Source organism: Gymnoscopelus microlampas (assembly GCF_963454915.1).
Source record: "Gymnoscopelus microlampas genome assembly, chromosome: 23".
NCBI lineage: Eukaryota > Metazoa > Chordata > Actinopteri > Myctophiformes > Myctophidae > Gymnoscopelus > Gymnoscopelus microlampas.
This window is the reverse complement of record NC_139960.1, coordinates 11,517,119-11,589,207: the sequence shown is the minus strand read 5'-3', so window position 1 is coordinate 11,589,207 and position 72,089 is coordinate 11,517,119. Positions and strand designations below refer to the sequence as shown.

At 41.3% G+C, this 72,089-nt stretch overlaps 1 protein-coding gene across 2 annotated transcripts; it reads left to right on the top strand.

Annotated features, from left to right (window-relative positions):
* The first annotated feature begins 17,041 nt into the window (after positions 1-17,041).
* Positions 17,042-43,063, top strand: LOC311040268 (twinfilin-1-like). Of its 2 annotated transcripts, none has more exons than XM_084050444.1 (9): positions 17,042-17,146; positions 19,836-19,913; positions 27,064-27,242; positions 29,367-29,462; positions 31,986-32,090; positions 35,912-36,034; positions 38,308-38,458; positions 38,694-38,815; positions 39,704-43,063. In XM_084050444.1, exons 1-9 carry the CDS (start codon positions 17,122-17,124, stop codon positions 39,869-39,871), a joined length of 1,047 nt encoding a protein of 348 aa, XP_083906570.1. In that variant the 5' UTR covers positions 17,042-17,121; the 3' UTR covers positions 39,872-43,063. The 2 variants fall into 2 exon arrangements, with proteins under 2 accessions (XP_083906570.1, XP_083906571.1); XM_084050445.1 differs by having other exon boundaries at positions 17,088-17,146; positions 27,069-27,242.
* Positions 43,064-72,089: the final 29,026 nt, after the last annotated feature.

The following is a 72,089-nucleotide window of genomic DNA, read 5'->3' as shown; positions in this document are numbered from 1 at the left end:
TATATCAGAGAGTTCCGCCACTCTGAGGGGGCAGAAACAGCGTCGGTCACGTGGTTCATGTAAACTGGATATAGTTACAAACGCCCTATAGACTCCAATGCATTTCGTAAACTTCCGGTTTAGGGCTTTGTCACTATTCGCAGTGGCGTGCACAGACATTTTGAGGGGCAGGAGCTCAAGTAAAAAAAAAAGGGCACCTTGCGCGGCACCAGGAACCGCCGGCTGCCTTAGTAGTGTGAGATTTATAGAAGAAAATTGCAACGCACATTTTGGGGAATTGTTCATATATTAGAAGCTTTTAATCCAGAATTGATCGATGTCACCATGGGCTACATACTGTATACCAGGGGTCTTCAACGTTTTCAGGCCAAGGACCCCCTAGCTGAGAGAGAGATGAAGCAGGGACCCCTCTATATTGTATAAAATTGTGTTTAAGATTATACTTTTTTGGGGTTTACTTGGTCTGCTCTTTTTTCCCTCTACATCTATACCTCTTTGCCAAAAATAGCCGATCTACAAGCCCACAACGTTGTGGGCTTGTAGATCTGCTATTTTTGGCAAAGGTTCTCAGAAAAGGGATGCTAGGTTTCGAGTGGTTATGGTAAAAAGAAAAATCATATCACATAAAGATTTGGCGGACCCCCTGTAGTAACTCTGAGGACCCCCTAGGGGTCCCGGACCCCCTGTTGAAGACCCCTACTGTAAACTTAAAAAAAAAAAAACACCACCTAGCCTAGAGTCTATCTGTGCACGTCCCTGACTATTCGCCAATAGAAGACTATGTAGAAGACCTGGCCCGAAGAAGTGGACGGAGGTGACGTAACTCTCCTTGAATGGCTCTGGTTTGGACATACGAGGTTTTCACCCTGAGAAGTATAAATATTTCACATTTTGACCGACGCCCACCACTGTGCGGAGGCAGTGTTCTAGCTCCATACACGCCGCAGTGCCTGGCAGGGCTCTCCAATGATGCACTGGTTCTCAAAGTAGGGTCCGGGGGGTCCCCAGGGGTCCTTGAGTTGGTTATCAGGGGGTCACAGGCAAAATGAGGATCTGTCAGAATTTTCTTTGAATACTTAGAAAAGTGCTTTATAAATTACAAGTATAATTATTATTAAATTGTTGTGCAGTATGGCACGTGCGCACATGCTCACATGCATGCCTGCACCCCCCCCCCCCCCCCATTACCCTAACCCATATCCCATATCCCATTACCCTAACCCCAAAACTTGCTAATTCCAATCATTTGGTTTGAATACACAGGACATTAAAGCAGAGGTCCATAGAGGTCTACGCCTTCTTATGTGAAACACTTTTCCTACCACACACATGTGCACGCACGCACGCACGCACGCACACGCACACACACACACACACACACACACACACACACACACACACACACACACACACACACACACACACACACACACACACATATTTATGAAATAGGGCTAAAGTGGTTAATGTATGTTTTATAAAGTAATAATGTATATCTACAAAGTAACTTGTGAGTAGTGACTAAAGTTTTCAAATAATTGTAGTCGAGTAAACGTACAATAATTGCCGCGGAGATGTAGTGGAGTAGAAGTAATTTATTGAAAATTGGAAATACTCCAGTAAAGTAAAAAATACCTCAATTTGTACTTAAGTAGTTACTGACGTGAAGCACATCACCAAAAAAGCCTTCTTCCACCTCAGGAACATTGCCCGTCTCCGGCCCTCCCTGACATCCTCTGCTGCCGAAACACTCATCCACGCCTTCATTACATCCTGGTTAGCATAGCAACAGCATCCTCCATGGCTCACCAGTCCTCCAAGACCTCCGCTGGCTGCCTGCAAACAAAGACTCTACTTTAAAATGCTGCTCACCACCTATAAGCAAGCCCCCAGAACCCAGAGGTAGCAGTGACGCGTATGGGACATGCTGGCCATTCGTAGGTACTGCAGCTTAAAACGGCTGGGACCACTAACATGAGCGAGCGAAACCGGTTTCGACCAATGGGCTCGACTCACAAGCTTGCGCACAAGCTTGCATGCGTACGGGGCTGTGCACCGAGGTGGTGACGCAAAATGTGCGACAGAAGGAGGTGGAGGTCCCCAAGACCAGGTTCCTGCAGGAGGTCCCCAAGACTAGGCTCCTGGAGGTCCCCAAGACCAGGCTCCTGCAGGAGGTCCCCAAGACTAGGCTCCTGGAGGTCCCCAAGACCAAGCTCCTGGAGGTCCCCAAGACTAGGCTCCTGGAGGTACCCAAGACCAAGCTCCTGGAGGTCCCCAAGACCCCAGATCCGAACCTGGGGCGACAGGGCCTTGTGGTTGCCCCCTCCCTCTGGAACGCACTCCCCAAACATACCAGAGACGCCACCTCCCTCCCTACTTTAAAAACCACCCTGAAAACCCACCTGTTCAGAATTCCTTCAGAATTGCCTTTCCGAGTTGACTTTGAATTCAACTCTGTTTTTTTTTGGTGTGTTTTATTGCTAATAAAGTAGTTTTTTCTTCTCTTCCCCTGGTCCCCCCACAAACATGTAAAGCGACTTTGAATACTTAGAAAAGTGCTTTATAAATTACAGGTATTATTATTATTAAATTGTTGTGCAGTATGGCACACGCACACATGCTCACATGCATGCCCCCCCCCCATTACCCTAACCCATATCCCATATCCCATATCCCATTACCCTAACCCCAAACATGCTAATTTCAATCATTTGGTTTGAATACACAGGACATTAAGTCCACAGAGGTCTACACCTTCGTACGTGAACCACTTTTCCTACCACACACATGTGCACACACACACACGCACGCACGCACGCACGCACACGCATGCACCAACCACACACACACACACACACACACACACACACACACACACACACACACACACACAAATGATCTCTCTCTGTCTCTAACCATGGATATAGGCTCCAACATGAGTTATGAGTTCTAGGAGCACTTCCTGGACAAACAACTGAGGTTGGCACGTCATTGGTCCATTCATTTTCCCTCGTTACCCCCCAGGGCCCACCTGTCAAACACAAACGATCGTGTATAATCACATGATCATGGTGTGGCTGCTGAGACCCAGACAATTTACAAGCCTCTCACATGTGGGAATTACAACAGAGTTCCAGGTATAGGAGGGGGTTTATCACCCTACACACACAACCAGCATCACCCTACACACACAGCTACACATCACCCTACACACACAGCTACACATCACCCTACACCAGGGGTCTTCAACAGGTCAATCTTTGTGTGATAGGATTTTTTATTTTACATTAACCACTTGAACCCTAGCGTCCCTTTTCTGAGGAGAACTTTAGCCAAAAATAGCAGATCTACAAGCTCACAACGCCTCGCAGCGCGAGGCGTTGTGAGCTTGTAGATCGGCTATTTTTGGCAAAGAGGCTATAGGTGTAGAGGGAAAAAAGAGCAGACCACATGAACAAAATCTGAAATCTGAAACACAATGTTATACGATATAGAGGGGGTCCCCGCTCTCAGCTAGGGGGTCCTTGGCCTGAACACGTTGAAGACCCCTGCACTATACACACAGCTACACGTCCCCCTACACACACAGCTACACAGAGTGCTGGCCTGGTTCACAAGCAAATGAAAGCGCTACCCATGGTGGTGCCCATTTCCAGTAAAACCGTATGAGCACATGTAAATGATAATGCCTTGTATTTGTTCAATGGGTGTTTGAAAACGGTGCGTAGTGGATATGCAGTGTCTTTGCAACAAACTGAGATACTGGAGAGAAGGTACCAAACATTAAACACATACTGACCCCTACAGGCCAAAGCCTATATGAACAAAATGGTAACCAGTGGTGGAAAAAGTACTCCATTTTTTTTTACCTAAGTAAAAGTATCATTACTGCAATGTAGAAGTACTCTGTTACAAGTAAAAGACAGGAATTCAAACTTTACTCGAGTAAAGGCACAAAAGTATCAAAATATACCAAAAGTAAAAGTACTCATTATGCAGAATGTTCCATTTGACAAGTTTTCAAATGTAGAAAATGACAACAAATCTTTTGAAAATAGCAGATCTACAAGTTCACAATGCGTCACATCGTGACTCCACAATGCTCCAGTAAAGTAAAAGTACCTCAAAATGTACAGTAATCGATTAAATGTACTTAGTTGTACACCACTGATGGTAACCAGAAGAGTGGGCACGCGTGAGAAGTCTTGGCACCATTTTTTCTTAAATATTTAGTTATTTTATATACCCTTACTTATGTTATAAATGAGGGGGCCAAATACATTTATATATATATTTTTATGACATCTAAAGCCTAATTTCTACACAACCTGTGTTTTTTAGGCATTTAAAAAGAAGTTGAAGGGTAAATTTCATCATACCCTGTTCAAATTATGTAAATTTATGACCATGTTCCACAGCATTTTGGAAAAGAATTGCTAATTTAACATTGAGGTTCCCACAATAACTAAGTGCACACTCGTCTTGTAGGCCTATTAAACAAGATTAAGCTGTTGGCGCAATGCCCATACTGCCTGCGTGCTGTGGACAAGTTGTCTTTGCACTTTCGCCCCTGCCCTGTGATCTGTTGTTTGTAAAAATCCTGATTTGGCTCATTTGAATCTTTCATGGATTACAAGGAATGGTTTGGGATACATTAGAGTTAGTGTTAGTGTTGCAAGTTAACAACATACTAATGTTATCCTAATGCACAGCACAATAAAGAGTTGTCTTCACTTCCAATGCAGTAAACATCTAACCTGATCTGCCAGATGAAGGGCTGTGAAACAAAATGTGTGTCGCAAGCTTCTTTCATCTGGCGGAGCCAGGTTAGTAAACATCCAGACAATGTATGAAAAGTATGCTTAGTCTACTTCTGCAACTACTTGGTCGTCGTAATTGCGTCATCATCAAGTACAGTATACAGCAGCAATTCTCAACCTGCAATGATGCATTGATATTAAAACAAAATGTTCGTTCTAATATGTGCTTTTAATATTTTCTAAAGGCATGCACTTTTAAGTATTTTTTTTAAAACAAGCGCTCCAGTACTTTCCCTCAAGTACAAATTTGACGAGGCGTTGTAGATCTGTAGATCTGCTATTTTTGGCTGAAGTTCTCCTCAGTAAAGAGACGCTATGGTTGAAGTGGTTAATGTAAAAAAAAAATAATAATCAAAGCACACAAAGATTTGATTAACCGGACCCCCTGTTGAAGACCACTGCTGTAAGCAGTCATGACATTATTCCAGGGGACTTCAACAGGGGGTCCTCAGAGTTACTACAGGGGGTCCGCCGAATCTTTGTGTGATAGATTTTTTTATTTTACATTAACCACTTGAACCCTAGCATCCCTTTTCTGAGGAGAACTTTAGCCGAAAATAGCAGATCTACAAGCTTGTAGATCTGCTATTTTTGGCAAAGAGGCATAAGTGTAGAGGGAAAAAAGAGCAGACCACATGAACAAAAAATGTTGAATCTGAAGCACAATGTTATACGATATAGAGGGGGTCCCCGCTTCATCTCTCTCTCAGCTAGGGGGTCCATGGCCTGAAAACGTTGAAGACCCCTGCATTATTCATTACTCACCATCAGCGGAGGAGTTTAGGCCTTTCAAACACAGCTTTCGAAACAAGACAAGTGTTTGACGGTTCAAACACATGGAGGAAACACAAAGGACTTTAACCTTGACCTTTACGTGTGGCAAAGAATTTCCTCCCTGAAATCAACTATTGACGTTCTATCTGGGAAGTTACCAGAGCATAGCGGGTTTTAATGGTGTTACATGAGCAGCACAGCTATAGCCCCTCTAAGGAGATTTTCAAAGGTCACTCCAGGCAGAGGATATTAAATAGCTGAGTTATGGCTGCCTCGTTTTATAGTGGGAAACACAACATCAATTTGTTAGGAGGGATAGCTTCCCTCTGCGTCAATATCTCCCATGTCAGTTATCTCCATCCTCATCAGGACGGAGGAGGTGTGTGTGTCTGCGTGTGTGTGTATGTATGTGCGTGCGTGCGCGTCCCTACGTGCGTGCGCGCGTCTGTGTGTGTGTGTGTGTGTGTGTGTGTGTGTGTGTGTGTGTGTGTGTGTGTGTACACACTTGTATTACTATACTTGTGAGGGATAATATACCAGTGGTTTAAAAAGTACACTTTTGAGGAATTTTTACTTCACTGGAGTATATCCCATTTTCAATACTTTTACTTCTACTTTTACTTTTACTTCTTCTGTAGATTTAGATTATTATCACAAACACACACATTAACCACTTCAGCCCTATATACATTACGGCCATTTGAAAATAGCAGATCTACAAGCTCACAATGCGTGGCCTTGTGAGCTTGTAGATATGCTATTTTCAAAAGATGTTGAACTTGTGAAATGGGACATTCTGCACAATGAGTACTTTTACTTTTGGTACTTTAAGTATATTTTGATGCCAACACTTTTGTACTTTCACTCAAGTAACTTTTGATTGCCGGACTTTTACTTGTAACAGAGCAGTATTGATACTTTTACTTAAAGTGAAAAATGTGAGTACTTTTTTCCACCACTGGCGGCGGTGAGACGATCCAGGCTTTATTGCGCATGTCATCCCATCGCACAGAAATAAATGTATGTGATGGAGATTAAAACCGGTAAGTCCATGTAAGGAGATTATTGACACTGCAGTGAGAGCATGGCTTACAGTAGGCAAACTGCCACATGCATAATGCCAGCGTATACAAGCTAAGAGGGCATCAGACATCCCCACCCCCCGCATATTTGATATCTATAATCTCTCAGATGACTATAAATGTTTGTCTTCATTTGCACTTCAGTTGTAACATTCACTACTGCATCATTGTAACTGATTGTGCAAGTCATTGTACAGTAAATGCCCCCTAACACCAGTGTTGATTTCGTCGACTAAAACTATCACGAAAAATGTTCGTCGACTACCTTTTTTTCACTGACGAAAACTAAATAAAAACTAAGCTATGATGAATAAAACTAAGACTAAATATATTGACAATTTCATCAACAAATCAAAACTAGACTAAAATGTTAGTGAGGGATCTAGTGGAGAAGAGATCCAGTAGAACTAAAAGACAAGTCATTTTATGTTTGATTGCGCTCGGGTGTTGCATGCGCTCTGAAAATAGCAGATCTACAAGCTCACAACGCGTCGCAGCACGACGCGTTGTGAGCTTGTAGATCGGCTATTTTCAGCATGCAACCAAGTGTAAAATTAGACATTACGACGCCATCAAGGCACCGCCACAATACTTTTTAGTCGACTAAAGCAACTGTAGATTTAGTCGACTCTAATCTTATGATATTTAGTCGACTAAAACTAGACAAAAACTAATACATTTAGATGACTAAAATATGACTAAAACTAAATGGAATTGTACAATATAATATAACTTATACAATCTGTATGGTAGAGTATGTTGATACAATATAACTTATACAATCTGTATGGTAGAGTATGTTAATACAATATAACTTATACAATCTGTATGGTAGAGTATGTTAATACAATATAACTTATGCAATCTGTATTGTTGCAGCCAATTTGATGTATTTTAATATTTGTATATGAAGGTGCTGTGATACTACTGAATTGACCTCGGCATAGGCGGGGACTCAGCCAATTTCAGGGTACAGCCTACTATTTGGGGATATCACAGGTGCACAGCATTAGGGATTGGGAATCACCAGAGGAGAGAAGCCATACAGTTTTTCAACCGTGCGTGTTTTCGTTCGTTTTCAGTTTGTTTTGAGTCATTTTCGGTTTATTTCTTTATCACAGTTAGTTGTTTAGTTATCAGTTACACACCCGGCTTTTGTTTTGCTGTCATCATCGTGCAATCCAAATAAACATCTTAAATGCACTCAAGAGAAGACCTGATTTACTGTCAACACCACGTGTCTGGAAAAGCTTCACACCATATCCCTCACTGGCAATTATTTGTTGTTAGGTTGCCTCTACATTTAAGGTAGAGTATGTTAATACAATATAATGGTTGTATTTTGTCTCCCTGCTTCTATTGAGACAAGATCGTGTCAAAGGTCATGTCTCACCTAGGAACAGGATCTGAACATGAATTTTGACCTGATGGTCAAGATTCAATGCATCCCCTGAGCAAGCAGGCTCTATTAGCCTACTGGTAAAAATGTCAGCGTTTAAGCAGGAAACCACATTCAAATCTGGGGTAGAAGAGGAAAGTTACATAGTGCTGCTTTAAAGAGCACTACTGTATATTATGATAGCAATCATTGCTATAAACTAGAGTGTTTTATTCAGTAACAGGTCTCCCTGTATGTCTCTGTATGTATCTTGGTTGGATGGTCTTTCCAGGACATTTTCTGCAGTGGTGTAAAGTAACTAAGTACATTTACTTTAGTACTGTACTTAAGTAAAATGTTGAGGTATTTGTACTTTACTTGAGTATTTCCAATTTCCAATACTTTTACTTCTACTCCACTACTTGTAACACAGTACTACTTAGTTACTTTACACCAACGTGCTTTGGAGACTCCTGGGTCTTGACAGACAGATTGTATGTATCTTATTTTGCAGGCTCTCCAGGCTTGAGTCTTTATGATAATGTAAATGGATAATGGATTTTTGCATATCTTTCCCCTACAGTACATCTAAGAGTTCGGTATCCCATACAGTGATTGCGACTGAACTGAGCAGCGTTGCATAACGTTTTGCATGATGTGGTCAAACAGACATTTGCATACGAGGGCCACAATCTGACGGCTAGGGCTGTAGTACAACAACGACCGCGTTCATGGTTTGTTTACCGCACGGTTTCAGTGTAGCTCGAGTAGGCTACACTGAAACTACATCTCCAGTTTCATGATATTTACAAAGATGAGTGTTGTCCTCATGCTTTCATTTTATGTAAAGCACTTAATTATACAACACTGTGAAATATTGTATAAGTGCCATACGTTTTATTATTATTATTAGTAGTAGTAGTAGTAGTAGCAGCAGTAGTAGTAGAGGTTCAGTCAGGTAACTCATGAATAGATTGAAAACGTTGTATTTCTAAAATGTAAATATCAGTGTGAATATTGCATATGGGGTGGTGGTGGGAGCCTTCAGTCACAATGACAAGCAGTGGTGTAAAGTAACTAAGTACATTTACTCAAGTACTGTAATTAAGTATCATTTTGAGATATTTCTACTTTACTGGAGTATTTCCAATTTTCAACACTTTTACTTCTATTCCACTACATCTAAGAGGCAAATATTGAACTTTTACTCCACTACAATTATTTGAAAACTTTAGTTACTTTGCAGATATAAATCATTATATCATAAAACATGCATTAACCACTTCAGCCCTATTTTATACCTAGGCTATTTGAAAATAGCCGATCTACAAGCTCACAACGTGTCGCATCACGACCCGTTGTGAGCTTGTAGATCTGCTATTTTCAAACATTTTAGTACTTTTCTCTTGGTACTTTAAGTATATTTTGACATCAATACTTTTACTCAAGTAACGTTTTGAACACAGGCCTTTTACTTGTAATGAGCATTTTTATATTGTGGTATTGCTACTTTTACTTAAGTAAAATATATGAGTACTTTTGCCACCACAGCTGACAAGTGGAACAACAGTGAACGGGGTGAGCTTAAATAGACCGCCAGATTGGTCAGCTGCCCGACACGCAGTGGTGTAAAGTAACTAAGTACATTTACTTAAGTACTGTACTTAAGTACAATTTTGAGGTATTTGTACTTTACTTGAGTATTTCCAATTTCCAATACTTGTACTTCTACTCCACTACATCTCAGAGGCAAATATTGTACTTTTACTCCACTACAATTATTTGAAAACTTTAGTTACTAGTTACTTTGCAGATATAAATGATTACATTATAAAACACACATTAACCACTTCAGCCCTATTTTATACCTAGGCTATTTTCAAACATTCGAGTACTTCTACTTTTTGTACTTGTATATTTTGATGCCAATACTTTTGTACTTTTACTCAAGTAAATTTTGAATTCCGGACTTGTAACAGAGTACTTCTACATTGCAGTATTGATACTTTTACTTAAGTAAAACATTTGAGTACTTTTTACACTACTGCCGACACGTGACGTCAGTGCTGCAGACTCCAGACCCTTTGTGTATTTTGGTCATTCCAATTATCTTTTTTAAGTGTGGGTAGCAGAATTTGGGCTCAATAACTTATATTTCTTTATATACAGTACATACAGTATATATGTATAATATAAACAGACTATAGAGGTAAAACAGGACAAGTTTTTTTGCTCTAGAGAGAGAGAAAAAAAAAAAGTTGCCAGCTAAATTGCAGGGCACCCCACAGCAGCAGGGTGTGGGTGGAGACTCCACCCCACATCGTGGGGTTAAAATTACACACACACGCGCACGCACACACACACACACACACACACACACACACACACACACACACACACACACACACACACACACACACACACACACACACACACACACACACACACACACACACACACACACACACACACACACACGCTCACACAGTGGCTGGCAGGCTCGCCATTTGACAGCCATCAGCCCAGTTCTGTTCATATAATGCCAGCCCTTCAGAGTGTGTCTGGACTGAACACAAAGTCACTTGTGTTTGAACGCAGTTGGGCTCTGAGTTACATTTTAACCACAAATGCTGTTCTTTTATACACAATGTTTCCACTTCAGAACATTTCTTTTGCAAATGAATCTGACTTTAGATCGCCGCGACGCATTGTGAGCTTGTAGATCGGCTATTTTTTGCTATTTTGAAATAGGCCTTTTTTGAGCATCCAAGACCCAACGATTCAGTGCAATAAAAGAGAGCGAGACAACAGTAAAATGCCGAGTGTTCCTTTAAATGGACACTGTGAGGATTGAAGTGTGAACAAGGAGAGATGGGAGTGTCTCTGCACTGCTATGCAAACTAAAGCCTAAAACCCAACCTGATGCATGGCCTCTCTACTCTGACCTGGTGTTGATATAGGCCCTAGGGAGTGGTTAGGGTGTGTGTGTGTGTGCGCGCGCGTGTGTGTGTGTGTGTGTGTGTGTGTGTGTGTGTGTGTGTGTGTGTGTGTGTGTGTGTGTGTGTGTGTGTGTGTGTGTGTGGCGCGCGTGTGTGTGTGTGTGTGTGTGTGTGTGTGTGTGTGTGTGTGTGTGTGTGCGTGCGCTGTGCACACACAGTACAACCATATGTGCTGCTAAGAATCTACGAAGGAAACAGTTGCTTAAAGTAACCAAGTACATTTACTCAAGTACTATACTTAACTTTACTTGAGTACCTCCATTTTTCAATACTTTATACTTCTATTCCACTAGCTCGTCGATGTCATGAGTACTTTTACTTTAGCGCTTGAAGTACATTTGTATCCCACTACTTTTACTCAAGCGAAATTTGAATACAGGACCTTATTATTACTACTTGTAACAGAGTATTTCTACATTGTGGTATTGATACTTTTACTGAAGTAAAAAAAAGTCTGAGTACTTCTTCCACCACTGGTAGGAAATGACATGGTATACTAGCTGGAATGGACCCAAGAGAGAGCCTCTAGATTAGAAGCCGGGCATGGGGGCCAACGCCCAGACCTTGTGGTGGAATGCCTGGTGTAAGCTCTTTCTAGGTACACCGCACAGACGCCCTCCTGCAGGTCTCTATGGGGGGACGTCAGCAGTGCTGCATGCAAGGCCCAGATCAAAGCATTGTGTTGCCCTCTCTGAGCGGGGGTATACCTTTTCAGGAAGTCATTAAAACCCATTAAAACCGGGAACACATCTCTGTCATTTTAAGATTTCTTTGGCTATTCAAAAGTAGCAGATCTACAAGCTCGTACGAGCTTGTAGATCTGCATTTTTTTTTTAATATCGTGAACTTTTTCAAACTCAAATCTTTGCTTCTGGGGATTCTAATGTCTTCTAAATCCTAACTATTCTATTTTTTTTGAAAAAAAAAACATATGTTGCTATGATATCATATGATATGATGTGATATGATGATCTATGATATGATATGTATTTGTCCGCGGACCCCCCATCTCAAAATATTTTGTTCCAGGGACCCCCAGAAGCAAATATTTTAGTTAAAAATGTATTATATTCAACGATTTGCTCAAATTTTCTCTATTTAAAAAAAATAGCAGATATTTGCTATTTTTGAATAGCCAAAGAAATCTACAATGACACAGATGCGTTCCCTTGGGTCTTAATGGGTTAAGATATTCCTGTTTTCTGATTTGCCAGCTATTTTGACAGATAGCCGGAAGAAGTTTTGTGCAGATTGTGTCTAAAATCTAATTGTTTAAATGTTTGAATGTTTAAATAAAAGAAACCAAATGACCCTTACGGGTGCATTTAGTTATTTCTACACTCTCAAGAGTTACAAATTGCTAAATTAAGGTTGAGGATTTCAGTCACGCACATGTCTATTGGGAATGTATAAACCTTTTCTTTTGTCTTATACTATTTTATATTGTGTCTTTTGCACAAATAGGTGTTAAGGAGATACGCGTTTAACTTCATTCTTTTCCCCTTTTCTTTCTCCTTACTGAATTCAAATGTCTTTTTATGATGTGTTTTCTTTGCCTGATGTTTTGTGTAGAGCACACTGAATTGCCTTGTTGTTGAAATGTACTACAAATACATGATGTATTTTACAAACATATTATACATTGGGCTTGGCCTATAATTATATGGACATTCAGTCTTCAAAGAACACAGGGACACACTCCATCTCTACGTAAAACAACATGTAAATCCTCCAAATCAGGGAAGAAGCAAATTGAAAATCACCACAACTCCAGTTTAATGTCCATGTGTCCTTTTTTTCTCCTTCTTTTTTTTTCTTTTTTTTTTTACCAAAACAGCTGCAGTTGTATATACTCTCATCCTAAAATAAATTCAGTATATGTACGTGTATGAGTCAGCGACTCTCAAGGCTTTTCTTTCCTGAAGAGTTGAGAGAAGCAAGAGATGGGGGAGGGGCGGGGGGATGGGGGGGGGGGGGGGGGGTAGAGTGGTAGTGGGTGGAACTGACATCTATTTACATTAAGTCAGCAGTACAATAATCCTTTTCTCTTTTAAGAAGATTTGTTCAAGTATTCTTTTTTTTTCTCTTAGTTTTAAGTGTTTTAGAGATTTTTTTGTGAGATGATAGAGGCCAGTGGTGTGAAGTGTCTAAGTACAGTTACTCTTTTTGAGGCATTTTCACTTTAAAATTTCTGTTCTTTTACTCCACTACATCTCAGCGGTAAATATTTTTTACTTCACTACAATTATTTGAAAACTAGTTACTTTGCAGATATAAATTGCTATATTATAAAACATACATTTACCCCTTTAGCCCTATTCTATAGACTATTTGAAAATAGACGATCTACAAGCTCACAACGCGTCGCGACGCGTTGTGAGCTTGTAGATCTGCTATTTTCAAACATTTTAGTACTTTTACTTTTGGTACTTTAAGTAAATTTTGATGCAAATACTTTTGTACTTTTACTCGAGTAACATTTTGAACACAGGCCTTGCACTTGTAACAGAGTATTGTTTTATATTGTGGTATTGCTACTTTTACTTAAGTATAAATGTGAGTACTTCTTCCATCACTTATAGAGGCAACACAGCAGGCATGCAGTCTCTGGGCAGATTTCAGTTCTAGCCCACACAGCATAGGCCTACTGTATGTAGGAGAGGCAACTGTCTTGTTATCCATTATATATGTGATAATCAAACATGTTCATGGCCTAAATTGATGTATCATATAAGTGGTTCTCAAACTTTTTTGTGCCAAGGACCCCCCCCCCCCATCTGAAAATGTTTTGTGCCAGGGACCCCCAGAAAAGAACATTTGTGTAAAAAAAAAAAAGAAGGGCAAAATGAACACTTTCAAGATTCAAGAAAATGTATTAAAAAAAATGGCAGATCTGCTATTTTCAAAAGATTTGCACACATTTCATACATTTGAAAACTTGTGAAATTGGACATTCTGCATAATGGGTCGTTTTTACTTTCGGTACTTTAAGTACATTTTGATACCAATACTTTAGTACTTTTACTCAAGTCTTTGGCCAGGGACTGCCAGGGAATTCTAAATTATTCAACAAAAAAAGAAATCAAAAATAGCCAAACGTATAAAATATGGATAAAGTGTTTAAAGCATCACTTCGCCCATTTTCAACCTATCTTCCACACTGATGCTCTTTAATAATACCATTTGCTCTACTAGGTCTGTGTCTCAGGGCTGGTACCATTATCTGGTACTATTTTATCATGAAGATAAGATAAATAGGTGAAGTCGTCCTTTAAAGTCATTGTAATGGTATGTTAACGGTTAACACATTTAGCTGCAGACCTCCCAAGGACCCCAGACCCCACTTTGAGAACCACTGCTATATGCAACATTCCATGGTTTCCTTTAAAGATTGTGCAGGTTACAATACAGTAGGGCAGGGACCCCCTTTTGAGGACCCCTGCAGTGGGGAATACTGTATATCAATGGCAGCAGGATTCCTGTCTGCTCAGCTTCACCCGTCACCCCTCAATCACATGGTACACAGCAAGGAGTATATTGAACAGGGAGAGGTCACACACACACACACACACACACACACACACACACACACACACACACACACACACACACACACACACACACACACACACACACACACACACACACACACACACACACACACACACACACACAAAGCAAAGCAAAGTTTGTTGTTTACCCAGGGTGTCGGACTAAGTACGAAACTTGTTTCCAGCCGGACCCTGCATGGAAGCCTTGCTCAAGGGCTATTCAGCGGTGATTCATGATTGTTGTGATGAATTGGGGAATCGAACTAAGGACCTTCCGGTATCAAGGCCGCCCCTCTAACCACTAGGCCACCGCTGCCACCACACACACACACACACACACACACACACACACACACACACACACACACACACACACACACACACACACACACACACACACACACACACACACACACACACACACACACACACACACACACACACACACACACACACACACACACACACACACACACACACACACACACACACACACACACACACACACACACACACACACACACACACACGAGACACCTGACCTTCTGATTCTAAGCACTGGGAGGCCAACTTGAGGCAGGCGTTTGATGGAATGCGTTTAAAGGAGCACTCCATCCATTTCCATGTAATTTCTATTATGATAACATAATTTCAAACAAGAATTCAAACGTATTATTGGCACAATGGCTTGTAGTATTTCAGAACGTTTCCGCAAAACGAGGATCAGTTTAATTTCACTATTATGTCACAGGCCAGAAGTTAACTTAACACTTAACACTGATAACAAACTATCATTACACCACCTGGGTAAAATGAATCCATTCTCTTTGGGTATAGTTTTAACCTCGGCAAGGCTGACAGCTTTACAATCAAAGTGGGTGATGATGTTATCACAAGAAAAGAGGAAATTAGCTACCTAGCTAAGCTTCCATTTTGGAGGCAAACCTTTCACAATCACAACACCAGAGGTAGCTCCACTGGTTGAATGTGTTCTCCTGCTATGCAACACAAATGTGGAATGCCCTACCAAAAGGAGTGAAGGATTGTAAAACCCTCAAAACTGCCCTATAAAGAACGCCTTCAGGATCTATCAACAACAACAACAACAACAACTTACACTCTTCTTTTGTGGAGGGCCCTGGCAAAAACATATTTTCAAATAGGGTCTGTGGCCTAAATACATATCAATTTGGGGGGTCTTTTGTTTGATCAAAAAAAGATAAAGAAAAAGATGGCTGTGGACTGTCTGTGGACTGTGGACTGTACATATATACATACATATACACATATACATATATATATATATATATATATATATGTGTGTGTGTGTGTGTGTGTGTGTGTGTGTGTGTGTGTGTGTGTGTGTGTGTGTGTGTGTGTGTGTGTGTGTGTGTGTGTGTGTGTGTGTGTGTGTGTGTGTGTGTGTGTGTGTGTGTGTGGGTGTATTATATCGTGACGTATCTGACAGCTCCTTGTTCAACATACTCCCTGGCTTACAGTAGTGGCCAGTGTTGCCATGTCTAAGCGACTTTGGACTTCTTTTTCTGTAAAGTCGCTTGTAAATATTTGCTGTTGCAGGTTGCATATATTTTGGGTTTGTTTCTAAAGTGTAGTTGCTTAGTTGTGCTTGCTTCCTAATGTTGCTTAAGTTTGTATATCTGCTATTTTCAAATAGCCAATAATAGGCCTATATATAGCTCAATAGAGTGGAGTGGACTGTGGAGTGCTAGACCCAAAATCCAGTATAAGAAGTATAGGAATGGGGGGGGGGGGGCGTTTATTGGTGTCTGCCAATAAAAAAGTGGAAATGTGAATACTTTGTCCTTCATTGATTTGAAATTTTGGATGTGCTACCTTTATTGGGATTTTTTTAAATTCCTACTTTTTATAGGCCTATATAAGCCTACGTTTAAATGACCTAGTCACTTCTTTTGGGCTTCTTTTCAGAGACCTGGCAACACTGGTTTAGTGACCATTGCGTCATGACGTCAGGGGGACGGAGTTAGTGTTGCCATGTCGGCTTATTATAAGCGACTTTGGGCTTCTTTTTCTGTAAAGTTGCTTGTAAAAATTGGTAGTTGCGGAATGCAGTTTTCTGGTCTTGTTTCTAAAGTGTGCTTGCTTACTTCCAAAAAATATAAATATTATTTAAACCAGTCGTTCGCAAATAGTTCCATAAATGTTTTGTGCCAGGGAGCTGAGGGAACATTTGTGCTGTTAGAATGTTCCAATATTCCAGAATATTCCAAATATTCCATATTTTATTGTAGATCTGCTATTTTAAATAGCTGATGCATATATATATAGCTTTAATTCATGTAGCCTAATGCGTTGCTTATTTTGGGCTTGTTCTCCTATAGACCCAGGTTGCTTATTTCTCTCACACAATTTGGCAACACTGGCCTGGAGGCAGGCCGGGGTGGGTTTTACTGTATAGTTCTATGTTCCTGTTCCTCCCTCAGATCTCTGTCTCTTGTCTTCCACCCTGAGCCGGCCCTGACTGACTGAACACTGAGGATGTCCCATCAGACTGGCATTCAAGGTAATACATAAAACCCTCAGACAAAAGACACAGAAAGAAAAAAGAAAAAGAAAAAAAAATCTCCTTGAGATATTGAAATATTAAAACATTATTTCCATAATCAGGATAAGAAGATTATGGAAAAAACCTGTTGTTAAGATCAGATGGTGTTCTAGTCTGTTGTTGCATCAACACAGACTAGGGGCTGCCGATCGCCTTGCACGCACGCACGCACGGTGCGCGATCATCGGCTTGCTTGTGTGTGAATGAGAAGAATGCATGACAAGTGTTTCCACACCAGCAGCGAATAGATGCGTTTCTGCACTAATATGGTCATATGGATGGAGGATGGAGAATCCACTGAGATTAATACTATACCTAAACCCTAACCTACTATACCACCACCGCGATCATAACGGTTTACATGTCATGCTTCAGTTGCTTGTGTGTGTTGCTGTTGTGCTATTTTAACTCTGATCGGTTACAAATGTAACCAAATGGACCCGTGCCGGGTCCATTTGGTTACATTTGTACACGATCAGAGTTGAAATGGTTACATTTTTACAAATGGTTACATTTACCATTGGTTACAAATGGTTACATTTGTAAACAATCAGAGTTAAAACAATCAGAGTTAAAACAATCAGAGTTAAAACGACCAGAGTTTTTTTTAAAGTATATTTAAAAAGATCAGAGTTGACATGCGTGTGTATACATAAAACACACAGGATTTGTTTGTTTTTTTACTGTGTAGTACAAAGGTCCTTTTGTTGTGTGTGTGTGTGTGTGTGTGTGTGTGTGTGTGTGTGTGTGTGTGTGTGTGTGTGTGTGTGTGTGTGTGTGTGTGTGTGTGTGTGTGTGTGTGTGTGCTTGGGTGCGTGCGTGCGTGCGTGCGTGCGTGTGTGCGTGTGCGTGTGCGTGCGTGTGCGCGTGTGTGTGCCACGATTGATGCGACTAAAGCATCAATGTTTATGTAACAACTGGACAGCAGAGGGAACATTTAGGTGACCTATTTATTTTGCACACAGCATCCCATCCCTCAGCAGTAATTACACGGGGCGACTGGAATCTGCATGTCTGTCCATCTGAAGAGACAGATGGACAAAGATGTCATTAAAATGGACTGCATATGGCTATATCCTATAGGTCTACATTAATGCAGGATATTCTGTGCACTAGATTACTTATAATTGTGTAATAATAAGTATAATTATAGACTACTTAAGGACAAAGATTTCATTAAAATGGACTGCATATGCATGCCTATCCTATAGGTCTACATTCATAGGATATCTGTGCTTATAATTGTGTAATAATAAGTGTATTAATAGCCTACTTATAAGGACTGACCAGAATACAAACTTGACAATAGAGTATACTATTTGCATCAGTTATAGCAGTGATTGTCTAAGTGGGGACCCCCCCCCAGGCAGGGGTCCTTGAGGGGGTCTAGGGGGCTGCTATTTTCAAATTGCCAGAGTTTAAATAGGCCTGAAGTTGTTTGTAATAATAATCAAAATCTACAAAGTAACTAGTAACTAAAGTTTTCAAATAATTGTAGTGGAGTAAAGTACAATATTTGCCTCTGAGATGTAGTGGAGTAGAAGTAAAAGTATTGCAAATTGGAAATACTCCAGTACAGTTAAAGTACCTCAAAAGTGTACTTGAGTACATGTACTTAGTTACTTTCCACCACTGCTTGACATGAACATGTTTGAGAACCACTGACTTAGTGTAGTAGCGATTAGTGAGTTATAGCGACGAGGGTCATGGTGGAATCACTATTTATTTTTGTTGCATTTGATTGCATATCTTCATTGCATTTAATAATGGGCTGGTTTTCATCTACCACAGTGAAAAGGGATCATCTGGGTCGTATAGATTGTATTGTATCGTATTACATTGTCACTGTTGGGTGGAAAGCTTGTATGTCCAATTCCATGGACCTCAAGCTTTACTTATCAGAAAATGTGAAAATGTTCCGGTTTTCCAAATACAGTTATTTTTAGTAACACACTCTTGTTAAAGGAGTAGTTCAGCCCAAAAATAGAACATAAGTAATTATTTGGCTGAACTACTTCTTTACTACTTTTCATTGGTTTAAGGGATAGTTCACCCCAAGATGACTTTTTTTCTATCGATTACACACCCAATGGAGACTTGAATTCATGGAGTTTTTTTAGTTTTTGTCACATTCCTAAGCCAATAATTTGATGATCGGCGGCGGCTCCGGTAGGAGACTCAGAAAGTGTCAACTTTGATTCTCCTACCGATAGACATTAGCATCTTTCCGCCAGTCATCAAATTATTGGCTCAGGAATGCGACAAAAACAAAAAAATCTCCATGAATTCAAGGCTTCATGGGGTGTGTGATTGATAGAAAATAGGTATTTTTTTGGGTGAACTATTCGTTTAAATATTTATAAAACCCAAAGACAGACTTTACCACTTTCACTTAAACATTTTAAAATAGCCTATAGCTGAAACAGCAGACCTGCAAGCTCACGTGACACGACACATTGTGTGCTTGTAGATCTGCTATTTTTGCACAAGGGCCTACATTTTGGACGAACACGTAAAACATGGAAATATGGAGATACAAGGTTTCTGCCCGACAGCGACAATTCTGCTACTGTAGTACTACTACAGTAATAGGTTTAGGTTTTGAACACGTTATCAAAGTGCCTGTATGTGTGTGTGTGTTTGACAGCTACCGGGGAAGTGCGAGACGTATTCGCCAAGGCCAGGAATGGAGCCTACCGCCTGATTAAAGTGGTCATTAACAATGGTAAGAAACAAAGTGCACAGTGCTGTCAATATCAGCAGTGGTGGAAAAAGTACTCACACTTATTTACTTAGGTAAAAGTGTCAATAGTATCAATACTGCAATGTAGAAAAAGTCCGGAATTCAAAATTTGACTTGAGTAAAAGTACAAAAGTATTGGTATCAAAATGTACTTAAAGTACCAAAAGTAGAAAGTACTCATTATGCAGAAATGTTCCATTTCACAAGTTTTCAAATGTATAAAATGTACAAAAATCTTTTGAAAATAGCCGATCTACAAGCTCACAATGCGTCGCGATGCGACGCATTGTGAGCTTGTAGATCGGCTATTTTCAAATGGCAAAATGTATATAGGGGGTTGAAGTGGTTAATGTACGTTTCATAATAATAATCAAAATCTCCAAAGTAACTAGTACCTAAAGTTTTCTAATAATTGTAGTGGAATAAAAGTACAAGTATTGGAAATGGCAAATACTCAAGTAAAGTGCAAATACCTACAAAAATTACTTAAAGGGGAAGACCACTCATTTTCAACATTGAACTATGTGTTTAATACACCTTAGAGCTGTTGTGTGGAAATAAGAAAAAAGTCCCCCCCCGCTATGTTGCCTAGAAAAGGATAATTGATTGAGGTCATGTGATCAGTGACATATGCAGGGTGTACTTTTGGCTCTGCCCCCTCAGCCAAAAATGAGTGGTCTTCCCCTTTAAGTGCATTACTTGAGTAAATGTACTTAGTTACTCTCTAAAATACGTCTAAGGGGTAGGCTAAAACGGGGTTATAATTGGTCTACTGGTGAAAGTTTTTTAGCGGACTAGGCTTAGCCTAGACGTTGATTAGCTGTTTTTTAAGCGTCTATTTATAGACCGTCTATATTATAGACGTTGAAATGACGTCTAGGCTAAGCCTAGACCGCTAAAAAACTTTCACCAGTAGACCAATTATAACCCCGTTTCAGACGGAGGTCTAATAGACGACTATGGCTCAGTGGGTGCTACTAGACTAGAGTCTCGTCCGTCTCTTTCAATAAAGCAAACATACAGTGAAGAGTGGACCTCCCACACTCCCTTGGAAAAAAAGTCTTGCACTCCAAACCAATTTTGCAGGCCATTGCATTGGTTCGCAAAGTGGGGGTCAAGGGGACCCCGAGGGGTCCTTGGAGGGGGTTCCAGGGGGTCCCCAGCAAAACGTGTTAATATAGAATCACGATCATTTTAACCACTTTAAACCTTTTATACTTTGGCTATTAAAAAATAGCAGATCTACAAGCTCATAGCGCGGCACCGAGTGCCGCGCTATGAGCTTGCGGATCTGCTATTTTTTAAATCAAATCCTTGCTTCTGGGGGCGTCCCTGGAACAAAATATTTTGAGATGGGGGTCCGCAGCCAAATACATAATATCATTTTGGGGGTCCTTGACAAGGACCACTGGGCTGTTGTGTTGGTGTATCTAACTAAGTTAAATCTGGGTTATTTTGCTTCCCTTACAACCCTAAGGTTTATTTGAGTTATGTTTATTTATTCAGTCACGTTATACAGACTGGGACTCCAGCTCTTGGGCTTTGGCTGCTTATTGTTGTAGTAGAGTTGCAAAACATCCTGCACTATAGCCTACTGTATGTTTAGAATATATATTGATTTATACTGTATTTAATTACAAGAAGCTGTCATATTTTATAGAAAGAAAACATATTTTACGCAGCTTGCTAAACGGAAGAGGATAGTTTTGCAGAATATCAGGCCTTAAAGGCCCCTAAAATGACCTTTTCTCTATCGATTAGTCACCCCATGGAGACTTGAATTCGTGGCTATTTTTACCAGCTTACAAAGCACGCTGGTCTAGTCAACACTTTATAGACACTTTATAGACACGGTTTCATCACCGGCTGCCCTTTTAGCCAATGGGGATACTTTCCCATACTCTGAACTCCCAAGCTATGGCACTAGACACGCCTCTCGCCTCTATGGCAGTGTTGCCAGATTCTGCCAGATAAATAAGCAACATTTTTAACCTACTGCATATCAAACTGGGGGTCCTTGAAATCCAACAGGTTCAGAATCACTGGCTATAACCAGTGGTGGAAGAAGTACTCACATTTATACTTAAGTGAAAGTAGCAATACCACAATATTAAAATAATCTGCTACGAGTAAAAGGCCTGTGTTCAAAATGTCACTTGACTAAAAGTACAAAAGTGTTAGCATTAAAACATACTTAAAGTACCAAAAGTAAAAGTACTAAAATGTTTGAAAATAGCAGATCTACAAGCTCACAACGCGTCGCGATGCGACACGTTGTGAGCTTGTAGATCTGCTATTTTCAAATAGCCTAGGTATAAAATAGGGCTAAAGTGGTTAAAGGGATTGTAGGCAAGTTCAGAGATAAAAAAAAGAAAATATATCTTTCCGTGCCTCAAAAAAGAAGTTTGAGAGTGTTTTAAAACCGAAAGTAAGAAGTATGAACTGCCTACAGAAACAATGGCGGCTCGTTCCATTTTTGTCGGCTGCACTCGGTCCCATTCGGTTTCACCCGAACAGTTCACACGGACGCGCACGGACGCGCACATGCGCGCACATGCGCGTCCATGCATTTACGTCCCGGACACCCGGGTGTCAAAACATAAATAGTAGGGAAAATACGGATTTCAGAAAGAGGACTGTTTTTCAATGCAGGAAAACACCCCAACATCATTATATAGTGGCTGATAGAGGGGAAAAAATGCAAAAAATATATATATACAAATATTCTTTTAAAATTTAGGCTTAATGTTGCCTACAATCCCTTTAAGTATAACTAGTAACTAAAGTTTTCAAATATTTGTAGCAGAGTAAAAGTACAATATTTGCCCCTGAAATGTAGTGGAGTAGAAGTAAAAGTATTGAGGTATTGAGTATAGGAATTACTCCACTAAAGTAAAAAATACCTCAAAATCTTACTTAAATACAGTACTTGAGTAAATGTGCTAAGTTACACCACTGGCTATAACTGATATATCACTTCAATAGGGAGTCCATTCCTCCTTCCCCCCTGAGCTTCCCAGCCCAGTGTTTGGAGAACAGTTGGTCGTTATGTGGATTTACTGTAGCCTAGCAATGGGAGCCAAACACTGTGTTAAACCTAGCCTGGTTAAAGGCCTGCCAATGTTACTTTGTTTATTACAAATCAGCCTCTCTCCTGTAACATGGTCACTAAGCTCCAGAGAGCCACGCTATTAGAGATTAACAGTGGTGGGAAAAGTACTCAAATGTTTTACTTTACTAAGTAAAAGTATAAATACTGCAATGTGGAAATACTCTGTTTGTAAAAGTCCGGAATTCAAAATTGACTTAAGTAAAAGTACAAAAGTGTTGGTAAAGTACCAAAAGTACTATGCAGAAGGTCCCATTTCACAAGTTTTCAAATGTATAAAATGTATTAAAATCTTAGATTGGCTATTTTCAAATGGACGAAATGTAGATAGGGCTGAAGTGGTTGATGTATGTTTTGTAAAAAATAATCAAAGCCTACAAAGTAACTAGTAACCAAAGTTTCCAAATAATTGTAGTGGAGTAAAAGTACAATATTTGCCTCTGAGATGTAGTGGAGTAGAAGTAAAATTACTAAAAATTGGACATACTCAATTGAAGTAAAAGTACCTCAAAATTGTACTTAAGTGCAGTACTTGAGTACATGTAATTAGTTACTTTCCACCACTGCTATTAGTGATTAACAGTATCTGGGATGTGTAGGCATGCATGTATCATGAGTAGGTTTGAGGTGGTAAGTGATTTGCAACACAGGTCAGTGAACTGGATTCAAGCGTTGAATTATGTGGTCAGAGCATTAGCTGGTATAGTGCAGAGCAGGGTTTCCCCAAATCTTTTTCAGTCCGAGATCCAAAAGAGAAATGTGGTGTCCAAATATATTATGAATGAATCACTTAAGCCTCATTTAAAAAAAATGCTAAAACACCACATCTAGGAGCTCGCACTTTTTTTGTAAAAAAAAGAAAATCTCTCTCTCTTAGTCGTTTAACCTGCTTTTGAGGAAAGGAAAAACATATATTTACCCATCATGCCATGGGAATCAGTCAGCTAGAGCTGTGGTTTTCAACCCTTTTCATATCAAGGTCCATTATTTATTCTGCATTTGGGCCACGGAACCACCATTAAATGGTGGTTCCGTGGCCACCATCATCCGTGATGAGATTTAGACTCTCAGACCCAAAACTTAAAATATTTTGTTATCGTTGGAAACGATTTTGTCCACTATTCCATCCATGCTGTATTGATGTGGTACATTAGGAAAGAAAATAACAGGCAAACGTTGATCAAAAATAACAATTCTTTAATTAAGTAATGCAGATGTTTAACAATAATTTAACTCTTGAGAGCGTAAAATTAAATGGGTCCATTTGGTTTCATTTTACGCTCTCAAAGAGTTTAATATCTACCCAATAGGGGTCCATTTGGTTACCAACTCTCCATCATTTAGCTGGGGACCACCTGGAACCCCCTCAAGGACCACTGGTCGAGAACCACTGAGTTAGAAGGGAGGTCCCAGTTCTTTGTCATTTGCATAAGTGCCAAGCACATACACACTAGGCCTTCAACATGCCATACAAGCTCTGCTGGGCTGTCTTCACTCCTCCTGTTGAGTCAAAACTGTGCTGAGGCCAGAGGTTTGAAAACACTCTGTCCAGAAAATAATTAAGACCGGGAAAGCATCGGTCATTTTCGATTTTCTTATACTTTGGCTATTCAAAAATAGCAGATATAGCTCATAGTGCGGCACAGAGTGCCGCGCTATGAGCTTGTAGATCTGCTATTGTTTTTAATCATGAAAATGTCTGCAAATATTTGAATATATGAGCATTTGTAACTCAAATCTTTGCTTCTGGAGGATTCTACAAATTTCTTAGCAGTTTGTTTTTTTAAAAACAGTTTTTGTTTTAAAAACTTGTCGCTATAATCAGTGGTTCTCATGGTTTCATGTCAAGGACCCCCAAAATCATACTGTATGTATTTGGCCGCGGACCCTCATCTCAAAACATGCTGTTCCAGGGACACCCAGAAGCAAAGATTTGAGTAAAAAATGTTTCTATAAAAATATATATATTCAAAGATTTGCACAAATTGTCACGATTCAAAAAAACTAGCAGATCTACACGCTCATAACTCGGCACTCGGTGCCGCGCTATGAGCTTGTATATCTGCTACTTTTTTTTAATAGCCAAAGAAATCTAAAATGACACAGATGCGTTCCCGGTCTTAATGGGTTATACACCATTGTGACTCTGTTCTCTATAAACACATGCCAGTAACACCTGCATCTGTGGTCGGAAACTTAGCTATCTGTTCTAAACATGTTGACATGACGTATGTGTGAAAGGCATGAGCTTTGTTTGGGCACCGTTGTCTTCACAAAGTAGTGTTAACCACAGTGCATTCATCAAATGAGGCTAGACGGTATATACAGTACACTATATATGTTAATTTCCTGTTGAATGGCTACTTATTTCCTCCTCTAATCTAATAAGACAACTTATTTCCTTCTCCACTTTAACAATACAGAGTCTAGTAACATCATGGCTTCCTGTCCAATATTTAGTTACAGTGGTGTAAAGTAACTAAGTACATTTACTCAAGTACTGTACTTAAGTAAAATGTTTTGGTATTTTTTACTTTACTGGAGTATTTCCAATCTTCAGTACTTTTACTTCTACTCCACTACAGCTCAGAGGCAAATATTGTACTTTTACTTAATTATTTGAAAGCTAGTTACTATTTTACTGAGGTTTATGTTACGAATGAGGTTAGGTTTTGGCATAGTTTACTGAGGTTACGTTTAGGAATACCAGGTAGAGACCGTTCCGAGGTCGCCGGATTTGCGCCCGTGTTTGCGACTGTGTTTTGATGGTTCGAATCCCACCCCCCGTCTTGTCTCGCTTATCTCTCCTCTCTCTGAAATTGTTTTCCCGTCTCTCAGTGTTACAGAGAGTTCAGAGTTCTGATGGTTTGAGGGAAGAAACTGTTAAACAACCTGCTGGTGCTTTTGCCCGGATGCTCTTGAACCTCCTACCAGAGGACAGGAGTGCAAAGAGATGGTGGGAGGAGGGGGTCAGTCATTATGTCTGTGGCCTTTCTGACACATTGTTCTGTATATATATGTACTGTATGTCAGGTATGGATGGGGGAGAGAGACACCTGTGATCTTCTCTGCTGCTCTCGCTTTCCTTTGGAGGGACTTGCGGTCAGCGGCCCCTCTTTTAATTGAACTCTGAAAGTTGTAGATGCAACCGTGCATTGTGAGCTTGTAGATCGGCTATTTTACACGTAGAGATTTGGTGTAAAAAAAAAAAAGAGCGCATCAAGTACAGAGTAAACTTTACTAAGCAGAAAGGCAGGACTAACCTTTTTAGTTGGTTGCACAATGGTGCGGTTAACTTGTTCCTATCGGTGCACCAGTCCAGCATACAGTAGGATTTAAGATTCAAGATTTGTGTTGTTAAAATGTTACAAACATATTCAGAAGTTTGCCCCTGGACCCCCCCTAGGGGTCCTCAGGGGTCCGGGGACCCTGGGGACGTCCCCGGACCTCACTTTGAAAACCACTTCTCTGGAGCCCTGAAACGGATTAAAGGAATAGTTTACCCCAAAAAATACTTTTTTTCTATCGGTTAGTCACGACCTAGAGACTTGAATTCATGGATATTTATTTTGTTTTTGTCACATTCCTAAGCCAATAATTTGATGACTAGTGGACCGGTAGGCAGCGGTTCCGGTAGGAGACACAAAGGAGATTCTTTGTGTCTCCTACCGGAACCGCTGCCGGTTATCAAATTATTGGCTTAGGAATGCGACTAAAACGAAAAAAAAATCTCCATGAATTCAAGTCTCCATGTCGTGACTAATCGATAGGAAAAAAAAACATTTTGGGGGTGAACTATCCCTTTAAGTGCAGGGTTAAAGTAACTCAACAGTTTTTGCTTATGTGTCCTGTGTGTGTGTGTGTGTGTGTGTGTGTGTGTGTGTGTGTGTGTGTGTGTGTGTGTGTGTGTGTGTGTGTGTGTGTGTGTGTGTGTGTGTGTGTGTGTGTGTGTGTGTGTGTGTGTGTGTGTGTGTGTGTGTGTGTGTGTGTGTGTGTGTGTGTGTGTGTGTTGTGTCTCCCCAGAGCAGCTAGTGCTGGGGGCCAGCAGGCAGGCGTGTAAGAAATGGGACCAGGAGTACGACGCCTACGTTCTGCCCCTTCTGGAAGACGACATGCCCTCCTACCTCCTCTACCGGCTGGACTCCACCAACAACCAGGGCTACGAGTGGCTCTTCCTGGCCTGGACCCCTGACCCGTCCCCTGTGAGTAGAACCGTCATGGATGTCTGTGGCCCCGAATGGATCAGGGCAGTGGTCCTCAGCCTTTTCAGGCCGTTACCCCTCAAAATAATCATATTTGAACTGGGGACCCCCCAAAACAATCATATTTGAACTGGGGACCCCTCAAAATAGTCATATTTGAACTGGGGACCCCCCCAAAATAATCATATTCGAACTGGGGACCACCCAAAATAATCCTATTTGAACTGGGGACCCCCCCAAAATAATCATATTCTTCTTTGTTTCTTTTTCCTTTATTTATTCAGGGAAGCCCGTTGAGAGCAAGCTCTCTTTTTCAAGGACGCCCTGATGACAGCATATAAAATACAATACATACATAATGAAAAACAATAACAAACATTTGAATCATATTACAGTGTCACAGATGCAAATAAACATAGTTACATGAAGCAGGTGCAATCACTATGTAGTGTGTCCTCGAGAAGCACCCTAAATGTCTCAATTGAGACCAATCGCACCAGTTTCAGAGCATCCTGAAGTTCGTTCCATTTGTGTGGAGCATAATACATGAAAGCAGTCTTTCCTTGTTCACTGCTCTTACGAGGATATTTGAACTGGGGACCCCCCAAAATAATCATATTTGAACTGGGGACCCCCCAAAATAATCATATTTGAACTGGGGACCCCTCAAAATAATCATATATTTTGAACATCTGTCAGTAATCTGTTCTTTGATTTTGACATACAGCAGGACATGCTATAAGAGAGAGGGAGATGAAGTGTGTTTCTGCGCTTTTGCGTCTGTCTGTCTCGTGTGTGCGTGCCTGTCTTGAGTGTGTTTCCAGAGACGTCCATATGTACATATGTGCATTTGCGTGAGTGAATTCTTACAGTGCCTGTGTTGGTATGCATGAGCGTATCACAAGAGAAGAGGCATGCTTTTAAGGGTATTATTTATATTGTCCGTTAAGTGCATTATTTATATTGTCCGTTTAAAGAGTATAACGCTCCCTCCCTTTGCCTCATACATGGACACAGCTTGCTCAGACTGTGGGGTGTCTGTCTGGCTGCCCAGATGAGGCGGCCCATTGTGGGGGGAGTGAAAAGGGTTTTGCAATTCTAATGCTCCGTTTCCAATTTCAAACAGAGGCCGCTGTCTTTTAGCGATGCAGGAAGCGAAAAAAAACATGGGCTTTCATCCCAAAACCTCAGACTCCACATTTTGCAGCTTTTTCATCCGCATTGCCCTTTGGCACGTGCGTGCACTGAGCAATGAAGCGGTGCGATGCGTAGGGCACCGTCACCATTACACATTTAAGTTGACGGTTAATTGTCATACAAATAATTGCGATTAAAGATTTAACCCCATTAATACCTGAAGCCGATTCTACAAATGTCTTCTAAATCCCATTCTAAAACAGTGTTCTGAAAAACGTATGTTGCTATATGAGTGGTGCTCAAACCTTTTCATGTCAAGGACCCCCAAAATGATATGTATTTGGCCGCCGACATTTTCTTGATTTTTCAAAAATAGCAGATCTACAAGCTCATAGCGCGGCACTCGGTGCCGCGCTATGAGCTTGTAGATCTGCTATTTTTTAATAGCCAGAGTGTAAAATAATGCTTTTTAGCTCAAATCAAAAAAATACACAGATGCGTTCCAGGTCTTAATGGTTGTAATTGTATTTTTGGCATTGAACATTGGGACATATGAATAAAATTTTCAGGTTGCCTTTAAGGCTTCATAATAAAAAAGAAATTACTTACATTTACAAAGAAATCACTGACATATTTAATAGTTTTATACTTTCAAAAAATGTTAAATAGCTGATCTACAAGCTTACAACGCATCACAAAGTTTTGAAGAAATACTTAAATGTACAAAGAAATTACTGACAAATTTCATAATTTTATACTTTCAAAACGTACAAAAATAGCGGAAAGAGCTTCGTGACGCGTTGTAAGATTGTAGATCTACTATTTCAGCTTTTTTCAAAAAGACGATTATGACGATTATGCAAAAATAATTGCGATTATCTCAAATAATTGCGATTGGACGATGATGTAATAATTGTCACGCGCTTAGGCGCGATGCGTGTTACCAAAACGACGAAACAAGCCATTTCTTCATTTCTTTTCTCCCAGGTTCGACAGAAGATGCTGTATGCCGCCACGAGAGCCACGTTGAAGAAGGAGTTTGGCGGTGGACACATTAAAGATGAGATCTTTGGCACAACAACGGTACTTTCACATAAATACACATGTATATGTACCGGTACACACTTATGAGAAAGGTCAGACTGGGAGGGGGGGGGGGGTGCGATATGATCTTTCAAATATTATATATATACGATATTACTTGGATTGTGAATCATTCAAATGTCTCCAGATCATTACTGTTGTGTTGTGATACAGTGCATACATGCTATCAGTGGCAGTTCTATACCTTCATTTATTCTCTGTAGTGCAACAGAGACATGTAGCAATGCTATACGCGTCCTTTTAGATCTATTCTTTTTGCTCATACACACATCCAAAGTTCCCTCCCCCTTTTTTACAGGTAGATAGGTAGGTAGATAGGTAGGTACAGTACTTTGTTTATACCCAAGGGGTAATTAAGGTGTCAACTAGAAAAAGTGCTCCTCGGAATGTTTTTGATAAATCAGTAAAATCAGGCCAAAATAAGAATGAAATAACATAACCCTAACCTAACCCTAACCCTAAAACCGGAATAAAGTAACCAAAAAACGAAAAGAAACTAACACAATCTGCCAAAAAAAAACACTTTTTCTTTTGGTGCCTGCGTGCAACCGACACAACAACTCGCAACTCAGCGTTCTCTGTCTAACAGTGGCCATGCGCAGTTTGATCATTCATCCCATAGCTTGGGGCGCTATAACCATGGCGACGGCTACCATAGGCCAAACTCCGAATAGAGTTAAACAGAGTTTCGGAAAACGGCTATTAAACAGCTTGAATTTAGGAAAAGGTGAAAAATATGTTGCACGTTGTCTGCAGATGGTAATGATCATTGCCCATGTGCAAGTTCAGATGTTGTGGTGAACGCAGCGAGGAGGAATACCCGGCCAGACAGACAGAGGTTTACTAAGTGACAGGAGGATATATCAGTGGTGCTCCAAATTTTCTATGTCAAGGACCCCCTAAAATGATTTGTATTTGGCCGCGGACCCCCATCTCAAAATATGTTGTTCCAGGGACCCCCAGAAGCACAGATCGGAAAATAAAAAATAAATAGCAGATCTACAAGCTCGTAGCGCGGCACTCTGTGCCACATTATGAGCTTGTATACAGTATATGCTATTTTTTGAATAGCCAGAGAAATCTTAAAATGACACAGATGCGTTCCCGGTCTTAATGGATTTTAAGTTAAAATTGTCTGTGGTGGTGTGTGTCTGTGGTGTTTGGTGTGTGGTGTGTGTCTGTGGTGGTGTGTGTCTGTGTGCCCGGATTCCAAATATGGACATGACTCACGTCGGCACAAATCAGGCCACGATCGTCAATGATAGGCAACAGTTTCTGTTGTGCTGACCATTTTGGTTCCATTTGTACACGCTGAGTTACTAATCTTAGCTGGGGACCTTCTGGAAACCCCTCAAGGACCCCTGGGGGTCCTCGCGCCCCCGGACCCACTTTGAGGACCACTGCTCTATGGGACTATAAGTGACAATTACAAATACAATTTCACCCAAGTCAGATTTTGTTTTCTGCGCGTAAGAGCTCATTTAATGGGCATCCACAGACATTTATGAATGGATTGAGTGCAACAAGTTGGTGTTAAATATTTCTAAGACAAAGGCCATTGTGCTTGGCTGTCAATTGGCACCACACAAATTGAACACGTGAACACAATACAACTTCTGGGAGTAACTATTGATAGCTCTTTATCTTGGTCTAAACATTTTAAACAATATTTTCATCAGAATAGGAAGAGGAATTGGGGTGACTAGGAAGTGTTCTAATTTCATCACTCCCTCTATAATGAAATCAGTTATTCATTCCTTATTTTCTGTCTTAATTTAGAATATTGCCCTGTAATCTGGTCGTCAGCTACACAATCTGATTTGAAAGAATTACAGGTTGCTCAGAATAAAGGGGCTCGTCTGGCACTAGGATGTTCATACAGGACAAGTACTTAGCTATATGCATGAACATCTGGCATGGCTAATGGTCCAACAGAAATTATCAGTGAGTCTTCTAAAGCTACTGTGGATCATCATTAGCACCAATAAGCCGCCTAGCTTGGCTCACCAGTTACAAATGACTTCTGAACGAGGGTACAACACCAGAGGAGCAGCTTCTGGTAACATAGGAACAAAACAGCACCAAAAACAAATGTTCTAAAACTCACTGGTGTATATATATAGGTCAACAGAACTCTGGAATGCTCTGCCTAAAAACATCTTATGCACAATCCATAACAAACACATCAAAGAGATACCTTGCAAGTAACTTGTCAAGTATGTAACTGTTATTTGTGTGTTTGTTTAATTTGACTGGACTGTTGGATTTGATTTTATAATGTTAATTTGTCTTTTTGTATTAATTTTTATCTTTATTGTTTATTTTTTTTGGTTTTATTTTACTTTTTTTTGTATTTTTAGTCGCACATTTGTATTGTATTAACTTTGTTCAGGACCCCAGGAAGACTAGAGACTCATTCATGTGTCTCTAATGGGGATCCTTTGATAAACATAAACATAAACCAGGCTCAGCCAGCCAGCTGACAGTCCTCTCTCTCCCCAGGATGAGGTGTCTCTGGGCGGGTACAGGAAGTACCTGGTCTCCCTGGCTGCTCCACTCCCACTGACCGCGGCCGAGGAGGAACTACGGCAGATCAAACTGAATGAGGTGCTTATATAATATATAATTATATAATTGTAACCAATACAATACACTAGCAGGGTTACTCACTCGTTATGTTTTTCAAAGTGACTGTCGGCAGTTCTCAGACTGGATTTAACTCTAATTTAAGAGCCTAATATACAGTATGCGCATCTCGATCACAAAACATCTGTGTATTCATCCTCTCTCCATGTCAACAATGGACTAAGGCTTGCACTGAAAGGAAAGCTATGGCCTCCTTGACCTTTATACCGGCTTGGTAGAATGAAGATAAGAGCTCAACTAGGTACCCCTACAGGATATCTATTGTGTTTACACAGTATATTGCCCTGTCATAAATGGAATACCTCAGTATATCAAATGGCCGGGGGACAGTCAGCCACTGACGTGGAACACAAATAGATTGACTTGCGCGCAGGCAAACATACAGCGTTTACTCAAGTACTGTACTTAAGTACAATTTAGAGGTATTTTTTTACTTATTTATTTACAGTATTTTATTTCCAATTTTCAATACTTTCACTTCTACTCCACTACATCTCAGAGGCAAATATTGTACTTTTACTCCACTATAATGATTTGAAAACTTTAGTTACTAGTCACATAATATTATAAAACAGACATTATCCACTTTAGCCCTATTTTTTTTACATAGGCTATTTGAAAATAGCAGATCTACAAGCTCACAACGCGTCACATCGCGACAGCTTGTAGATCTGCTATTTTCAAATACTTTTGTAATTTTACTCAAGTAACATTTTGTGCACAGACCTTTTACTCGTAACAGAGTATACTTCTTCCACCACTGACACACACACACACACACACACACACACACACACACACACACACACACACACACACACACACACACACACACACACACACACACACACACACACACGCAGTCAATAAGGCGTTCTCAATTTGTCTGCATAAATGCAACCAAAGATGGCGTCAGACGCATTAGCCTGCGGTTGAAGGCGATAGCAGTCAAAGCAGAGGGACCGATCCATACTGGAATCGATGGAGGCTGAGCGATTTTCCACGCCAGACTATATAAACAGGGGCCTCGCCGGCGGCCTAGATTTTTCTGACCTCATAACGGGGGATTTGATACTGTCCTAGCCCATTAAGGCCTGAGGTTCTGATTCTACAAAATGTCTTCTAAATCACAAACAGTTTTTTGAAAAAACGTATGTTACTATGTCAATGGTTTTCAAACGTTTTAATGTCAAGGACCCCCAAAATGATATGTATTTGGCCACGGACCCCCATCTCAAAATATTTTGTTCCAGGGACCCCCCAGAAGCAAAGATTTGAGTTGAAAATGTTTGCTTTAAAACAATATATATTAAAAGATTTGCACACATTTTCACGATTTTTCAAAAATAGCAGATCTACAAGCTCGTAGCCGCGCTACGAGCTTGTAGATCTGCTATTTTTGAAAAGCCAAAAAAAATTATGCTTTTTAGCTCAAATCTAGAAATGACACAGATGCGTCCCAGGTCTTAATGGGCTAGTGCAGGCTCCGATCGTCTTACAAAAAGCCACGTCACCTGAAAGCTGAGCGAATCGATGTGCTGTGTAGATTCTGATACGGGCTCTCCAGGGTATTATTTGGCACACGGCTCGTCCTTTCAGACATCTGAACTGCCGAAAAAACTCCCCTTTTTGACATTGGCTTCCCCATCATCCCCTGTTCCCCGTCTGCTCGAATACTTCGTTTTAAGCGTTGATATTTGTTGTGGCAAACCAGTGGTGTAAAAGTAACAAAAGTACTTTTACTCAAGTACTGTACTTAGGTACAATTGTGAGGAACTTTTACTTTACTGGAGTATTTCCGATTTTTTGTGCTTTTACTCCTACTCCATTACATCTCAGAGGCAAATATTGTACTTTTACCCCACTACAATTATTTAAAAACTTTAGTCACTACTTACTTTGCATATATAAATTATTATATTATAAAACATGCATTAACCACTTCAGCCCTATTTTATACCCAGCTATTTTCTAACATTTTAGTACTTTTACTTTTGGTACTTTGAGTATATTTTGATACCAATAATTTTGTACTTTTTACTCAAGTACATTTTTAATTCCGGACTTTTACTTTTTACAGAGTATTTCTACATCGCAGCATTGACACTTTTACTTAAGTAAAACATTTGAATACTTTTTCCACCACTTGGCTATGAGTGTACTTCCTTCTTTGTCTTCCAAACACAGTCATTTGAACAGATGCAGGGACTGGCCTGTGCTTTTTGCATACGAGTCGTGACAAACATGCAAAGTGCCATCGGTGGGCTTTGATGCGATTCTTCCTGTTTTGTTATGTCATGTTGCTGGAGGCAGAGACGTCAGAACGAGTCTCAATTGGGGCGGACACTGTTTTGTTTACATCTGTTTCTCCAGGGAAATTAAGAGAAGGGGAGGGAGGGAAAAGGACAGGGGGAGGGAGAGAGATGGATGGAGAGACAGACAGACAGACAGACAGACAGACAGACAGACAGACAGACAGACAGACAGACAGACAGACAGACAGAGCCTATTTCACTCATGCAAAAACAGAATGCTGAGTACTGAAACCTGAACACTCTGTTCGATGTGTCTGTCAGTGAACCAAGCTGCCGGAAGAATGAATAGCAAACTATTGTCCATCTTTGATAGTCAGTCAAACTATATATTGGTGCATCTCTAGATCCTTGTCCATGAAATGTTCCCATACATATGTTTCTGTTAAATATAGATGTTGTGGCTAGGTTTCACATACACACCTTCTTCATATTAGAGATACGGTCGTTGTTAATAAATAACCCCCGACAGGATTATTAAACACCGAGGCGATTAACCCATTAAGACCTGGAACTGTGTCATTTTTAGATTTGAGCTAAAAAGCATTATTTTACACCTTGGGCTATTCAAAAATAGCAAATATACAAGCTCATAGCGCGGCACCGAGTGCCGCGCTATGAGCTTGTATATCTGCTATTTTTGAAAAATCATGAAAATGTGTGCAAATCTTTGAATATAAATATTTTTAAAGCGAACATTTTTAACTCAAATCTTTGCTTCTGGGGGTCCCTGGAACAAAATATTTTGATGGGGGTCCGCGGCCAAATAGATATAATTTTGGGGGTCCTTGACATGAAAAAGATTGAGCACCACTGATATAGAAACATACGTTTTTCAGTATACTGTTGAGATTTAGGAGACATGTAGAATCGGCTTCAGGTCTCAATGGGTTAATCATCCTGAAGGGGGTTATTTATTAACAACGACTGGTAAAGGGTACATTATCTTGCTTATTACACGGCTACTTAATAAATAAATTAATAAATTGACCCAAAAGTAACAACAAAAAAAGTTTTTTCTTGCTTACGGCAATGAAAGTATGAAAGTAAAGTGTTGCGCTGGGCGGACACGGTCGCCTCAGAAAAGAAGGAAGTGTAGTGGATCAAATAGAATACATTTTTGGTTACTGCGATGACTATTTCTCACTTCAAATGTTTTCAAAAACATTCTTCAGAGCAACGTTTAGTTGTAAATGACATGGTGTGTTTGTTTACATGGCTGCCATGTTGGATACAGCATAAAATCAATCAGCACAGATTGATATGAGCAGGTGCTCTGGGCCTTTGATTAGACAAGTTGATATGAGCAGGTGCTCTGGGCCTTTGATTAGACAGCGGTCTGTTATTGAGCTCATCGGTCATTATCCAGAAATAACACGCCGCTGAACAGCGATTGATCAATCAGAATCAAGCATTCAACCAAGCCGTGTAATAAATGTATGTAATATAAACCTCTCCTCCTCTCTCTAGGTCCAGTCAGACATTAGTGAGACCAAGCAGCAGACCCTGACTGGCGTGGCGTTCCCCATGCAGAGAGAAGCCGTCCAGGCTCTGGAACAGTTCAGGGCCAAGAAGATCAACTATGTCCAGCTGGTCAGTATAAATGATCTGTCGATATACTGCAAGAGTTAGCAGCCTAAGGGGAGCTGGACGTTTGAAAGAATTAGAATGTTTCAAAGGTTACATAGAGGTGTTCTGCCTTCTATTGATTTGAGTGACAGGCTGGAAGCGCACACACACTTTACAGCTACACACATGCACATTATGAATGATTCAGTGTGGTCTTTTCACACGCACGCACGCACGCACGCACGCACGCCCACACACACACACACACACACACACACACACACACACACACACACATAATAGAATAGAATAGACTTTATTTGCCATTTGCACAAGTGCATAGGAAGTCTTGGAGCTCAGCTCCCGGAGTCAGCATTAAAAAAATGACAGAAAGCACAGACAAGACAGAGAAAACATACAGTACATCCTACAATCCTACAATTATCCTACCATATTCTTTAAAAGGCAAATATCATAAATAAGTATGTCCTATAGTCTAAAAAACTGTGCAAATAATAGTGCAATTCATCTTATCATGATCTGTCATGATTCAGTTCACGTGTTCTGATTCAGTTCATCTGCCATATTGACTACCGTCCTTATAGACCGGGAAATAATCGGCGTCATTTTTAGATTTCTTTGGCTATTCAAAAATAGCACATATAGATATACAGCTCACAAGCTTGAAGATCTGCTATTTTTTTTTATCGTGAAAGTTTGTGCAAATCTTTGAATATATATGCATTTTTAAAGCAAACTTGTAACTCAAATCTTTGCTTCTGCATGGGATTCTGCAAATGTCTTCCAAATCCTACAGTTTTTTGAAAAATGCATGTTCTATCAGGACAACTCATAAATAGAAAAAGACAAATCATGAAGGATAAGATATATTTATTGAATATAAAATGAGCAATATATTTATTATGGTTTGGCGATGAATTGGATCTGCTTTTAGGTACTCTGATAAAGCGCATTTCCCAACCATAGGGACTCAGAATCCCCAGTACATAAACAGCAGATCCAAACAACAGGTGGTAGCATGGGGTGGTGGAGGGTGAGCAGCAATTTTAGCAACAGCAATGAACAGCAGCGCAGCAGCAGCAACGGTGTGTGTGTGCAGCAAAAGCAAGCAGAATGAGAAGTGCAGACTTCCAGCTTAAATAGAGCGGTCTGAGAATGAAATGAGTGTGAGTGGATGAGTGGATGTGCACGTGAAGCTGATGCGGTCCTATAGTAGGCCACCACACAGCTGTCAGTTCCCTGAAAGAACTTGCTCTGCGCATGTCTGTGACAGGCGCGACGCTCATTTGATATATCAGTGGTGCTCAAACTTTTTCATGTCAAGGACCCCCAAAATTATATGTATTTGGTCGTGGACCCCCATCTAAAAATAAAATGTTCCAGGGACCCCCATGAAGCAAAGATTTACGAGTTACAAATGTTCCCTTTAAAAATATATATTCAAATATTTGGCAGATCTACAAGCTCATAGCGCTGCACTCAGTGCCTGTCTGGCCTGTCTGGCCTTCTTCGGCATTCTAATGAAGTACAGCGGCTGCTGTGCTTTTTTCACTGTAGCAACAGTGTTTTCAGTCCAACGATTTTTTTGACACACGAAGGCCAATGAACTGAAAACTGTCTGCCTGCTCCACCTCTGTCCCCTTTATGGTGAGGGGTCGCAGTGTGGGAGATCCCCCCCTCCTAAAATCCAGAATTACTTCCTTTGTTTTGTCCACATTGAGGATGAGGTCATTGTCCTCTCCGTAGCTGATGATGTTGTTCTCCTGTTCCCTGTACACTGACTCGTCTCCTCCTTGCTTTTAGGTGTACTGTATATTTGGTACAGGGAAGACAGCCATATTGGGAATGAATTGGGCCCCTTCCTTACTTCCTTCACAGGTGTCACCAATAATACAAATTAAGGCTCCATTCCATTTAGTGTGGCACAGTGGTTGTCTTATTTTCAAGGACCCCCATAACTCTGAGAGTGTACAAATGGAACCAAATGGACCCTTACGGGTCCATTTGGTTCCATTTGTTACACATCACCCACCATAAGGGGCCATTTGGGAACTAGTGTGCCAGCATGCACAATAATCAGCACCCTGACCAGAATGGAACAGAGCCTTCATTAGTATCATTGGTAACACCTGTGAAGGAAGTAAGAAGAGGCCCAATATCTTTCCAATATGGCTGCTGTGCATAGAGCCTATGTTGTTTTTTCAAAGTCAGAAACTGTAGTTGAATTCCTAAACAATGTTTTTATTTATTTATTCATATATATATTTTTTTAACAGGAGATTGACTTCAGGAATGAATCCATTAAGCTGTCCAGCACCGTGCCTACGGAGCTGAAGGAGCTGCCGGCACGGATACCTAAAGAAGCCGCACGTTACCACTTCTTCCTCTATAAACACAACCACGAGGGCGACTACCTGGAGTCCCCAGGTAACAATACAACGCCTTTAAATGAAGATTCAACGAAGCGTGGATACGCACAGATGTTATACTAAAGCACTTAATACGATCGTTTCCCTGAGAAAAGACTGATTCATCATTAATGAATTTCTGTGTGTGTGTGTGTGTGTGTGTGTGTGTGTGTGTGTGTGTGTGTGTGTGTGTGTGTGTGTGTGTGTGTGTGCGTGCGTGCGTGCGTGCGTGCGTGCGTGCGTGTGTGTTGCAGTGTTCATATACTCCATGCCAGGGTATAAATGTAGCATCAGAGAGAGGATGCTCTACTCCAGCTGTAAGAATCCTCTCCTTCACACTGTGGAGAATAGCCTGCGACTGCAGATAGCCAAGAAGGTAAGATACGACTACGCACGCATGCATGCACGCACGCACACACACACGCACACACACACACACACACACAACCAAGACATGCACAGATACATACACATACATATCAAACAATTCTGGTAAGTGAGTCCATGCAAACACACACACACACACACACACACACACACACACACACACACACACACACACACACACACAGACAGACAGACAGACAGACAGACAGACAGACAGACAGACAGACAGACAGACAGACAGACAGACAGACAGACAGACAGACAGACAGACAGACAGACAGACAGACAGACAGACAGACAGACAGACAGACAGACAGACAGACAGACAGACACATAAGCCCATGCACAAGTGTACGACTGTCAGTGGTGGAAAAAGTACTCAAATGTTTTACTTAAGTAAAAGTATCAATACTGCAATGTAGAAATACTCTGTTACAAGTAAAAGTCCGGAATTCAGTAAAAGTACAAAAGTATCAAAATGTACTCAAGGTATCAAAAGTAAAAGTACTAAAATGTTTGAAAATAGCAGATCTCCAAGCTCACAATGCATCGCAATGCGACACGTTGTGAGCTTGTAGATCTGCTATTTTCAAATAGCTTAGCTATCAAATCGGGCTGAAGTGGTTAATGTATGTTTTATAATGTATTAATTTATATCTGCAAAGTAACTAGTAACTAAAGTTTTCAAATAATTGTAGCGGAGTAAAGGTATAATATTTGGATCCGAGATGTAGTGGAGTAGAAGTAAAAGTATTGGAAATTGGAAATACTCAAGTAAAGTACAAATACCTCAAAATGACATGTACTTAGTTACTTTCCACCACTGGGTCCAGCGTTAAACGATAATAGAGTCAACGTTTTGTTGTGTGCTGTATAGATGGAGATCGACAACGGGGAGGAGCTCACTGCCGACTTCCTCTACGAGGAGGTTCACCCGAAGCAGCACGCTCACCAGCAGGCCTTCGCCAAACCCCAGGGCCCCACGGGGAAGCGGGGCGGACGCAGGATCACACGGCCGCCCGGCCACGGCGACATAGACGACTAAAACGGCAATAACAACAAAGGAGAAAAAGAAGAAAACGAAGAAAGTAAAAACAAAACAACAACAACAAAAAAAAACACCCCTCCTGTGATCGTCCACAATGGGACATTCCAGGAAGTAGTGCATAAAGACCCTTTACCTTTGAAATAATTCCATTACTAATCCTTTTAAAACACCCTGTTAACCTTGTTCACGTGGCAGCCATTTTGTTTTTACGTCGTAACCACGCGTGATTATGAATCCCACCGACGTTATAGGATAGACCCGCCTTACCTGTGTCTGATTGGCTCCCGGGCAGGCATAGTTTTACTGAGGTTAAAGTTAGGTTTGTTGAGGCATACAGTACTTACAAAACGAGAACCGTCAATCACAGCGACTTCTGGCCAATCCCAGCGGGTTTTGCCTAGAACTGCGGTGGGATCCATAATAACGCGGAAACCACACCCTGATGGGGGTGGCCTGAGTATGACATAAGAACAAAATGGCTGCCGTGTGACTGTGGTCAATAGGAATCCAGGTAGTTGAACTTAACTATGCACACACACACACACATTTTAAAACACTTTAAAAAGAAAAGCCATATTAACACACGCAAACCTGTGAACTAATATTTGTAGCTCGCTAGACCACAGCCTAACTCTCTCTGTACTGTAGCTGCGTTGCAATAGTCAAGAATGTATTTGAAAGGAATATTTGGGAAAGCATTCTGACGAAATTCATTTCCCTGTTTTTAGTAGATATTTTATATTCTACGTGGTGTACGAGTAGCCTATGTTTATGTGCGTCATGATTTTGGTAACCGTAAAAGGTAGCTAAACTTTTTGCATTACAGGGTAATAATAACTGTGCCATTGAAATGTGCACTGATGATGGCCAAGTTAAATCTCTGTTGTCTATTAATATCTTGGTTTATATGAAGTATTTTTTCTTTGCTTTTCTTTTACCGTTTTCAGAGTACCAATTGAGCAGTTTATTCAGTGGCGTGCACAGACATTTTGAGGGGCAGGTGCTCAAGTAAATTATACTATTTTTTGTTGACTTGGTCTGTTCTTTTTTCCCTCTACACCTATACCTCTTTGCCAAAAATAGCCGATCTACAAGCTCACAACGCCTCGCAGCGTTGTGGGCTTGTAGAAAAGGGATGCTAGGTTTCGAGTGGTTATGGTAAAAAGAAAAATCATATCACATAAAGATTTGGCAGACCCCCTGTAGTAACTCTGAATACCCCCTAGGGGGTCCCGGACCCCCTGTTGAAGACCCCTGCTGTAAACTGAAAAAAAAAAAACTTTTTTTCCCCTTTTTTTTTTTCAAAAAGGGCACTTCTGGTCAAGAGGGCAAAGGGCAGGTGCTCTAGCACCACCTAGAGTCTATCTGTGCACGTCCCTGAGTTTATTAACATGTGAGTGACTAGTACATTGTATGTAACCCTTAACGAGATGTCTACCCTCTACTCAGTACCGAGATTTCAAAGTGTGTGTAACAGCTGATTGCTGTGAAATCTGTCCGATTTTCACAAGGTGAGCGACACAGCACCTGTGTTTCTGTGTGAATGCATGGCGTTTCAATGGCTATTGTAGAAAAGGGTGCTACGCGCGTGTGTGGGAGACGACGAGCACGAACCCGGCAAATTCACGGGATCACACCCACTTGTCGCTGCACCCGTCAGATTGCCCGCGCTCCCCTGCACGCTATACCTCCGTGAGATTGAATTACTTGGGGCTACAGTCGCTAACTGTGTGAAAAGACCTTAATGCTTAATTCATGCTCTGTGTCGCGCTCCAAAAATAGCTGATCTATAAGCTCGCGGACCCGACACGTTGTGAGCTTGTAGATCAGCTATTTTTGGCCCGCGACACCATCGTATGACGGAGTATAATAACGATAGTGCACATTGTAAAAGGGGATAGACACCCTCGTTTCTTGGCTGATATCTACAATAGTCCATTTACTTATTCCCATTTTAAGTTCTGTCTTGTCCCTTTTTCGTTTCAATTTAACCCATTCAATCCGGGGAACGCATCTCGTGTCGTTTTAGATTTCTTTGGCTATTCAAAAATCGTGAAAAGTTGTGCAATCTTTAAATATGTATTTTTGTAAAATATTCTGCCCAGAGGCAAAGATTTGAGTTACAAATGTTCGCTTTAAAAATATATATATATTCAAAGATTTGAACAAATGTTTTTCAAACATAGCAGATCTACAAGCTCATAGCACGGCTTGGTGCTTGTATATCTGCTATTTTTTGAATAGCCAAAGAAATCTAAAATGACAGAGATGCGTCCCTGGACTGAATGGGTTAAGACAGGTTGGAATTATGTTACATGATTATGTTATACAGTAAATGAAGGAGTCCGTGCTGAAGTTGGGAATAGGGTTTGCTGAACAGTATCATGTTGATTATCATAAATAACTATTTTTCTATGCCTTTACCGTTTGGTTCGATCTCTCCTAAGCCAAGTCTGAAAATTGGTGTCAAGTGAATTGAATTTTGTTTTTGTTCATAAATTGTTAATATGTTTTTTTTTGTTGCTTCGTTTCATGGGGAAGAAGAACATACCTGTGTGTCCGTCCATCTCGCTGTTTCACATCAGAAATCCTACAGATATTAATGCAATAGGTTTGAACCAGCTTTGTTCACTTCGATATGCTGCATGTGTGTTCCAACGGGTGAGACGGGGTTGAAGTTGCACCCTAAATGCTGTTCTTGGGCCGATTCTGTGTTTTTTGTCACACTTTAATTGTTGATGGTATTTTGGCAAACCGGTCCAAAATTCCTGCCATGAATAACTCCCTGTAAGGGACGACTGCTCGATTATGCTTAGGGCATATGATATAGAATGAATGTGCATTGAATAATGATAGTGTATTTGAATAATAATAATAGCCGAAGGAACTTCTTGTCTGGTAAAGTGCAACTGAGAAAGCTGTTTGAAAATAGGCAGACCACTATTAAATGTACGTCCTCTATTAGAAGGTACTGTTGTATTTTGTTCTTCCCCTTCAATGGCCAGTAGGAGGCACCAAATAACACTTCATGGCAAGTGTTATTTTGGGATCTCCTGTTTGCCATTCAAGTGGCTGAACATGATTTCATTCCACTTGAATCATAGTTGGGAGTTGTGTCTTGAATGCTTGGTTTGCTATGAATCAAAAATGTCTATGAAAGTGAAGGAGATTAAAATATTTAAATCAGTTGCTTGTGCGAGATGCATGAATGAATTATGTGTCTTGTTGTAACTGCATTCCATGATCGTGGAGATGAAAAAGCACCCAGGATTGTATTATCTGATCAGCAGTACATTTGAACACAAGAAAACTGACTCTCTGTGCTAAAACCTGTTTATTGTTTTTGCCCATTTAATTCTGCATGTGCAAATGGGAGTTTTACCCTAACGGTGGCACTAGAGAAAAGGCCATTGGTCACTAAAATCAGTAAGGGCTTTTCAGGGCAATTAGATTGGATATTGAGGTATAGTACAAATTCTTTCATTATTTATCCAGCATTATTTATTCGGCATTTGAGCCACGGAACCACCATTTGATGAGATTTAGACTCTCAGACCCAAAACTTAGAATATTTTGTTATTGTTGGATACGATTTTATTGATGTTGGTACCATAGGAGAGATAACAGCCAAACGTTGATCAAAATAACAATTCTTTAATTAATGCAGATGTTTAACAATAATGTAACTCTTGAGAGTGTAAATGGTCCATTTGGTTTCATTTTACACTCTCAAGAGTTAAAGATCTATAAGGGTCCATTTGGTTACCAACTCTCCATCATTTAGCTGGCGACCTCCTGGAAGCCCCTCAAGGACCACTGGTGGTCCCCGGACCACTGGTTGAGAACCACTGTGCTAGAGGAAATGAGGTTTAAATTTATTTATTTTGCTAAATTACACATACAGTAATGTACTTTCAGAAAATAAAATCTTCAACTGTGCCTCGAACAGAATGTTTCTAATAACACTGAGGGCCCTGTATCACCTGAAACTCTTATCAGCAAGGGATATTAGAATTAAGTAAATGCTGCCCTCTTGTGGTTATGACTTCAAAGTACAGGATCGTGAACTACAGGTCACAGTACATTGCTGCTTGCTTCTGTGTTGATCATAGTAACTTGTTGATGTGTTTGATGCCACATAGTTTACCTTATGTGTGCAAGTCCATGTCAACTAGGAACATAACCTGTTACACACCTGGGAGGCAAACTGGAGCCGGACGTTTGATGGAATGCAATGCATTGAAGTCAATGATAGCCAGATGTATGAATAAACAATATGTTTTAATCAGTGTGACGAATCTGCCAGCTGGAATTGCGAGACCAAGAAAGGTACGTTGATGACCTGTCCTTCTTTACCTGTGTGTGTGTGTGTGTGTGTGTGTGTGTGTGTGTGTGTGTGTGTGTGTGTGTGTGTGTGTGTGTGTGTGTGTGTGTGTGTGTGTGTGTGTGTGTGTGTGTGTGTGTGTGTGTGTGTGTGTGTGTGTGGGGGGGGCAGTCCACTTTTGTTGGATCTGTGTTTTGCTCCACCACTAAACAAAGTTAATGCATTTAACTACAGAGAAACAGAAAAAACAACATTGGGTAACAAAACAAATTGCAACATCAGCCACAAACCAAAACGTGTGTTCCAGCGGTGCTGTTCTGGGGCTGATTCTGTGTTTTTGATATTGATGTTCTACAATATTTATTTCTCTCCCAAAAGTATGGCACCTAACTAATCCCACACATACTTTCACTTACAAACTCCATTCAAACTGTAAAAGAAAATCAGCTTACTGTGTACATCAATGCTTGTACTTTTCTTTTTGAAATAATGTGTAGTTTTTTAAAATATTTAACTTTAAGCACCCAATGCATTTCCAATGGGTTTTGCTAGTGGGGACTGGGGAGAGAGAAGGACAGAGGAGAAATGCCCTGTGTTTTTGTAATGTCACTGTGGCCACATTTTTTACACTACAGATATTTATTTTACATCACCAAGTGCGCACAGGTCTGCTCTCTGATTAATCCAAAGATCTAAGCTGTGTGATGTATACATTGTAAATTAAGACCATTAATATAAACCCATGTCTCTCTTCACTCTAGCAATCAGTTCACCTGGTGTTAGCTAGCTTGTCAGTCATTGGCTACTCAGTGGTGCTGCAAAGTAACTAAGTATACTTAGTTACTTTGCAGCACCACTGAGTAGCCAATGACTGTACTCAAGTACTATGCAAGTGCTTACAATGCACAGTTTAATTTTGAGGTACTTATACTTTCCTTTCCATTTTTGTCACACACACACACACACACACACACACACACACACACACACTGTAAGTGTAAACCATCGGAAATAGCTAATCTACAAGCTCACTGGAGCCAGGGGGGAGCACCCCACACCCATCACTCCCGCCCCCTATACCCCTCTAACCCCCCTTGCTACCATCAGCTATGCAAGCAGGTGTGTAACTGATGACAATTAGGAGAATGATAACAGGTGCTCCCAATCTGATCAACCGGAGGCAAGTCTACAACCACACACAACAGAAAGACAGAGATACCAAGTCAAACTGAATTTGTACTTTCTATAACTACAGTTTTTTGGCGCTTTTTTTAAAAGCGAGCCCACATTGTTTCTTCAGGAACAATATTTCTAGTTGTTGATGGTATTTTGGCAAACCGGTCCAAAATTCATGCCATGAATAACTCCCTGTAAGGGACGACTGATCGATATGCTTAGGGCATATGATATAGAATGAATGTGCATTGAATAATAGTGTATCTGAATAATAATAATAGCCGAAGGAACTTCTTGTCTGGTAAAGTGCAACTGAGAAAGCTGTTTGAAAATAGGCAGACCACTATTAAATGTACGTCCTCTATTAGAAGGTACTGTTGTATTTTGTTCTTCCCCTTTAATGGCCAGTAGGAGGCACCAAATAACACTTCATGTCATCATGGCAAGTGTTATTTTGGGGTCAGCTGTTTGCCATACAAGTGGCTGAACATGATTTCATTCCACTTGAATCATAGTTGGGAGTTGTGTTTTGAATGCTTGGTTTGCTATGAATCAAAAATGTCTATGAAAGTGAAGGAGATTAAAATATTTATATCAGTTGCTTGTGCGAGTTGCATGAATTAACTAGAAAATATTGTTCCTATAGTATAAAGAAACAATGTGGGCTCGCTTTAAAGCCAAAAAACTGTAGTTATAAAAAGTACAAATTCAGTTTGACTTGGTATCTCTGTCTTTCTGTATAGTCGATCATTTTTGGCTTTAAAGCAAGCCTGCATTGTTTCTTCAAGGAACAATATTTATTAGTTGTAACTGCATTCCATGATCGCGGAAATGAAAAAGCACCCAGGATTGTATTATCTGCAGTGGTGGAGCGTCCGGGTAGGCCAGGTAGGCGGCCGCCTACGGGCCCGGGACTCCGGGGGCCCGGGCCGTCAGATCACATGGACCTTTATTTTATTAGCCTCTCAGCAACTTTCCCAGAGATTCACCAGCTTACATGGAACTGCAAATATATTCGAGGCACCCCAATACACTGTTGGAAGCTCACCATAACCCTAAAACCAAAATAAAGTAACACTAAAACGAACACAATCCGCCCAAAACCCGCAAAGGAGCGCGCGCACGGGCTGGGCACACACGCCTACCAGCCCGGCTTTCTGTTGTTTCGCCACAAATTATCTGATCAGCAGTACGTTTGAACACAAGAACACTGACTTGGCTGTTTGCTCTCTGTGTTTCACCTGTTTACATGCATTCATTTGAATGGCAATCTGCCCGTGCAAATGGGAATAACGGTGGCACTAGAGAAAAGGCCATTGGTCACTATAATCAGTACAGGCTTTTCAGGGCAATTAGATTGGATATTGAGGTACAGTATTGTACAATTTAGTATTGTGGCTTAATGATGGTGCTAGAGGAAATAAGGTTTAGAATTATTTTGTTTGCTAAATAAATTATACATGTACTTTCAGAAAAGAAAATCGACTGTGCCTCGGACAGAATGTTTCTAATAACACTGATGACACTGTATCACCTGAGACTCTTTATTTTTTTATATATTTTTTTATCCCACGATTTCGTAACCCTTTTTCACCCGGTGCCAATTATCTAAGTGATCCTGGGCGCTACACTCCACCCGCCAGCCTAGGGAGCCCAGAGACGAGCTAATGCCTCCGTCAATGCATGACAGCCAACTGACCTTCTTGTCACCTGACAGGGGAGTTTTCCTGGTTGGACGTAGCGCGTGGAAGGAACACGTTATTCCAACCAGTTCCTTTCCCCTCCATCAGGCGCTCATGGGGGAGGCGGTATAGCGACCAGGATTACTACATGTTTTTGTGAGGGTATTAACTACCCGCAGGGATCTAGCCTACAGTCGTTAGGAGACACGGATTACATGCAAACTCCACACAGAGTAGGCCCTTTCGCCAACCCCACCTTGGGTATGGGCGCTGATTACACGGAAGAGAAGACACGACCCCAGCGCCCACAGCGTCCCCAGTATGGTTTATGCTTATAGATGTTTTACGGTATGGTTTATGCTTATAGTTGTTTTACAGTAAGGTTTATGGTTATAGCTGTTTTACAGTAAGGTGTATGGTTATAGTTGTTCTACAGTAAGGTTTATATAATAGATGTTTTACAGTATGGTTTATGGTTATAGTTGTTTTACAGTATGGTTTATGGCTATTGTTGTTTTACAGAATGATTCATGATTATAGATGTTTTACAGTATGGTTTATGATCAGGGGTCATCAACATGTCCGTACATGGACAAACATGTCCGTGGCAAGACTATGTCCGTGGTACTTTTTTTCTCTGTTGACAGAAAGTGTTTTAATGTGTCCAATAATAACAATAACAACTCAATTATAATAACACTCAACAAGCATAATCCATGTAAACCCTTGATCCACAGCCTCACCACCAGACCTCCTCCTCACCTCTGATCAAAGTTAGGCACCTTTGCATCAAACTATTGTGACACTGCATTCCTTTAAATCCTGCCATGGCCTTCATTAATCACTCATCACGTACATACCGTTTTCTATTGTGCCATTTGCATACTTTCTCAACATGTTTGAGTATGTTCACCGTATTGAAACCACAGCTATTGAAGCTACGTTGACAAACTATAAAACTGGTCTAGCTGGTAGAACTTCCTGTCACCTCCTGTCCTCAAGTAACACTGTCCTCTGAAAAGCCATCTGTCTATATACTGTAATAACCATATGAAGTATAATACGCACCCATTCACCTTTGCAGCTAAGAGGCCCTTTTGCTCCTGCAATGTAAGATGGAAGCACTGTCTGTACTGATAAGACCCAATTATTGAAATCCCAAACATGGAATATACTTGGACCATGCCACATTTAATGCCTGTCTCAGGACTGCCACCTGCCAGTATTCAGAGGATAACTTCCCAGTCTTCAGGTTTTCGAAAGTATAGCTACCACTTTAACCCTGAATTTTGGGCATGTCATTATAGGCTAAAAATATAAGAAAATGACTGATCTACAAGCTCACAACATGCTGTGATATGTTGTGAGCTTGTAGATCGTCTCTCCCCCCCAAATACTATTTCTTTTAATGTATTTGATAAGTGGCTTGTTTTAAAATGTGTAGCGCTGTGGAATAGAGTAGACAATATGGCACATCAGGAGAACCTTTTTTTTAAAAAGCACATTTAGTTATTTTCACAGAATTTAGGCAGCTATTAGCAATCATTTATTTTTGCTGTCTTGCTGTCAATGGACCCTTCGCTAAGCCCCACCCACTCCACTCCGTGACTGGTGGTGCGAAGTTAGTCACACCCAGGCCTGGCAGCGCCTGGCAAACTTTGCTTCTCACCCATTGACTTGCATGTTAAATGATGGCTTTTCCCCTTAAAATAATCGATCATTTCAGGAGCAAGAGCTTCAAAATCTCTTCTAAATCTAGTCAACAAGGCCTGCAGTAGGCTATGCACTGGTCAAATGTGCATGACATTATTTCAATAAACTAAAAACATGGGAAATGTTAGAGGGAGTAATAGCCATGGATACACGGGTAACCGTCTTCCATCCCGACATCTCGCCACTCCGACTAGTGGCTTCCGCGTGCGGTTAGGGTTAGGGTGAGGGTTAGGTATAGGGTTCGTTAACGTCGGAAAGGCGACATGTCGGAAAGGCGCCATGTAACCGGATACACGACGGTCGACTGTCACGACCGTCATGGATGAACTTCAACCTGGTGTTTGCACTTTCTCCATTTATGGCCCGTACATCTACATAAATGTTCATATTTCAAATATAAAGTGCTTATCCCATGGCCACGGATGTTACATTTATGTACGGGCTCTCAGAAGTACCCGTATCATCCGTATTGTTCAATAAAAAGCATTTTAATCTGATCGGTGGCCATTTTCTCCATGCTGTAATGGACAAATTAGAATGACAACCTGTATATATATATTGTGTATTTGGTGGTCATCTCATTGAAGCAAGTTTTAACATAATGAGCTAATTCCAACTCAGCTACAGCTGTTAGATCTAACAGCTGAGCTCTTTCCCCCATGCTACTCTCACTCTGTGTCAGCTATGTGTATTTGTGTAACTATGTTTGCGTCTCTCTTATCTTTAGTCCAGACCTTCTATGACCATTTAGGAGAGCATCTAACTGTGTATGTGTCTCTCTTATAATTAGTACATACCTTATATGACTATTTAGGATAGTATCTTTGGTACAATGTGGACAATAGGACCACAGCCCTCTGTTGGTCGTTGAGTTGTTCTTGCTGTAGCGTTGTGGCCTTCTGTTGGTCGTTGAGTTGTCGCTGCAATTTCTTCCTGCTCGGTTTTGCTCCCATCTTTTTTAAGATTCGAAGTGGAGTGTTTGCTATAACAGCAAAGCATCCACCCTGCTCACAGCGCCAATTGTAATGGCAGCTTTTACATGTTACTTTATGTAAGTTAAACAGATCAGGAAAATGCAGGACTCAGTCATCAGGAAGCAAACTCCATGCTTTATTGTAGATCTCATCACAGCAGAGAGAGACTAGTGTCTCCCTCTGGAGCTTCCCCCATCCCTTCCCAACACTCATGTCTTAGACACATTTATACCGGCAGAATGGTACACAGAGGTATAACAACAGCTGGTCATTCCTTACATGGGCTTTATTCTATAACTGACTCGCACATCGTCGGCACGTTTGAAATAGGTTAGCCTGAGTCGACTGTTTCTAGAATACTTTGTCAGGGAGAGGAGTTTAACAAGGAAGAACAGGTGATAATTGTTGCATCTACTAATACATTCACTTAATCAATACCGCAATGACTGTTATATGAATTTTATCCACCACACCCCCCAGAAAAAAGATTGCATTAGAAGGACAATATCAGTCACCAGAACCAAGGATGGGTATTTTCAATGAATCCATCATGGTTAAAATAGAGTTTGAAGTTTGTATAGGAGGGGGGTGTGTCTGATGAAATGAATATCAAATATCTAAATTCAAGTAACTTAAAAACTGTCTGGGGTGCTCACAAAAGCCTGAGTAGACGTTAAAATGACCCCAGACATGTTTGAAAGTGAAATATCCCTTTAACATAATGTTTCTTCCTACAATAGCATGTCTTAAACAACTGACTAAGAACACAGATGAAGTACAATAACAAATACCCCAACAACATCAACAACTGATAACGTGTTTAAAAGCATTTATTTGAAATTATATTATTGTGGTTTTAGAATCTACTGTAAAATATAATATACTAATGTTAATATATGAATATATTGTGTTTCCATTGTTGTACTCTTCTCTTATTTAGAATAAAAGACAACGCATGAAAAAAGGTATACAGGCAACCATGAGAGAGAGAGAGAGAGAGACAGAGAGAGAGAGAGAGAGAGAGAGAGAGACAGACAGACAGACAGACAGACAGACAGACAGACAGACAGACAGACAGAGAGGTAATACGTGTTTTCTTGTAGACTGTGTTTATCATGTTATAGTTTGTTTTATATTGTTGATCTGTGTTATTTTCTCCCGTTTTGAGCAGAAGACAGCCAATTTAACCAGGTCCAATTACAAAACCATTCATAAGAGAGAGAGAGAGAGAGAGAGAGAGACAGAGAGAGAGAGAGAGAGAGAGACACACACATTAGGTAATACAATATGCTTTGAGCTTTTCAACACCACATAGTGCAGCAGTAATCTGATCCAACCAGCACCTCCTGTCATGGAACCAAGAATAAGCACTTCTATCCATGCAGGTAATGCCACATAATACTCTGTATTCATTGACTTAAATCACTACCTCTGCCCCCTCATGCCCTGTGCTTGATCTGCGGCCTGGGGCCTCATACTAGGGTTCAGCCAAGGCCACAAATCACTGGTGTCCGCCACTGCGCACATGCACACAGACACACAAAACGCACCTGAATTTCCCTCTGGGGATGAATAAAGGTTTATCTTATCTTATCTTAACAACCCATTGAGACCTGAAGCCGATTCTACATGTCTCCTAAATCCCAACAGTTTTCTGAAAAACGTATGTTTCTATATCAGTGGTGCTCAATTTTTTCTCATGTCAAGGACCCCCAAAATTATACGTATTTGGTTCCAGGGACCCCCCAGAAGCAGAGATTTGAGTTAAAAATGTTCGCTTTAAAAATATATATATTCAAAGATTTGCACACATTTTCACGAATTTTCAAAAATAGCAGATCTAGTACAAGCTCGTAGTGCCGCGCTATGAGCTTGTAGATCTGCTATTTTTGAATAGCCCAAAGTGTAAAATAATGCTTTTTAGCACAAATCTAAAAATGACACAGTTCCAGGTCTTAATGGGTTAACAGCTGTATGAGTGTGTTCTATGTGAGATTGACTGAAAACAGATCATCACTACATTTTGCTGTGTTTTGAGTGGAGGAAATGTCTGCATGAGCAAGTTCATACAATGTCTGAACATTGTGTCATCCGGTGTACACACTGGGCAGCTAAAGCTGCGCTATGTAACTTTCCTCTTCTGCCTCGAATCTGAAGCAGGTTTCCTGCGTAAGAGCTGACTTTTTTTTTACCATTGAGCTAATAGAGCCTGCCTGCTTGCTCGGGATAATTTGAATCTTGACCATCAGGTCCAAATTCATGTCAGATCCTGTGTCTGTGAGACACGACCTCTGACACCATCTAAATGTCTCAATAGAAGAGCAGGGAGACAAAATACAACCAACCCAATTGTAGGATATAAGTTATGTTGTATTAACATACTCTACCATACAGATTGGAAAAAAATACATTTTATTCTTTAAAAAAAAGTTACATAGTGTCGCTTTAAGCTAAAATATATGAATAATAGTGAAGAAACGCAATTAAATCTTTTGTGCATTTGGGCCTTTCAGACACACAAAACCATTTTTGGCCACAAAAAAGGCCACAAAAACGTTTTTGGCCACAAAAACGCATATTTTTGTAAACGGATAAAGTAGTAAAGATTTCCAAAAACATCTGATTCAGTGGAACTGTGTAGACATGTAATGTGGAGCGGGTATGGCGATGACGTCTCCACCCTATTCGCGCATGCCCATGCGCATGCCTTAAGACACACATCTTTTCTGTAGCTTTTAATGTTGTTTAAACTCTTGTCATTTACCTTGTTTCTCTTTTATTGTTTGCTCTGTCCTGTGTCTATGTTGTTGCACAGGCCTGTTTCTGTTGCTACCCTCCATGTACAGCACTTTGGTCAATCTTGATTGTTGTAAATGTGCTACAGTATATAAATAAAGTTTGATTTTGATTTGATTGTTGCTTTTAGCGGTGAGCATGCGCCTGAAAACAACAACAACAAATATGTTGGCTATACACCGGGGTGTCTATGTTTGCTTGCCACCTTTGGGACAAATTTCAACATTACAACTGAACTTAGCATTGTTGCATCAACAGCACCACTGCACTACTTCACAGCGTCCGTGGTTTAAAGTCTGCAAGAAACAACGGTTCTGGATCAGATCCGGTCAAACCAGCATCTGGTGGGACAATTGTGTGATAGGGGCTGTGAGTGAGGAGGAGTGGAAGGAAAACTTCTGCATGTCCAGAGAAGGTGAATTAACGGTGATAAGATCTCCATTAGATGTTTTGAAAAAAGCATACGAACTCGTCACACAATTTCACTGTGCCCATGGTATACCACAGTGCTTAGGAGCACTGTGGTAAGTTGCACCTTTCTAGTTGTTTGAGTCAACTAGAAAGGTGCAATATGGGGAAATTGCAAGTGTGGTTGCCTTGATCACACCGATGCCGTTGGGACCCGAGGAATCAGCTGAGACACATGGTGTTAGAGAACAAGCAACTTGCGATTCAAATTTGGTGCTGATCGGATCCTGCGTTCATGATTATGGAATATGGCATTTATTTTTTTAAGAAATAGGCCCCTCCCACTAATTTTGCAAGCCAATTACATTGTCACCTCATCCCTGAGATTGTGTGTAGATAATTCGGAGGGATTTGTTCCCCCCAAAATCATGTTTTTGCAATTTACATTGTTACTTTCTTCACATTTATGGCGCCCCTATGGGTGAAAGTAGAATTGCTTTTGCCGCTGTGTTGTGTGATTAGAATTTGCGGTTGATTGGACGGTTTGTTTATGATTTTTGGCAAAATGATGTGTGGTGTGTTTTTATCACATGGCGGAAAATCTAGTAAGACGCAAATGGGCGTACCCAATATGGGGAGTTGCGTCATGATCCAAGGAATCCAGTGAAAAAGTTGAATGGTGAAAAAAACCGACCTATGGTTCAAGAGTTATAGGCTGAAATGTAAAGAGGGCTGTGGACCGTGAACCTCTCCACCAAGTGTGGTAACTGTAGCCCTTACGGTTTCCGAGAGAAAAATACTTACATTCATGTTAATGGGAACAAAAATAATTCACTAACAAATTAATCTAAATTAAACTATAAAACATATTGCTTAGTAAAATGGAAGCATGTGATTAAGACTTGACTTGTTTGCACCAGCAAAACTGGGATGAGTATCGCGGCAAACTTTTAGTTAGTTAGTTTATCTATAATAAATAATAATAATATTCTTTCTTTTCAAGATCTTTTTATTGGTTTTTCAAATACAAGGCCCAAGGGCAAGCATACTGCACATTCAAATATCAATAAACATATTGCATTACAAATACAAAAGTACAATACCCCATACCCCTATCCCACCCTCCCCCCACCCCCCACCCTCATTCCCCAGGACAGTTGTAGGCACAGTTTGTGAGAAAATCAGAATGTAAAAGCAGATACAGAATAAAAATAATAAATACGTTTTGTTTTGTTTTTATTTGCTGTGAGCTGCGGTCGTAGCAGGTATACGCCACACTATGCAGCCTGAGTATTGTGGTAAAAAATCATGAACGGACCCCAGGTCTTATTACATTTTTTCTCGGAGCCGGCTATTGAGAATCGCAACATCTCCAGATTAAGGCAAGACATTATATCACGAAGCCACTGAGTGAGCACGGGCGGGGCAGCATCTTTCCATCTAAGCAGAACAGCGCGTCTGGCGAGCAATAGGGCAAAGTCCACCAATATTAAAGTCGCCCACACGTACTATACTGTGTTGCCCCTAGGGGAAAAACACACTAATAGAGGGAGCTGAGTCAGTCAGTTATTTTTCACCCGAATTAGAGGTCATTATCTTTTTGTGTTATTATTTGTCATATTTGGCAATTGCTACAGTATACTCCATTGGATTTAAGTTATCAATAAAGTACTTAATTTGAGGCATTTCTCCTGCTTTTGTAGCCAGCTGTGTTCTCCATTAAAGTTGGGCTGGAATCTGACTTGTGCCAGTTTTACAGCATGTGCATGGTGTGTTAATATGTTAATTAGGGGGCGTGTTCAAAGTCGCCGTTATAATAAACCGAACAAAACATTTTCACATGCACTACTATCTGCACGTTGAGAACTGGTTCAAGTTGAGATGGGTGCCTGTTGTGCCTGTTGTTCCTGTGAACGTTGTTGTGAAGGTAAGTTTTTGTGTGTGTAAGTACCAGCATAAGGAACAGTACATTTGCAAACATTCTTACTTTCTAGATGAATAAATAAAACTACAGTGAATTATTTGTTGGAAGATATTTGTTCCTACTAAGAGCACCCTTTAATAATTAGGGTGGAAGTGTCTGTAGCAGACAAGCTATCTTCAAGACGTGCATTCTGCACCAGCATGCTTAATGTTTGTGTAGGCTACAGTATACATGTTTCATAACAGGTGAACTGCAGAGATTGCCTGATTGCCGGATATAAACCTCTCTTTGTATCACTATAAACTTAAGTAAATCAGTTCAACCAAACCTGTTTGAGCTCATCAAGATGACTAAAACATTAAAATAATCTCTCAGTAAACTTTAATTAGGCCTGGGGTGATGTCCTCATTAAACAAATGTCATTGGTGCTTCAGTTTGACAAACATTGTTTTAACAGGCTATATACAGTACTGCTTCTCTTGAGTGCTGGTCTCTTAACCCATTGAAACCGGGAAAGCATCTGTGTCATTTTAGATTTTAGCCATATATATATACTATATATATATATAGCTAAAATCTGGCTAGGATTTTTTTTTTAAAGCAGAATGCAAGTTTCACAGTGCGACACTTTGTGCCAAACTGCGAGCTTGTACTGCTATTTTTGAACATTAAAAAAAAATCTTGAAAGTGTGTGTGTTTTTTTTTTACACAAACCTTCTCTTCTGAGGGTCCCTGGCACAAACCAATTTGTGAACTAACTGGTCAAATCGGTTGGTCTGGTAATCTTATTTGTCAAACATTAAATTTAACTTGAATTCACATAATATTGTTTGATTATGATTATGATTATGATTATGTTTATGATTATGATTATTATTATTAGTAGTAGTAGTAATGTTTATTATATATTTTTGCAGAGGACGACAGTACCTGCATCGGCGAATTTATAGGAGCTTGTCTGGGGGCCCTTATATGTACAGCCCTGGATGATGCTGGAGGTGGTGACGGCTGACTACCCCAGAATGCTACGAATGTCACATGATGTGACGTGGGCGGACCATCTTTATCCAACACTTTAGCCAGTTGTCAAAAAAGTAGGTGTTTTCATTGACTTGCATCACAGTTGTAATGTCCAAGTCAAAAGAGTCGTTCAAACGTGCTTCTTCCAATTGAGAACCATCGCAAAAGTCAAGTCCTTCCTGTCATCTGCTGATTTAGAAAAGATCATACATGCATTTATCACTTCCCATCTAGATTGCAATGGTCTGCAGTAGCCTATCCAGAAATCCATTTCCTGCCAGCAACTGATCCAAAATGCTGCTGCCAGGCTTTTGACCAATACTACATTTCACAACTCTCGTAAATGTCCCAAATACATGCCTTGTTGGCGTCCAAGCCGCAGACCACCACGTATTTTTGTGCACATCACACCTTTCTGCACAGCAGAACATGTTAAACATCTAGGAACACGTTGAATACCAAGTATTGTTTTAAATGTGTTAAAAACCGCCGGCCACTGTAAAAAAGATCATGAAAATTGCAAAAACTATAGAAAGCAGTACATTTAAAAATTTTAACACTCATCTTTTGTTTACTTTAATTACAATCTAAAACATAAACCTTGGTTGTAAAAAAACAAAGTTGTCCTTTAAGTAATACAACTCATTATATACTCATTTTTGTTCATATTTCAGTTGAGTTGCAGTTGTCCTGTTTAAAAAAGCACTCTGCCCGAGAGAGAGAGAGAGAGAGAGAGAGAGAGAGAGAGAGAGAGGATGACGACCGGAGAAACAAGCAGAGCTTTGCTATGCATTATTTCTCAACATCTCTCTTTTTTCTCCTCTCTAGAGACCGACACGGCCATTGATTGGGATCATGGGAGCCTGTCGTAATGCACTGACCCACCAACCTCTGGCCCCCTGCTACCTTACAGCCACTTGCCCCTACCCCGCTGCCTATTCCTGCCACGGAGCAACAGGCTCTCCACTTGCCCTGAGTCCTTCACCTCGCTCCAACACCTTACCCCTTCCTTTTGTCTGAATAAACACGCCTACTGGCTTCACTCGTGTAACTGTGTCTGGGTCTCTCTGTACTATTGCTGTGGATTCCCTAACCCGGCCACAGTGTCATGCAACTGGTATTTTAACCCTTTCACGCATGAATTATGATAACCTGAGAATTTTTTTTTTTACTACAGTACGTGTTTTTATGTGTCTTTAGACATACATATAACAACTGCACTTATTTTTTTTTAAAACAACAATTTTTCAAGGAGTTATTGACCTGTCCACTCAGGAGGACAGCATGTGTTTGTGTTTTTAACTGAAAAGAATAAGGATAAAATACAACCAATGAATAAAATTATAAAAATCTAATAATATCAAACAAATATATTTGTAATGCTGTGAAACTAAATCTTTCACATTTCTAACATATTCTAATACTATTTATTAACTTTCTCTTGACTCCTCGGCTCAACAAACACAAAACGCATAAATAATAGTGCTTCTACTGTCAAGTGAAAACCAAAATAACTCTAAATTGAACACCAACATGAGTGCTTACTGTCTAGTGTCTTCCCTCAGCCCTATGTTCCCTCAGCCCTATATTCCTTCAGCCTTATGTTCCATCAGCCCATGTAATATTCTAATGTTTTGTCTTGTCTGTCTTGTCTTGTCTTGTCTTGTCTTGTCTTGTCTTGTCTTGTCTGTCTGTCTCTCAGTATCATGGTCAGTATCATGTCAGTATCATGTCAGTATCATGGTCAGTATCATGGTCAGTATCATGGTCAGTATCATGTCAGTATCATGTCAGTATCATGGCCAGTATCATGGTCAGTATTATGGCAGTATCATGGTCAGTATCATGTCAGTATCATGGTCAGTATCATGTCAGTATTATGTAAATATCAGGAGTGGTTATTTGCTTCAGTCATCAAAACGATTTCTATAAGTTTAGGTTGAAATGGATAAAATAAAATAATTTACCTATAATTTTCCTATGACTGATAAAAGTATTCCCCTCATCCTCGCAGCAGCGATAAGCATATACTTACAACCACATGTGTACATTTAGATGCCATTGGAACTATCTGTATTAAACAACGTTTCAATCAAAATCAGACCCATTTCATAGTCATAAACAGAAACCACTACTACTATATGAATCATGTGCCAATAGTAATTTTATTAAAATTGCTTTTGTGTAAAACCTGACAGAACACTTTTCAAGTAACTGATCTTAATGGTTCAGACTTCAGAAAATGAACACTTCTACAGTCCTAATAAAAACAGACATGTAAAATGACCAGTCTAAAGGTGACTTTTAGTAGGTGCTTCAATTTAAAAATAATAAACTTATTGTTAGGGATATTCGATATTGACTTTTTTGCCAATATCCGATATTCCGATATTGTCCAACTCTTACTTTCCGATTCCGATATCCAGTGGTGGACAGTAACGGAGTAAATGTACTTGAGTACTGTACTTGAGTACAGATTCTGAGGATCTGTACTTTTCTTGAGTATTAGATTTTTTTACTTTTACTCTAGTATATTTTAGGAAGGCTATAAAGTACTGAGTACTTTTAAGCCCACTCCACATCCACAACAATGTTTCGCCATGCATGTTGCAAGGAGTTGCAACATGCAACTACTTGCAACCATTAACCCCAATGGCAGTTGCAAGGAGTTGCATTGGTGTGGTTGACCTAAAAACGGTTTTGTTGCAAGGAGTTGCGACTAGTTGCATTGGTGCGGTTTGGTCTTTAGGTTGGCTGTTTTTTTTCTTCCTTAAAATGCAATTGGCCTAACTTCTGCTCTCACACTAGCCGTGTTTCTGGCTTCCCCCTCCGCTCGCCTCTTTGTTACATCTTGTATGGGTGTATAGGAGTAAAAGTATTTAGTTCTGGTTCCTCAGTCATTTCTATGTTTTTATAGGTGTTTCTGAAGGCTTTGTATAACGTCTAGAAGCAAGCACATCAGTGCATGCAGTGCAGGTGGTTTCAGAGAGTTACAGTACTTCTCTGAAACAAGAGTTACAAGGTCCTATAAATTCATGTGAAAACATTACAGCAATTCATTGATATCAAAATTAAGAAATTGACTTCTACTTCTACTTCTACTTGTACTTTAAATATTTTTCAAAGCATGTACTTTGGCATACTTAAGTATATTTAAAAACAATTACTTTTTTACTCTTACTTGAGTAACATTTTGACTGAGCTACTTTTACTTATAGTGGAGTGAATTTGACCAAGGAGTATCTGTACTCTTACTCAAGTACTGGGGTCGAATACTTCGTCCACCTCTGCCGATATCAACCGATACCGACATATATACCATATATTTTCACCAAAAGTCAACTAATTGTCAGGTAACAACATCACATATCTAATCAAATAAAATAGCTTTAATACCAATGTAATATCTAATAAATATCTAATACATCTAATATGTATACATTGATGTTGTTAGGTTTTCAATGAAGTGAGTCCCGGGACTCACTGGTGGTCATTTGAATGAGTCCCACTAATCTTAGATTAGATGTTGGCCTATATTTGACAGTGCAAAAGCATAATTGCCTCTGATGCCTATAACATTAACGAGCGTCAACGAGCGTCAGCTGTAAACAGACACACACACCTGCCCTTTGCAGTGCTCTAATTTGAAAGTGACTGGAGTCTGTCTCATTTCTCTGCAAAAGCCTTTGAATATGATGGAATATGCAGATTAAGGATTACTGTGATTATTGTAAGCTCACATTTCATATCACATACACCATTACAGTAAGAACTTATGCAACTTTCACTAGCCCCCCCCCCCCCCCATAAAAAAATAATAATCAAAAAATATTTTTAATCAAAAAAATGTTTTTTTTTTTTTTTTTAATCTGTGAAATATTTCGCGGACCCCCTGGCCATACGTCGTGGACCCCACTTTGAGAACCGTGGGTTTAATGTGTCTTAGCTGACCAGGTCAAAGCAATTAAGTTTGGCCAATCATGTTGCCCAAGCATCATGGTCAGCATCATGGTCAGCATCATGGTCAGTATCATGGTCAGTAGCATGGTCAGCATCATGGTCAGTCATGGTCATGGTCACCATGGTCAAGTTTTCCTTGTGACATAATGTACACGTATACGTACCCCCAGAACATATGCTTTCAACACGTACAATTTAAGTTTACGTGGCGCGCCTTCGACGCCCCGCGGGTCCGAAAGCCGGAATCCGGGCTCAAAAAGGGTGGAAAAAGAGCAGATCCACAAGCTTGTAAAAGCCTGTAAAAGCCTGTTGTCGTGGGTACCACCGGCGACCACAGGTGGCGCCGTCCCCGGTCCATGGTCCCTCAGGGGTCCATGGACCACCTCAGTGCCCAGGACGGTGTCTCCCGGGGCGGGTAGAGCGGGCGAGTGTGAACCCGTCACTGTGCCGGGAGGCACTAGGCCGACTGGTGCCATCGGATAGGTAGGGACCATTCCCAGGAAGAGGCACCTTCCTGGGGGAAGCGATGGGGCTAAGTGTCCACATGGATCCAGGGACCCCCGGGGGTCCCCGGTCCACCTCCATGCCCAGGGACGGTGGCTCCCAAGGCGGGTAAGGGCGGCTGGCGGGGACCCCCGGGGTTCCCCGGTCGTGGGTCTGGAAAAGGGACAAAGTCCTGCCGTGGAAGAAGAGCAGATCCACAAGCCTGGATAGGCCTGTGGTGACCGCGGGGCGCAATACCGGCCGTGTCCACAAGGCGGTCCGCGGTCCATGGTCCCCCCCAGGGGTCCCCGGCCCACCTCCGCGCCCAGGGACGGTGGCTCCCGGGGCGGGTAGAGCAACCGAGTGTGAACCCGGCAGTCTCCCGGGAGGCCCAGGGCTCCTGGCCTCTCCCCTGCTGGAAGGGGGAAGCCAGGGAGAAGGGCCGACTCGTGCCATAGGATAGCTAGGGATCATGCCCAGGAAGAGGCACCTTCCTGGGGTAGCGACGGGGCGGCACAGACCCCCAAAATCATGGTTCTTTGAAAATGTTCGATTTTTTTTTCTAAGTGTCCGCATGGGCTCCAAAGGTCCCCGGGGAACCCCTGGAGGACCCCCGGCCTAAAATTCGAACTTTTTTCGGCTTGTCGATCTGCGCTTTTTCGAGGGAAGCTAGGGACCATGGCCGGACATGGTGCACTATATTCGGGGGCGTCCCCGTGCCTCGCAGGGCCATGGATCCTGGAGGTTGCAGCCTGAAGTGTTGCAGCCTCAGGTCGCCCTGGGCTCCCTGGCTCTCCCCTGGTGGAGAGGGGGAAGCTACGGACAAGGGCCGACAGGTGCCATAGGATAGCTAGGGCGACGGAGCCTCGTCTGGGGCTTGCCCTGGATCTCCACGTCGTACCTCCCTGTCCCCTCCCCGTGGCCCAGAGGCGTCCCGCTCGTCCCTGCCTCCCTCCTGTGAAAAAGTCTCCCGGTCGGGACGCCCACTCGCTCTAGAACGTACCTGTGGAGCTTGGCCGTGGCGATGCCCGACGCGAGGCTCCGTCTGGGGCGGCCCGGGTGGGCCGAGCGGCGATGGCCCCCCCCTCCCCGACAGGGGGGAAAGAGCCATGAAATTGGAGGCCACGGTGGCCATCGGGCTTATGGGAAGACAGAGGCCTCCGCTCGGGCACGGCCGGGCGGACGGGCGCCCTGGAGGTCCTCGGAGAGCCCAGGAGGATCTGGGGTCCACCATGGCCCCCTCTTTTGAAATTCTCTCCCGGTACAATCGGCAACTTTTCCCAGACCGGATATGTTGATCCGGCGTGCGGATGCTCGGGACGGATGGCAGGCCTGCCCGAATGCAGGGCCCGCCGTCGGCCACGGTGGCCACTCTAGTCAAAGCACTGTGTTCCGGGAACCACGCCGCCTGCAAGGGCCGTGGAACCCACAATTGATTCTGACCGATTGGCAATCGTAGCCCTAGCTCTTAAAAGGGACCCGCTGGCACCTCTAGTGCACCTCTGGTGCACCTCTGGTTGCTCGGCGGACGCTGCCGACCAGGCGCGGAGGGACCACGTGTAGAGAGGCCCCGGCCTCCTGTCTCCGTGGCGGAACAGGAGGCCTACCTGGTTGATCCTGCCAGTAGCATGCTTGTCTTAAAGGGCGCTGTAGACTCGTCTGAGTTGGGCATGCAGTCACTGCCAAGTGACCACGCCGGGACAGTAACTGATATGGGTGTAGACAACATAGGTGGCGCACGCAGGAGTTGAGTAAACCAAAGTTCTCGATTGTAGACCCACAAGGCAATTTACCTTGATGGGGTTGGGGGCGGGCGAAGGGTGCTACGCGCGCGTGTGGGAGACGAGCACGAACCCGGGAAATTCACGGGATCACACCCACTTGTCGCTAGCCTCGCGTGGCCAGACAATATCACACGACACACTGCGTGGATATTAGTCTGGTCCCTATCAACGATAGATTTTTTTCCAAGGGGCGGTTACAAAAAGATCCAAAACGGACTCTATTGGTTAGACTTAAAACAATCAGAGCAGTGCTTCCTTGTACGAACCAATCAGAGCAGTGCTTCCTTGTTGATAAGCCCGCCCACATTTGAATATTGGGCCCTGGTTGGTCCCGCACAACCTCTGCGGGAGAGAAATACATTCTCTATGGAGGGGGGCCAGACCTAATCTGCCGAGTGCTAAAGTGCATGCAATTTTGCAAAGGCAGATTCGTCTGGAACCAGGCTAACTTGTCGCTGCACCTGTCAGATTGCCCGCGCTCCCCTGCACGCTATACCTCCGTGAGAATGAATTACTTGGGGCTACAGTCGCTAACTGTGTGAAAAGGCCTTAATGCTTAATTCATGCTCTGTGTCGCGCTCCAAAAATAGCTGATCTAAGCTTGCGGACCCCACACGTTGTGAGCTTGTAGATCAGCTATTTGTGGCCCGCGACACCATCGTATGACGGAGTATAATTGATAGAGTGTAATCATAAAACTATCATTTGGCACATCACCTCAGGGCTTCAGCACACATTGGAATAAGATAGACACAGACACAGTCGGAGATCTCCGTCATATTTTACTTGGTCCAAGGAGCCAATGTCCAGCTTTACCTGAATCATTTTCTGAAGTACAAATACTTTACATTGGTTTATATACAGCAACATGAGACAGGAGATACAGAGACAGCAAGCAGAGGGAAGGCGTGACTTAAAAGTATCAGAACCACGGAGGTACTTAGAAAGTACCTAAAGTAATAAGTACAAAAAGTAATCACAACTGATTGGCTCTCAGCTACAGCAGAGAGGAGAGATAAGCCTGGAATGCCAAACACATAACTCATAGGTGCCTTGTAACAATAACAGAGCAGCTAGTATTGGCCCCTCTCTCCTCCTCTCAGTACCAAGCACATTAATTATATGAACACATTCAAATATGAACAGACTTATAGTCACACATTATATAAAACTGAGAATCGGACCTTTCAATAATAACGATAGTGCACATTGTAAAAGGGGATAGACACCCTCGTTTCTTGGCTGATATCTACAATAGTCCATTTACTTATTCCCATTTTAAGTTCTGTCTTGTCCCTTTTTCGTTTCAATTTAACCCATTCAATCCGGGGAACGCATCTCGTGACGTTTTAGATTTCGTGAAAAGTTGTGCAAATCTTTAAATATATATGTTTGTAAAATATTCGGTTCCAGGGACCTCCCCAGAGGCAAAGAGTGAGTTACAAATGTTACAAATGTTCGCTTTAAAATATATATATATATTCAAAGATTTTAACAAATGTTTTTCGAACACAGCAGATCTTCAAGCTCATAGCGCAGCTTGGTGCTTGTATATCTGCTATTTTTGAATAGTCAAAGAAATCTAAAATGACAGAGATGCGTCCCCGGACTGAATGGGTTAAGACAGGTTGGAATTATGTTACATGATTATGTTATACAGTAAATGAAGGAGTCCGTGCTGAAGTTGGGAATAGGGTTTGCTGAACAGTATCATGTTGATTATCATAAATAACTATTTTTCTATGCCTTTACCGTTTGGTTCGATCTCTCCTAAGCCAAGTCTGAAAATTGGTGTCAAGTGAATTGAATTTTGTTTTTGTTCATAAATTGTTAGTATGTTTTTTTTTGTTGCTTCGTTTCATGGGGAAGAAGAACATACCTGTGTGTCCGTCCATCTCGCTGTTTCACATCAGAAATCCTACAGATATTAATGCAATAGGTTTGAACCAGCTTTGTTCACTTCGATATGCTGCATGTGTGTTCCAACGGGTGAGACGGGGTTGAAGTTGCACCCTAAATGCTGTTCTTGGGCCGATTCTGTGTTTTTTGTCACACTTTAATTGTTGATGGTATTTTGGCAAACCGGTCCAAAATTCCTGCCATGAATAACTCCCTGTAAGGGACGACTGCTCGATTATGCTTAGGGCATATGATATAGAATGAATGTGCATTGAATAATGATAGTGTATTTGAATAATAATAATAGCCGAAGGAACTTCTTGTCTGGTAAAGTGCAACTGAGAAAGCTGTTTGAAAATAGGCAGACCACTATTAAATGTACGTCCTCTATTAGAAGGTACTGTTGTATTTTGTTCTTCCCCTTTAATGGCCAGTAGGAGGCACCAAATAACACTTCATGTCTTCATGGCAAGTGTTATTTTGGGATCTCCTATTTGCCATTCAAGTGGCTGAACATGATTTCATTCCACTTGAATCATAGTTGGGAGTTGTGTCTTGAATGCTTGTTTTGCTATGAATCAAAAATGTCTATGAAAGTGAAGGAGATTAAAATATTTAAATCAGTTGCTTGTGCGAGGTGCATGAATTAATTATGTGTCTTGTTGTAACTGCATTCCATGGTCGCGGAGATGAAAAAGCACCCAGGATTGTATTATCTGATCAGCAGTACATTTGAACACAAGAAAACTGACTCTCTGTGCTAAAACCTGTTTATTTTTTTTTTCCCATTTAATTCTGCATGTGCAAATGGGAATTTTACCCTAACGGTGGCACTAGAGAAAAGGCCATTGGTCACTAAAATCAGTAAGGGCTTTTCAGGGCAATTAGATTGGATATTGAGGTATAGTACAAATTCTTTCATTATTTATCCAGCATTATTTATTCGGCATTTGATTTGAGCCACGGAACCACCATTTGATGAGATTTAGACTCTCAGACCCAAAACTTATATAATATTGTGTTATTGTTGGATAAACCTTTATTGATGTTGGTACCATAGGAGAGATAACAGGCTAACGTTGATCAAAATAAAAGATCTTTAATTAAGTAATGCAGATGTTTAACAATAATTTAACTCTTGAGAGGTCCATTTGGTTTCATTTTACACTTTCAAGAGTTAAAGATCTATAAGGGTTCATTTGGTTACCAACTCTCCATCATTTAGCTGGCGACCACCTGGAAGCCCCTCAAGGACCACTGGTGGTCCCCGGACCACTGGTTGAGAACCACTGTGCTAGAGGAAATGAGGTTTAAATGTATTTATTTTGCTAAATTACACATACAGTAATGTACTTTCAGAAAATAAAATCTTCAACTATGCCTCTAACAGAATGTTTCTAATAACACTGAGGGCCCTGGATCGAACAGAATGTTTCTAATAACACTGAGGGCCCTGTATCGAACAGAATGTTTCTAATAACACTGAGGGCCCTGTATCGAACAGAATGTTTCTAATAACACTGAGGGCCCTGTATCGCCTGAAACTCCTATCAGCAAAGGATATTAGAATTAAATAAATGCTGCCCTCTTGTGGTTATGACTTCAAAGTACAGGATTGTGAACTACAGGTCACAGTGCACTGCTGCTTCTGTGTTGATCATAGTAACTTGTTGATGTGTGTGTTTGATGCCACATAGTTTACCTTATGTGTGCAAGTCCATGTCAACTAGGAACATAACCTGTTACACACCTGGGAGGCAAACTGGAGCCGGACGTTTGATGGAATGCAATGCATTGAAGTCAATGAGAGCCAGATGGACACATAAACGATATGTTTTAATGAGTGCGACGAATCTGCCAGCTGGAATTGCGAGATCATGAAAGGTACGTTGACGTCCTGTCCTTCTTTACGTGACCGTGTGTGTGTGTGTGTGTGTGTGTGTGTGTGTGTGTGTGTGTGTGTGTGTGTGTGTGTGTGTGTGTGTGTGTGTGTGTGTGTGCGCGCGCGCGCGGGCGCGCGTGCATAAAGCGTGTTGTAGAGAGGTGCTGTTTAAATACAATATTCTTCTGTCTTCATATTCTCTCTCTTGTTAGAACTTGTTTGGCTGAAACCTATAGGTGGAGTCAAACTCTCTCTCTCTCTCTCTCTCTCTCTCTCTCTCTCTCTCTCGTCACCTGAGGCAGTTGGTCACCAACTCTGCTGCTGTTTAAAGGGAACCTCCACCTAAAAACTGAAATGACACAGTTCTCAACTGTCAGAGGCAGTTCTCGTACTGCACAGTGTGGGTTGTGTTTTAGGGTAGAAATTGTCCCTTTAAATGCATCTGCAGTTTAATCCTGTTTACATTACAGTTTTTCCACGATTGTTAGCACACGTTTCTCAAAACAATTAGGCCTTTCTCAAAACTGCACACACAAATCTGAAAACCTCACACACAAAATGCTAAACCCTAGACTCCCTTCGAAGATGACTCTTTGCCATCAAATCTCTTAACTGTTCACAAAATGGAACTTGTGTTTTCATTTGGTACACATAGCCATATTTTCAAATGACACACACATACCATTCATTACAGTACACACAACTAAGCATTTGCTGCACACAACCAAACATTTACAGCACACTGCAGGGCAAAATTGAAAACACAATCATAGTAATGGAACACACCATATGAATGACAATGACTCTGTCCCACCCAGAGTTATTGTCCCAGATGCAAATTGCTCACCAGACCTGAATGTTTAGAGATTTGAATATTTGTGTGTTGTAGGTTGATGCTTTGAGATTTAACGTGAGAAGTGTGTGCAACAACTGAACATTGTGTGTAGTGTTTGGACCACAAGGTGATAATGGGGGTTCTCCTTCCATTACGACATCTCGCCACTCCGACTAGTGGCTTCCGCGTGCGGTTAGGGTTAGGGTTAGGGTTAGGTATAGGGTTCGTTAACGTCGGAAAGGCGACATGTCGGAAAGGCGAAATGCACCCGTGATAATGTAATTGACATCAGAGTGTAAAGAAGGAAAGTCAGACAGAGTCTAATGCAGATAAGGGAGTGTGAAGAAGTGCCAAATTGGGTCGAGCGATTAGTACATGAAGTGAAGGGTGTGCAAATTGTGCCAAATTTTTGCTTTTTGTGCGTTAACAATTGTGAAAAACTAAGCAGCCCTTCCCCCACCGTTGTTGGCTCTGTGTGTGCGTGCGTGTGTGTGTATGTGTGTGTGTGTGTGTGTGTGTGTGTGTGTGTGTGTGTGTGTGTGTGTGTGTGTGTGTGTGCGCGCGCACGTGCATAAAGCGTGTTGTAGAGAGGTGCTGTTTAAATACAATATGCATCTTTATATTCTCTCTCTTGTTAGAACTTGTTTGGCCTATAAGCCTATAAGTGGAGACAAACACATCTCTCTCTCTCTCTCTTCTACCTTCCACCTTATTCTCCTTTCCTGAATCCCATTGAGGAGTTCTTTTCAGCTTGGAGGTGGAACGTATATGAACGGAACCCACAGAGCCGGGTCCCACTGCTCCAGGCCACGAAGGCTTGTGGCAACGTCACTGTTGAGGCCTGTCAGGGCTTCATGTGCCACTCGAGTCGTTTCTTTGTTCACGAGGCGTTTCTTTGTTCACAGGCAATGTTCTCGAGACGAGAACATTGCCTGTGATGTAGATGAGGCCATATGGCCAGACATGAACCGGAGGCTTGGTGCCTAAATCATGTAGAGAAAAAAAACTTTTTGGCTTCATATTTGTGTTTTGTTGTTTGACTATGAAAAAAGTAGGCCTACACTGAATCATTTCACAAAAGGAGAAATGGCTCATTCTCCAGAGTGATTGTCATTCATATGGTGTGTTCCATTTCTATGATTGTGTTTTCAATTTTGCCCTGCAGTGTGCTGTAAATGCTTGGTAGTGTGCAGCACATGCTTAGTTGTGTGTACTGTAATGAATGGTGTGTGTGGGTCATTTGAAAATATGGTTGTGTGTACCAAATTAAAACAGTTCCATTTTGTGAACAGTTAAAAGATTTGATGGCCAAGAGTCATCTTGCGAAGGGAGTCTAGGGTTTAGCATTTTGTGTGTGAGGTTTTCAGATTTGTGTGTGCAGTTTTGGGAAAGCCGTTATTGTTTTGAGAAACGTGTGCTAACAATCGTGAAAAACTGTAATACCCACAACCACCATTATGTAACCTGTGTATATCATGTGATCAATGACAATTGGGTGAATGTTTACTTAACTATTAAAAACAGGAACCAAGTGTCCATCTAAGATATTACCACATTATAAAACATATATACGTGCACCTCAGAGGTTGTGACTTGATTTTATAGATGCAGACCAGGTCATGTGATACTGAAATGTAAACTGTATTATTTGATCTGTAACCGGAGTATGAAGTGTATGAAAATGATTGGATCATTCATCTTACTACTGCACGTTGGTGTGGAGAGATGGTATAAACATAACTACATGATAGAGAAGTACAGCCATTGTTCATCTGGGGAAAAAAAAAACATCCTTCAATGACATAATAAAGCTCATAATGTACTAAATTATGACCAGTGATGGAAGAAGTACTCAGATATTTTACTTAAGTAAAAGTAGCAATACCACAATACAAAAATACTAGGTTACAAGTAAAGGCCTGTGTTACTTGAGTAAAAGTGCAAAGTAAAAGTGCAAGTATTGGCATCAAAATATACTTAAAGTACCAAAAGTAGTGGTGGTGGCGTTGTATGTACCAGGAGGGACTGATAGACAGACAGACAGTGTTCAGTGGTGGTGTGTGTACTGATAGACTAATCTCTCAAGAACAGATTCTGCTCTCCGCTTGAATCTGTCGGGGGGGTTCGTCATATCGCGTACGCACTGGCCTACAAGTGGGCGTGCCTTCAGATCAGGAAGCAGGCCGCGCTTTACCCAATCAAATGTAGTGGGTGGGATTTACGTGGGTAGACATGCAAGATGGCGACCATTTTTTCAACATGGCCGCCACCTTAGCGAATCAGATAGTGATATAATCTTTCAGTTTGCGATACAAAGATGAAATTTGGCACACATACTCTAAGGGCCACTCTTATGGAAAAAGGCACTGGCCACTCACAAATCCAAGATGGCAACCATTTGTTTAAAGATGGCCGCCACCTTAGCAGAGCAGATAGTGATATGATCTTTCAGATCGTGATACAAGCATGGAAATTGGCAGGAGCAGTCTCCAACAGTCATTTGACAATAAAACAATCACAAACACATGTTTCCAAGATGTTTTGCCCAAATAGTTTTACTCACATTTGCAACTGCACAGTGCTGTGCAGACAAAACCCAATTTTAAGCATTTGCACCTTCCACTGCACCCTTTTTGGCAGCCACATTTGGTGAGTTCTTGACAACTCTCTGCAAGGTCCAGAAGACCTGCCATTCTTCACCAAATTTCTTCCATCCCCAGTCAGCTGGACTTTCTGATTTTGGCTGACGCTGGGTAGACTGACCCCATATGCAGCCTGCCTGATACGCTGCACGTTTGGTGTGTTGAAGCAGAGCTGCTCTTGTTGGAGGAATGGCTTCATATGGCCTCTGCTTTCGGGCAAACATGTCAAGTCTAGCTTCATCCACACTGAAATCTGTGCTCGATCGATCGTACATCACGACCACAAACTTCTCCAGGATCTCCAGGTCATCATCATTCAGTTTGGGAGGATATTGGCTTAGTTTGGTGAAGATGGGAGAAGCCTCTGAGCTACAGTATCGCAACCAGTGAAGGCGTGAAAGAACAGTATGCCTTTGGTCTTTACTGGTCCAATACAGCGTCATGTACACCAATCCACCTTAGGCTCTGACCATGCCCAAATGCAACCCACAGCTGCTGGAGACCAAGGTCCTGAAGTGAGGGAAACATGCTTAGTCCTATATGACAAGAATGTCAGTGTCATTGGCTTTGATCATGATGGCTTTGCTACCCTCCTCTGTGGCATGTCTGGCATGTACAAAGATTCGAGTGTCAGCTTCCTCATGGAAACATTTGTCCAAACTAACCAGACTGGTTTCAGAGGTACTCAATACATCTGGTCCCTTGGTTACAACAACCATGTTTGGCACAGTCATGTGAGCAATCTTGTCAGCCAGAAAGTGGAAGAGGTCTGTCTAGTTGTCGTTATGTCTGAGGAAATTGCGCCAATTTGCTGGAACTTTATTCTTGTTTGTCACTTTTGTCGACCTCCCTGGCCTCGTTTGGACCTTGTTTCCATTTTGAGGCTTGATGGACTGTACACATCAAAGACAATGCGTGTACTCTTGTATTTCATGGCATAAGCATATATTGCGGGTAGAACATCCAGCGCTGCATAGTCCTCAAAGGTCTTTGATCTTTTTGGTGGTAGAGTGTGGACCAAAGCGGAACCATCTATGATGATAGCAGTAGTAGCAGTTGTTGCAGATGGGTTGTGGTCAATGTTGTCCATGACAGCAGAGGTGAACAAACCTTTCCGTAGCACTGGTGGACAGACCACACCCTCTTCAACATACTTGCTGACAGTTGCATCTCCCAGTTGAGCTGATATCTCCAGCACCCGGTCATAAGAAATGCTTAAGCCATGTTCATGTAACATTTCAACAAGGCGTCTCTTCCTGGTTTTGCCATAAACAGACATACCGATGTATACAGGGAATGGCGTTTCCCTATCTTTGGAATGTTTTTGGGTGTATGTTCCCTTTTTGTATCAAGGGGAGTAGCAGTTGTACTGCATCAGTTGTGCAATAGCCTGGTCAGTCCTTGAAGTGCCAAATCTCAGCTGTGATTTGATGTCAGCTCCGTGCTCTACCATACCAATGAACTGGAGGAGAATTGGAGGGATGGCATCTTTGATGCATCCCTTACGGAATGTTCCATCAAATCTGGACTGATGGTCCAAAATGTGCTTTCTCAGGATTTTTGCAGCCTTGACCATGGTAAGTGCCTCTGAGATTTCAGCAGCTTCAGCGGCTTGAGAGAGAGCCAACCCTACGTCTACCTCGAAAGTCAGGAACACATCTCTGCCATTTCTGTAAGGCTTAAGTTCAGGGATCTCTGCCATCAGTTTTTCCTTTAGTCTGGTAGAGTTGACAGTAGGTGAAGTTACACCCAGTTGCTCCAGACGCTGCTGGCACAGGTTGCTCATATCTGCGAGACGGAAGACGGCAGGACCATCGGAACGGAGACTGAATTCTACAATGTAGTTGACCAGTTCTGAGAGAACCAGGGGAAGCATGTCTGGTTCTCGTTCACTCTCAGATGACTCTTTTTCAAGGGCTTTAGGTGGGATCTCTCTCTGTTGTAGAGACCAGAAAGACATGCACAGTGGTATTTCAGCTCCTACGCTATGGCATCGCCACCACTCAGTTTAGTCAATAGTTTGCCATCATTTAGTGTCTGGGCACATTCATGTAGTCTGTTGTTCAGGTTCATTGTCATTACCTGTCTTAGGTCAGATTCAGGGGATATTTTATCACAAAATATGCAAGCCAGACTATCATGACTGGTTCTACGGCGGTTTGTGTGGCCTTCATCTATTTCACTACTTTGAGCATCTGACTGTTGCTTCCTCGCACGATCTAATTTGGTGTTGTTGAACATTAGTCGACAACTTGTGTGATGCTTGGCCTGGTTTCTTCTCAAAGTAGCTTCTCTGCCACCACCTTCATCCAGCCTTGCTGGGTTCAGGATCATTGGCATTTGATTGATCTCACGAAAGAGTGGAACATTGGTGGCAAGCGTGGTGTAGCCATCATGTTGAGGAACATGATGGGTTGGTGGTGATACTAGGTCATCATTATTTTTGTCTATCTGACAAAGACAACATTTCTTCCAATCGGTTTGCCTGTTGGCTAACATTGGATTTGCGTTTGCCATTTTTTGGTGGTTGATTTCTGATTAAGGCCGAGGGGCTATCCTTTTACCAACTTAATCGAAGTGATACTGCACATTCAGGTATGGGATACAACTAGGTTTGGGTGACCTACACCTAGCCCGATCATTCATCCAGTGCCATTTAAGTCCTTACCCTTGGCTTGGCTCTCCCGCGCTGGCACACCCTGTCAATTCAGGC

Coding starts and splice junctions, on each gene's coding strand:
- LOC311040268 (XM_084050444.1), top strand. CDS start 17,122: ATGTCCCATCAGACTGGCATTCAAG. Junction 29,463..31,985: donor AGATCTTTGGCACAACAACG/GTACTTTCACAT, acceptor CTCTCTCCCCAG/GATGAGGTGTCTCTGGGCGG. Junction 32,091..35,911: donor GGCAGATCAAACTGAATGAG/GTGCTTATATAA, acceptor TCCTCTCTCTAG/GTCCAGTCAGACATTAGTGA.